Here is a 72,089-nt window from a genome sequence, read left to right as displayed (position 1 = left end):
AGCAGCCTGTCCCAAACACAGAATTATGTGGGGAAACAACAATCAAGAAATGCAGAAATCCCTCTTGATGGTGGAGAAGGCTCGATGACAAAGCAAACAGATGAGCACTGCGGTGTGGGGAAGGTCTCTCGCTCCTAGGGAATTTCCTCAAATGCTTTACTTGCTACTAAACAGAAAGGGGTGAATTTTAAAAGCCCTATAAGCGCCAAAGCCAGGAGCTTTGTGCGTATATTGGCCTAGCGTGGGATTTTAAGAGGCACCCAGGGCGGGGAGCGGGCCTGGTCTGGGCAGAGCATGGGCCTTCCAGGAAATCTGAATGAAACCAGCGTGTAAGTATTTATGCACACCAGCATGTGCATAAATGGCCCGAGTGCAGGAGGTCACTCCCGGACCCCCGCTGGACCACCAGGGGCTTTTGGCAGGTCTTGGGGGAACCTCCTGACCCCCACAAGACTTGCCAAAAGTCCAGCGGGGGTCCGGGAGCGACCTCCTGCACTCGGACCGTCGGCTGCCAGTATTCAAAATGGCGCCGATAGCCTTTGCCCTTACTGTGTCACAGGGGCTACCGGTGCCATTGGTCAGCCCCTGTCACATGGTAGGAGCACAAGATGGCGCCAGCCATCCAGTGCTCCTACCATGTGACAGGGTCCGGCCAATGGCACGGATACCCTGTCACATGGTAAGGGCAAAGGGCCATCGGTGCCATTTTGATTAGTGGCAGCCGACGGCCCGGGAGCGGGAGATCGCTCCAGGGACCCCCACTGGACCACCAGGTACCTGTAAAATGTTTTTTTGGGGGGTCGGGAGGGTGGGGGAAGCTAAGGGATTAGTTTTAAAGGGTTGGGGTGGGTTTAGGGGTTATTTTTGTGTGCCATTTTTCCCGCCCTCCCCCCAAAACGATAAGAGAACCCCCACAATATCATGGGGGTTTTCCTATCATTTTGGGGGAGCCCCCAATTTCTGATGATTTTGAAAATATCGTCTGCTATTTTCAATCGTCCGAAGCCCGGTTCACATCCCTAATGGACCATCAGCTTCTCTTTCCCAGCCCTATCTCATGTGGCTGTACCTGCCAGCAAGGGTTTATGCTTGACTTTGGCTGAAAGGCTGAAGCAGTTAAGATGAGATACTGGATTTGGGGACAAAAGGCAAGGAAATAAACCCGCTCCCTCCTCTGCTAAGATACTCTGTGTACAAAGTTTAGATTACTTAACTCAGTCTTTTAGGAGGTGATCCAGCAATGTGCTTCTGGGCCAGGGTATCTCTGGAAAGAAAGTCTCTCAGTCTCTCAGCTGCTGGCTCCTCTGTCCCTTGTGGAGATTTTACATGTAGTTCAGCTATGAAGCAAGAGCAGCTGTCTGTTTCCTCACAGCGCAGACTTCTGTCGCTCTCTGTCCACTCTGGAGGTCTCTCTCTGTGCTATCCACCATCGGCTAATATTCCTTTATTGTCAAAGGTGATAGAGGAAGCAGTAGTTTATCAGCTAACATCTTATTTGGAAGACGTGATGGGACTGGATGAATGTCAGTCAGGATTTAGGGGAGGATTTAGTACAGACACAGTATTAGTAGCCATAAATGAGAAAGCGATACACTAGAAGGATTGAGGGGAATCGGTGTTTTTTGATTCTATCAGATTTATCACGTACCTCTGACCCGGAGACTCCTCATATATTTATTTATTTATTTAAAGATTTTTTTATATACCGCGGTACGTGTGGTTTACAAGCAACATTAATTCAGCAAAGCGCTTTACATATATGTACATTTATATATAACATAGAAACATAGAAATGAAGGCAGAAGAAGACCAAACGACCCATCCAGTCTGCCCAGCAAGCTTTCGCACTTTTTTTTCTCTCACATACTTATCTGTTTCTCTTGGCTCTTAGTAACTTTTTTTTATTCTATTTCCCTTCCACCCCCCGCCATTAATGTAGAGAGCAGTGCTGGAACTGCATCTAAGTGAAATAGCTTAATTAGTTAGGGGTATTAACCACTGCAATAAGCAAGCTACACCCATGCTTATCTGTTTATCCAGACTATGTAATTCAGTCCTTGTTGGTTGTTGCCTGAATATAGATCCACCTTTCTTCATTCCCCCCTGCCGTTGAAGCAGAGAGTTATGCTGGATATGCGTGAATTATCAAAATATCGTCAAATATATGTTGTCAAAAATATGACAAATAAATATTGTCAAAAATATGTTGAAATGTAAGCATGCTGGAGTATCAGGAAAGCTGATGGAATGGATTGCTTCTTTTTAGAGGGAGAGACGTTCCACAGTGGTGAGAGAAATACTGATGGCGCTTTTTCAGGTGGATCAATATTCCTCTCTGTCACCATTATTTTTTAATCTGTTTATCTGCCTTTTAGTGGCTTTGATATGATCATTAGGGTTTGTGGGTTTTATGCATGCAGAAGTTGCCATACTGGATCAGACCAAGGGTCCATCAAGCCCAGCATCCTGTTTCCAGCAGTGGCCAATCCAGGCCACAAGAACCTGGCAATTACCCAAACACTAAGAAGATCCCATGCTACTGATGCAATTAATAGCAGTGGCTATTCCCTAAGTAAATTTGATTAATAGCAGGTAATGGACTTCTCCTCCAAGAACTTATCCAATCCTTTTTTAAACACAGCTACACTAACTGCACTAACCACATCCTCTGGCAACAAATTCCAGAGCTTTATTGTGCGTTGAGTGAAAAGGAACTTTCTCCGATTAGTCTTAAATGTGCTACTTGCTAACTTCATGGAGTGCCCCCTTATTCTTGTAATATCTGAAAGAGTAAATAACCAATTTTCTGGATCTGCAGGACATGATCCAGCTTTGACTTTGAAAGAGTTGAATGAGGGTCTAAGGCAGATCTCCGGTTGGTTAGTGGAAAATCAGCTGCTTTTCAATGTGGGCAAAGCTGAAACGTTGTTGATAGATGGGGAGGGAAGGCCCTTTCCCTCCATAGATCTGAAAGTTAATAATAAGGAGATTAGTAGCGGAGTGAACGCGAGAGATTTGGGTGTCCTTTGGATTTAAAGTTTGATCTAGATTGAACATATTTCAGTGGTAATACAGAGAGTGGTTTTGAAACTGCAGCTGTCAGTGGTGCAAGTTTTTTTGACTGCGTTGTTGGACTCCTGTAGAGCTTGCCAGGTAAGAGTACAAGTGGTTCAGAATATGGCAGCGAGGCTGTCTGGAGGTTCTCGGAGGGTGAGTGCGACTCTTTTGCTAATTCAGAAGCATTGGCTCCCGGTTAGACAACGTAAACAATTTAAAGAGATATTCTTAATATTTAAAGCTCTTAGGGGTAGAGGAGCTAATTGTTAGCAGAGCATTTTCTGTCATAGGTCTTGAATTGTGGAACTCAGCTCCTAGAGAAATTCATAGTAACATAGTATTATCGGCAGAAAAAGACCAAATAGTCCATTCAGTCAGCCCAGCAAGCTTTCCATGGCAGTAACTGCCGCTCCGTACAGGTTACCCCCATGACTTCTGTTAAGGGTAGTAACTGCTGCTCCGTGCAGGTTACCCCCATGACTTCTGTTAAGGGCAGTAACTGCCGCTCCGTGCAGGTTACCCCCATGTTTCTGTTAAGGGTAGTAACTGCTGCTCCGTGCAGGTTACCCCCATGTTTCTGTTAAGGGTAGTAACTGCTGCTCTGTGCATGTTACCCCCATGTTTCTTTTAAGGGCAGTAACTGCTGCTCCATGCAGGTTACCCCCATGTTTCTGTTAAGGGCAGTAACTGCCGCTCCGTGCATGTTACCCCCATGTTTCTTTTAAGGGCAGTAACTGCCGCTCCGTGCATGTTACCCCCATGTTTCTTTTAAGGGCAGTAACTGCCGCTCCGTGCATGTTACCCCCATGTTTCTTTTAAGGGCAGTAACTGCCGCTCCGTGCAGGTTACCCCCATGTTTCTGTTAAGGGCAGTAACTGCCACTCCGTGCAGGTTACCCCCATGTTTCTGTTAAGGGCAGTAACTGCCGCTCCGTGCAGGTTACCCCCATGTTTCTGTTAAGGGCAGTAACTGCCGCTCCGTGCAGGTTACCCCCATGTTTCTGTTAAGGGCAGTAACTGCCGCTCCGTGCAGGTTACCCCCATGTTTCTGTTAAGGGCAGTAACTGCCGCTCCGTGCAGGTTACCCCCATGTTTCTGTTAAGGGCAGTAACTGCCGCTCCGTGCAGGTTACCCCCATGTTTCTGGTAAGGGTGGTAACTGCCACTCCAAGCAGGTTACCCCATGTTTCTGGTAAGGGCGGTAACTGCCACTCCAAGCAGGTTACCCCATGTTTCTGTTAAGGGCAGTAACTGCCGCTCCGTGCAGGTTACCCCCATGTTTCTGTTAAGGGCAGTAACTGCCGCTCCGTGCAGGTTACCCCCATGTTTCTGTTAAGGGCAGTAACTGCTGCTCCGTGCAGGTTACCCCCATGTTTCTGTTAAGGGCAGTAACTGCCGCTCCGGGCAGGTTACCCCCATGTTTCTGGTAAGGGTGGTAACTGCCACTCCAAGCAGGTTACCCCATGTTTCTGGTAAGGGTGGTAACTGCCACTCCAAGCAGGTTACCCCATGTTTCTGTTAAGGGCAGTAAACTGCCGCTCTGTGCAGGTTACCCCCATGTTTCTGGTAAGGGTGGTAACTGCCACTCCAAGCAGGTTACCCCCATGTTTCTGTTAAGGGCAGTAACTGCTGCTCCGTGCAGGTTACCCCATGTTTCTGTTAAGGGCAGTAACTGCCGCTCTGTGCAGGTTACCCCCATGTTTCTGGTAAGGGTGGTAACTGCCGCTCCGTGCAGGTTACCCCATGTTTCTGTTAAGGGCAGTAACTGCCGCTCTGTGCAGGTTATCCCCATGTTTCTGGTAAGGGTGGTAACTGCCACTCCAAGCAGGTTACCCCATGTTTCTGGTAAGGGTGGTAACTGCCACTCCAAGCAGGTTACCCCATGTTTCTGTTAAGGGCAGTAACTGCCGCTCTGTGCAGGTTACCCCCATGTTTCTGGTAAGGGTGGTAACTGCCACTCCAAGCAGGTTACCCCATGTTTCTGTTAAGGGCAGTAACTGCCGCTCTGTGCAGGTTACCCCCATGTTTCTGGTAAGGGTGGTAACTGCCGCTCCGTGCAGGTTACCCCATGTTTCTGGTAAGGGTGGTAACTGCCACTCCAAGCAGGTTATGCCCAAGCCTTAAATTAGAGTAGTAATACTTTCAAGCAAGACCAAGCAACTGTCAAACCCATAACAATGTCTGCAACATTTTTACGTAGTGAGCAGCCTTCCTGATAATTCAGACCATGCTGCTTGATCGTTCTTTGCTTTTGGACTTGGCTTAGAAACTTTACCCCCAATGTCAGTGTATCAGTACCCAGACCGTAAAAGTTGGGGCCCAGCATTTGCTGCTTTCAGAAATCAATATGCTTTTTTTCACTGCTCCACCATCAAAATGGAAAGCGATGTTGCTCTTGTGTCTAAATCATCAAGACTAATTGGTTAAGCGTAATAATCCCTCATGTCTTCTTTCAGAAGTTCATTCTAGGCATCCACCACCTTCTCCATGAAAAATATTTGTTTTTGTTGGTTCTGAGTCGTCCTCCACAGATTTTCATTTCATGACTCCTAGTTCTACTGTTTCCTTTCCAACGAAAAAGGTTCAAAGTTTGCACATCGTTAAACCCTCTCAGGTATCAGAAGGTCTGTATCCTATCTCCCCTGCACATCCTCTCCTCCAGGGGGTACATATTCAGGTCCTTCAGCCTCTTCTCATAAGTCATTTGATGGAGACCTCCCACCATTTTGCTCGCCCTTCTCTGGACCTCCTCCATCCTGTCTCTGTTCCTCTTGAGATACAAACTCCAGAACTGAACACAGTACTCCAGGTGAGGCCTCACCAAGGACCTGTACAAGGGGACTATCACCTCCTTTTTCTTACTCTATATTCCTCTCTCTATGCAGCCCAGCATTCTTCTGGCTTTAGCTATCGCCGCGTCACATTGCTTCGCTGACTTCAGATCTCCAGCTACTATCACCCAGAGGTCCTTCTTCTAATCTGTGCACATCAGTCTTTCACCCCATCACATACAGCTCTTTTGGATAACTGCACCCCAGATGCAGGAATCTGTACATCTTGGCATTGAATCCCAGCTGCCATATCTTCGTCCACGATTCAAGCTTCCTTAAATCACGTCTCATTCTCTCTACTCATTCAGGTTTCCACTTTTTTGCAGATCTTAGTATCATCCGCAAATAGACAAAATTTAATTTCTCTCCCTTCCGCAATGTCGCTCACAAAGATATTGAACATAGAAACATAGAAATGACGGCAGAAGAAGACCAAACGGCCCATCCAGTCTGCCCAGCAAGCTTTTGCACTTTTTTTTTCTCATACTTATCTGTTACTCTTGGCTCTTAGTAACCTTTTGGTTCTATTTCCCTTTCACCCCCACCATTAATGTAGAGAGCAGTGTTGGAACAGCAGCTAAGTGAAATATCTAGCTTAATTAGTTAGGGGTAGTAACCGCCACAATAAGCAAGCTACACCCATGCTTATTTGTTTACCCAGACTATGTAATTCAGTCCTTCTTGGTTGTTGTCTGTATATAGACCCACTTTTCTTCATTCCCCCTGCCGTTGAAGCAGAGAGTTATGCTGGATATGCATTGAAAGTGAAGTATCAGACTTTCTCCTCTGCCGTTGAAGCAGAGAGCTATGCTGGATATGTATTCCAAGTGAAGTATCAGGCTTATTTGGTTTGGGGAAGTAACCACCGTAACAAGCAAGCTACTCCCTGCTTTTTTGTGAATGCAAATCCTTTTTTCACATTTCCTCTTGCCGTTGAAGCATAGAGCAATGTTGGAGTCACATTAACCATGTGTATGTTTATTGAATAAGGATATTATCTCCAGTAGTAGCCGTCATTCCCGCGAGCCACCCACTCTTCATTCACGTCCTCTAGACTTTATGGATCCACAGTGTTTATTCCACTCCCCTTCATGGCTGGAATGCTGCCGACGTCCTCCTGCACCTGGTGTCCTCCTAGGCATGCACCCTCTTCTAAATTCAGAGGGCCCACAGCGGGAAAAGCCCAGTGGCCCTTGCTGATGATGTCATCCACCCAGGACTATATAAGGCTGGATCCTGCCTTCAGCCTTTGCCTTGGCAATAGGTCTTCTCTCTTCAGAGTATGGATTACCGTCCTGAGTTCCTTCCTACCTTCCGTGTTCCTTGTCTTCTTCCTTTGTTTCTTGGACTGATCTTGCCTTTGACTCCAGACTGGACTGTGACCATGAGCTACGCCACCTGCCTCGACCCTTGCCTGGACGTTGACCATGAGCTACGCTGCCTGACTCGAACCTTGCCTGGACCTTGACCACAAGCTATGCTGGCCTGCTTGACTATTGCCTGGAGCTTGACCTCAAGCTTCACTGGCTGTTCCGGACCTCGGCCTGAGCACTGGCTTTATTTCTACACCTGGACTTCCTTCGCTGCACAGGCCCCACCTAAGTCCAGCCAGCCCTGGCAACTGAGGGCTCAACCTAAGGGAAATGTGGGCTGATAGTGGTGAAGCTCCGGCTGGGCTTCTGCTGTCCACCAGCCTCGCCTACCAATGGTGGGGACCCGTGGGGCTCCTTCCCACAGGTAGCATGAACTCCCCCTCAGTCCAAGGGTCCACCACATAACAATTTTCCAAAACGTCCCTGAACTAAATTAGTTTAATACTATTCTTAATACTGTTCACCTAGCTTGAAATAAAACCCAAATCAGGAAAAATCTGCAAATCACTTTTCTTTCTCTTGCTACACAATAACAAAAAGCAATCTGTCTCAGTACTGCTGGATAAGTACTTTTCTTCAGATTATGACTACAGGAAAACTTCCAGCCACTTGAAACTGACCTCTTTTTAGTTACCAGCAGCCAGGAAATTAGAAGCTGGAATTAAAGTTTCACCTCATGGCTACATCCTTCTATCTCTTCCTTTTTCTCTTTTAAACAAAGGCATGATTACCTTTTATACTTAATTAAAAAGGCTCATTAGAGTCATTCCCTTGTCCCTCATTAGCTCCAGGCAGGTACCACCCACTCAAGCTTTGATGCAAAAGCCTACACTTGAGTTCAAATATAAATTTGCGTTTCATAGTCTGAACAAGAAAAATTAATTTTAAGTTATAGTATCCTCCCTTTCCAGTAATGTCCAAACCTACTGTCACATTGGCCATCCCTATCCAAACAGTAGTGAGATGTGAATGTGTGGAGAGAACTCCACGTCGCAGCTTTGCGGGTATCTTCCATGGGGACGGTCATCATAGATGAGATGGACGCTCTCATGCCTCGGATAGAGTGAGCCTTCACATGGCCCACCAGATTCAGCCCCACTTGGGGATAACAGAAGGAGATTGGGGGAAGGAAATTGGGGCAGCATTTTCACCCGGATACAAGGAGGCCTCTCCCACCAGCAACGAGGGCTCCGGAACAAGAGACTCACCCAGGGCACTGACTTCCGATCCCTCCGAGTCCCTCCAACGAAGTTGGGGCCGGGCCTCTGATGGGTTCTCGGGTGGTGATCTTACAACCGGAGGTAGAGTTGTCATCAGCTCAGGGGAGGTTGCAGGCTCTTCTTCTCTCTGCTCCACTCCCAGCGAGCCCTCCAAGGTTTCTCTGACCCGATACACATGGGCATCCATCGGTCCCGCCAGCACTTGAGGTGAGGATGTCTCCAGGGCTAGACGCTCCCTCGCCCGGCATTTGCGGGCCAAATGCAGCATATTCCATTAGGAAAAAAAATCAGGTATGAGAGCGAGACGCCCAAGCAACCCACTATGCCGCCATCGTATGAAGATTTTCAAGGCAATGTTTAACCATAGGTGCCTCTTCTCTTTCTGTTCTCAAATGGCTTCTGTGTTCCCACCTCCTTATTTTAAAAGGTCATAAAGTTCTGCCTGCATACAGTAAGGGACATCTACACATGACTAAATAGATCACATGAGATGAATTACAATCAGTGAAAAAAGTTCTTCTGTATGAAACTTTAGTCCTGTGAGTGTGTTCATGCTGATATCACAATTCTTGCAAATGTGGTGCCCAATAGGTTACTGTTCTGAAGATGAAGTAACAGAAGGTAATTCAGCTCTCACCAACAGATTCTCAATATTCTTACCCCTGCTATATGCTATAAGGGGTTGTTCTTTAAAGATAGAATCTAAGGATAAGATATGCCAATGTTTTCTAATGCTTGAGGCCACCAATGCAGACTTGTGAGAATAAGGTAGCACATGTTATTTCAGTGTGCATTTCCTTATTACGATATTGAAGCAGTGATGTGCGAACCGAATAAAGGCATGTCGATAAACTGTTGTCACCACTGACAAAGGATATCCACATTGGAAAATTTTTTTTTTTGCCAAAATGAATGCTTGTCATTTAAATTCATGAGATGAAGAATAGATATCTATTTATTTATTTATTTATTTATTTATTTAGTGATTTTTTTATATACCGCGGCACGTAAGAAACATCACCTCGGTTTACAGTAAAACAATAAATCAGCAACAGGCTTTACAGACAATATGAAATTAAGGTAGGAAAAAAATATAAATCATTTAAGAACAATTTAAGATATGTTTAAACCTGAAAAACTGACTAACTGGAAGCCCTCTCTTAAAGGCTTGAGAATGGAAATGAGTTGTTCCGATCAGTGTTTTTTCGAAATGCTGATGTATGTAACCCTTTAATGTCCTTAAAAATCAATAGATCCAAAAAATTAATCTGACTTGAGTTTTAAGTTATTGTAAACTTCAAGAAAGGATCAACTGCATTCATCCATGTGTGGAAAGATAATAATTTCTCAGATGTTGATGTCCAGATGAAAAATAAATCATCAATATATCTAATCCAAATCCCTTTTTTTTTTGATAGAATGAAGATGTATACATGATGGGGCTACATTAGAACCCATAGCTATACCATGCATTTGAAAAAAGAAATCATTTTGGAATTAAAAAAATGTTTTCAAGTGACCAACTCAGATAATTGTAATAGAAATTTAGTTGGAATCCACGAGTGGTTTTCAATCTCCATAAGAGCTTCTGTGACAGCCTTGATAACAACATCATGAGATACATTCATACAGAGCGAAACGACATCCATAGTATCAAAAATGATGTTATAAGGTAAAGTGTCTAAATCACTTAGTTTATTCAACACATCAGTTGTTTCTTGAACATAAGATAACTTATCTAAAAATATTGATAATGGTTCGAACAAGGAGCCATTGCTTGAAACTATTGGTTTTGCTAGAGGATAGTGCATAATTGTGAGAATTTTTGGAACTCCATATAATGCTGGAACCTGAGGGTTTGGCACCCAAAGAAATTATCATTCTTTAAATGTCAAAAAGGATGTACATTCTGGAGATAACAGTTGTTGAATTTGCATCTGTAATTCTCTAGTGGGATTGTAATCTATGTGTTTATAATATTGGGTATCCGCTAATTGACCAAAACGTTCTGTACGAACATGATCTTGTATCATGATGCCTCCACCTTTGTCCACTGGTTTTATTATAATCTCAGTCTTTAAGTGCTTCATGGTGTTGTTTTTTTAAGATTTTAATATGGTTTTGACCTGACAGTGTCAATCTCTGTCAGGTACTTTAAAATCAGATCTAAAAAAAATGGCAATCTTCGGATCTAAAGGTGTTGAAGACATCCATATAGATTTTAGAACAAATGATAGGTATGGCTTGTTGATTGTCAGCCCATGTTGAAAAAAACAAATTTTAATTGTAATGAGTGAATTAATCTAAAAAAGCAATTCAACACTTAAATGGATCATAAGTTTTTGTTGGAACAAATGATACTTCATTATTTAAGGCTTCTATTTGTGGCAAAGTTAAAGGAGTGGATGATAAGTTATATACTAAGGACTTTGATTCTGGCGTACTCGGGAGCATGTTTGAGGGACCTCCCACATTGAATATGCTTCATTGACTGGATCTGAGAAATCTCTCCATATCGTTGGCTGTCTGGGCCAATGTGGGCGATGATTGCAACCTAAAAAATTGGAGACGGGCACAATGGACCACAGATTTCCCTCTTAGATGAGCGGAAAAGGAGCTAAAATATTTGGGCCTGCACATCCCATTAAAAATTTCAAATCTATATGCGGAGAACATACAGCCATTGATGGAGAACACATTGACCACTTTTCGGAGGTGGACGGGCCTACCACTATCGTTGGTAGGGAGAATACAACTTTTTAAAATGGTCCTAATACCAAAATGGCTTTATGTCCTCCAATTAGCTCCGCTGTGGATCTCCAAAAAAGATCAACGTCAATTAATGCGGGCGTTGCGCGCTTTTCTCTGGCGGGGGGGGGGGGGGGGGCGAGCGAGGCTTGTATTACCGACCCTGATGACCCCAGCAGAAAGGGGGGGACTGGGCTGCCCAAACCTGATGTACTATAACCTGGCTTGCTCCATACGACATATTAAGGATTGGCTGTGTGCCACATCCATGGTTACCCCATATGCGTGCTTATTGGAGTGGTACGGAGTCCAATCCCTTAATCCCCTAATATTAATTCCAACTCAAATGATCCCCCATCATATTAAACCGCAGACCCTGCTGTGGACGTGTAGGAAGGCCTGGCGGATGCTCTGCGGAATGGGTCGGCAGCCAAACCCAATTGCCCAGTTTCTCACCATTAGGGGGCACGACTTATTTCAGCCAGGGAAGTCCGGCAGTAGTTTTCAGCGTTGGCATCAGCAAGGACTTATATATTTCTCGGACCTAATAGATAGACAAACTGGAGCCCTATATTCTTTCTCAACCCTCCAGCAAAGATATGCTCTACCAGAATCAGATCATTTTGCATATATCCAAGCATCCCATTTCATAACACATAGGATGCATCCCAAGGAAAACCCACCACCAAGCAAAAACCTAAGGGGCGGATTTTCAGAGCCCTGCTCGCCTAAATCCACCCGGATTTAGGCAAGCAGGGCCCTACGCGCCGGTGCGCCTATGTTCAATAGGCCTACCGGCATGCGCAGACCCCGGGACTCGCGTAAGTCCCGGGGTTTTCTGAGGGGGGCGTGTCGGGGGGCGGGCCCGATCCACGTGATGTTTTCGGGGCGGGACTTAGCGTTTCGGGGGCGGGCCCGGGGGCGTGGTTACAGCCCGGGGTGGTCCGGGGGCGTGGCCGCGCCCTCCGGACCCACCCCCAGGTTGCGTCCCGGCGCGCTAGCGGCCCGCTGGCACGCGGGGATTTACGTCTCCCTCCGAGAGGCGTAAATCCCCCGACAAAGGTAAGGGGGGGCTTAGACAGGGCCGGGTGGGTGGGTTAGGGAGGGGAAGGTGAGGGGAGGGCAAAAGAAAGTTCCCTCCGAGGCCGCTTCGATTTTGGAGCGGCCTTGGAGGGAACGGAGGTAGGCTGCGCGGCTCGGCGCGCACCGGCTATACGGAATCGATAGCCTTGCGTGCGCCGATCCCGGATTTTAGCGGATACGCGCGGCTACGCGCGTATCTACTAAAATCCAGCGTACTTTTGTTGGCGCCTGATGCGCCAACAAAAGTACGCCAAATCGCGCTATTTGAAAATCTACCCCTAAGGGAATTAGTTCACTATGGGGGAATAACTAAACCTTCAGTTTCCCATTTTTACAAAGAGATAGTGGAGTATGTAGATCCACGCCCACTAAAAACTTTATACCCCCGATGGCAGGCATGGGCTTTATTCTCATTAACGTATGCTGACTTTGAAAAATGTTTTACTGATTTGAAGATGATCCCTGAGAATATTTGTTTACAAGAAACGCAGTACAGATTTCTTTGGATGTGTTATATTACCCCGACTCGAGCCCACAAAATGAAGTTTGCACACTCACCACAGTACCCAAAATGTGCAAGCAGTGATAGCACCTATTTCCACTGTTTCTGGGAGTGTAGGGGGGTCACCGTTTTCTGGAAGCATATAAGCCGTACTTGTTCAACCATCCTGAAGAAGGCGTTACCACTGAACCCCAATTTATGGCTATTTGGGATGGCGGAATCGACTCATCCAAAACTCTCTATTTCCGATATATTATTTGTCATGCGAGCAGGTCTAGTGGGTAAACAAGTCATCCTAAAAAATTGGATAAAAACAGATATCCCTAGCCATGAAGATTGGTTTAGAAGGTTGGTACTCTTGTGCTCCATGGAGCATGGCCTACTCACTAAACATACTCCAAAGAAGTCTGTACAAATAAACTCCATCTGGGCAGGTTTTACAGAGTATCTAGCCCCCAAGGTGGGATTCTTAATGGATCCCTGACTCAACTGATGTCACTTTCCGAGGCAGAGAAGGCATTGCACAGCGGACCTCCACAGCCATATGGACTGTTACAGCCACCAGCACATGGAGAGAACAGATATCCCAGCGACGGATACACCCAGCTCCATTCCGGACTCTTTTTTCCTTTTTCCTTTTGACCCCTCGACCTTCATGGACTATATGTGGGTGGGGGGGGGGGGGGTTCTATGAAAAATCAGTTTGTGGAGGTTAATATTTGTTGTAAGTTTGGAAAAATCAATAAAGATATTTACAAAAAAAAAAAATTGGAGAGACCTCGTTGGTTAACATATGTGGATCTAGAAAGTCCAAATTCATCTGAGGTGTCTGACCTATCAGACAAGCCATAATCAGAATCATCAAAAGTCACTTTCTGTTCCACCGTTGTCTTATCTGTTTTCTGTTGCCAGCAATATACTTTATTGGATGCATAATCCATCTCATCTCTTTTAAGTTTTTTAATTTTCAATTGTTTTATCAATTGTTTTCAATTGTTTTTATTGTTTTAAAGCATTCAAGTGTTTTCTCGGTGTTGTACTTGATCAAAAACTTCCAATGAAATTGTGGTTTTAATCTTATGAGTAAGATCTATTAGTGTAGCTGTTTCTTTTATACATTTCTTAGTATAGTCAACAATTAATAACATTAAATCCATAGAACACTTGTTTAGAATCGCTATCCATCTCTGCATGAATGTTTCATCCTCTTTAAACAAGGGAGGTTTTTAAATCCTCAATCCTCAAGGAATAGCTTGTTGACATAAATATCGTGCAAAATTAGTTCCTTTGATAGCTCGACTGTAGAGGAAGTGTGGAAGCATGTACATCTGATCTAATCAATCATAGTGTTTATTTAAATCAAGATATTCTCCGCAGTCATCTATTTATTTATTTATTTATTTCAAGGCTTTTTTTATACAGGTATTCGAGGGTACATCATATCGGTTTACATAGAACGTGAACATTGTACAAAGAACAGGGAGCGAAAACTTGGAGGGGTAACATAGTTTACAGAGAACTTGATTTAGGTGATGAACAGGGGTAGGAGATAAACATTATTGTGGAATACAGAGGGAGGGCAAGGGAGGTATAAATAAAGTAAATAATTTGGGTGATCATGTTGAGGGATGGAAGGGGGAAAAAGATGGAACATTATAATTGGAAATACATTATTCAAGAAAATGCAGGGGATTATTTGAGCAGCAGGAGTAGGGAGCATGAGGGGGAGAAGGTGTAGGGGGTTATTTGGGCATTTACATAACATAATTATGTTATTAAGAAACATTATCTTGTGTTTCCAAGGGGGGGAGGGGGTATCTTGCAGAATATTTGCTAAATGCTCTAATGTACAGCTGAAAGTATTCTTCAAATGAACCTGGCTCATAGTGGTCAAAAAACGAAACAGTCACTAATCTCAAGACCCCAAAAATCCCAAGGTGTATATCAATGATAACCCCCCCCCCCAGGAAAATAACCAAGGTGTCCCACCTAAATGATTCTTATCTAAGAGACCTTCATGTGACAGAGACTTTAGTGCTCGCTAAAAAGCTGTTCCAATATTTTCGTGGAATGCTTGGCATTTATTTAAATGTCTCTTCTATTTGTGTAATCATCAGTAACCAGAAATACAAGTTTGACTGCCTGCAGTATATTGCACCTCATCCATGTTGGTTTTTGTGGTCTTTCCTCTCTGGTTCCCCACTTCGCTGCATAGATGAGCAATCCAACGTCCAAGTTCGTGCTCCTTCCCGTTTCTTTTGCCTGACCTCCCATCCTATTCCATATCCATCTCAAGTAGGCTCCATTCCTGTCATGATTTGGCTTCCACGTTATTCCAAGCTCCCGGCACCTTCTCAATGAAGAAGAACATAAGAACATAAGAAAATGCCATACTGGGTCAGACCAAGGGTCCATCAAGCCCAGCATCCTGTTTCCAACAGTGGCCAATCCAGGCCATAAGAACCTGGCAAGTACCCAAAAACTAAGTCTATTCCATGTAACCATTGCTAATGGCAGTGGCTATTCTCTAAGTGAACTTAATAGCAGGTAATGGACTTCTCCTCCAAGAACTTATCCAATCCTTTTTTAAACACAGCTATACTAACTGCACAAACCACATTCTCTGGCAACAAATTCCAGAGTTTAATTGTGTGTTGAGTAAAAAAGAACTTTCTCCGATTAGTTTTAAATGTGCCCCATGCTAACTTCATGGAGTGTCCCCTAGTCTTTCTACTATCCGAAAGAGTAAATAACCGATTTACATCTACCCGTTCTAGACCTCTCATGATTTTAAACACCTCTATCATATCCCCCCTCAGTCGTCTCTTCTCCAAGCTGAAAAGTCCTAACCTCTTTAGTCTTTCCTCATAGGGGAGTTGTTCCATTCCCCTTATCATTTTGGTAGCCCTTCTCTGTACCTTCTCCATCGCAATTATATCTTTTTTGAGATGCGGCGACCAGAATTGTACACAGTATTCAAGGTGCGGTCTCACCATGGAGCGATACAGAGGCATTATGACATTTTCCGTTTTATTTATCATTCCTTTTCTAATAATTCCCAACATTCTGTTTGCTTTTTTGACTGCCGCAGCACACTGAACCGACGATTTCAATGTGTTATCCACTATGACACCTAGATCTCTTTCTTGGGTTGTAGCACCTAATATGGAACCCAACATCGTGTAATTATAGCATGGGTTATTTTTCTCTATATGCATCACCTTGCACTTATCCACATTAAATTTCATCTGCCATTTCAATGCCCAATTTTCCAGTCTCACAAGGTCTTCCTGCAATTTATCACAATCTGCTTGTGATTTAACTACTCTGACCAATTTTGTGTCATCTGCATGATTTCCTTCCTCCAATTCTTTCTCCCTGCAAGCTCCTATCATGATCCCTTCTCCTTGAATTTCTATGTTTCTAGCATCTCCTCCCTTTCCCATCCCTCCTTTCTGTATGGGGATTGAGTTGTAGGCATTGAATTATCTGAGCCACTTCCATCCTCTCAGTACAAAGATTTAAATCCGTAGAAGTCAACATAGGACTCAAGAGGAGATCTCACTGGTGAACTTCCTCCTTTTTCTTGCTAATGGTACTGAGACTTATGCACCCAAATATCTCGTTAGCTGCTTATTTCCCAAGTTTGACACTGACTGCCTCCCTGCAGGTCATCTGAGCTGAGGACTAGTCTCTCCCATCGTATAAGGGTAAATATTCAAAAGATTTAAATTGTTGAAATAGACTTTTAACCAGACATGTCTAAACAATTAAAAACATGTTTTTCCCCCCAAATCTGGCTAAAATCTGCCCGAACAAATCACTCTGCACGCAGATTTAGATGGGGGGAAAAAAGGCCACAAGAATGCACTTTTGACAGCAGAGCTCGCTCTCTCTTGTCCACATGGCCTCATAGAGACTGATGGAACAGGAATTCTGAGGGAGTGGGGGGGTTGAAGGTTCAGGATACGAAGGTGAGGAATTATATCAATGAAATTTGATGTGAGAGAACCGATTAGGCCTGACATGAATTTTCTCCCCTATGTTGCTGTGATGGACTCTCATCTGCTCTCTTCCTCCCCTCTCCAGGCTGTTAAGCAGAATGACCACAGACGATCGGCACCTGTCCTCCAGCTGTGGATCCTTCATCAAGACAGAGCCCTCCAGCCCTTCCTCAGTCATCGATACAGCCAGCCACCACAGTCCCAGTGGCTCCTCAGATGCCAGCGGCAGCTACGGACTTGCCTTAGGAGGCTTGGACTCGCCTCCCATGTTCACGGGCATGGGGCTTGGTATGACCTCCTGTCGTAAACGTTACGAGGACTGTGCTAGTGCTATCATGGAGGATTCTCCCACTAAATGCGAATACATGCTCAACGCCATCCCCAAGCGACTCTGTTTGGTGTGCGGGGACATCGCGTCTGGATACCATTACGGTGTGGCCTCCTGTGAGGCTTGCAAGGCCTTCTTCAAGAGAACCATCCAAGGTAGAGTCCAGCGTGAGTGTTACCATTTCTCCAGTTCCTGGGGACAGCAAACACTCTGAAAGCTGTACAGAGTGAGACGTGCTTTTTCTCTGGGGTGAGGGCTTTCCAATCCCTGGGCAGTGGGATACTTACTGCCCTTAACAGAATGCATGGGGGTAACCTGCATGGAGCGGCAGTTACTAGGGATGTGTATTCGTTCATCCATTCGTTTAATTCGTTTTGACGGTGTGCACGTTTCTCGCAAATGGAAGGTAGGCACACAAAACTGATGGTATGCATGCATGTAGGCAGCCACAAACATGCACACATTCCATCGGGTTTGCACGCCTAACTTCCGTTTGTGAGATGTCGCACAGCACCCAAAATGAATTAAATAAATGGCCCAACGAATGCACATCCCTAGCAGTTACTGCCCTTAAGAGAACACATGGGGGTGACCAGCATGGAGCGGCAGTTACTACCATAAGCAAATTACGGGGTAGACTGGATGGACCAATTGGTTTTTATCTGCCATCATTACTGTGCATATTTATAATAAATTCTTTCTGTCTTCTGCCTCTCAGTCATATCTGAAGAAGAGATGTATTTGGTTTTAAAAGCTCATGTAATACAGCATTTTTGGTCCAATTAAAGATATGGGAACTCAAACAATTCAGAGTTTCTGCATAATTCATAGAGATACTAGAACTGGGTGGGGGGGGGGGGGGGGCTGTTTAAGGAAAGGAGCAAGTTAGCAATGTAATGAAAAGTGTGTGACAGAAACCCACTCTCTCACCAAAGGTGTGTGACAACCAAGGGAATGGTGAATAAAACGGAAAATGTCATTACACCTCTGTATTGCTCCATGGTGAGACCTCACCTGGAATACTGTATACAATTCTGGTCGCCGCATCTCAAAAAAGATATAATTGCGATGGAGAAGGTACAGAGAAGGGCTACCAAAATGATAAGGGGTATGGAACAGCTCCCTTATGAGGAAAGACTAAAGAGGTTAGGACTTTTCAGCTTGGAGAAGAGACGGCTGAGGGGGGATATGATAGAAGTCTACAAAATCATGAAAAGACGAACAAGTTAATGTAAATTGGTTATTTACTCTCAGATAATAGAAAGACCAGGGGGCACTCCATGAAGTTAGCAAGTAGCTCATTTAAAATTAATTGAAGGAAATTCTTTTTCACTCAGCGCATAGTTAAACTCTGGAATTCATTGCCAGGGGATGTGGTTACAGCAGTTAGTGTAACTGGGTTTAAAATCGTTTTGGATAAGTTCCTGGAGGATAAATCCATAAACTGCTATTATGGTAATTAATAAGCAATAGTAGTTTGGGATACATTTAATGTTTAAGTACTTGCCAGGTTCTTATGGCCTGGTTTGGCCTCTGTTGGAAACAGGATGCTGGGCTTGATGGACCCTTGGTCTGACCCAGTATGGCATGTTCTTATGGGAGCACAGACCGAAGGGAAAAAAAGTCAAAATAAAGGCAGAACAAATAAAAAAGTATCCGGGAAATAAGAAGAGTGAAAGAGAAGAAGGAATGAGAGAGACCTGTGATAGAAAGCCCAAGAAAAAAAGGAATAAACAAACAGCTTAAAAGGCTGGAAAATTATTTCATTTTATTCTTAGATTAAATTTTTAAAATTATTTTCTGAGCTAAAATGAATTGACCGAATTGGTCCGATTAAAACTAATCGGAGAAAGTTCTTTTTTACTCAACGCACAATTAAACTCTGGAATTTGTTGCCAGAGGATGTGGTTAGTGCAGTTAGTGTAGCTGGGTTTAAAAAAGGATTGGATAAGTTCTTGGAGGAGAAGTCCATTACCTGCTATTAAGTTCACTTAGGGGCAGATTTTAAAAGGAGCGCGAATAGGCCTACTTTTGTTTGCGCTCAGGCGCAAACAAAAGTACGCTAGATTTTAGTAGATTCGCGCGGAGCCGCGCGAATCTACTAAAAAACCTGGATCGGCGCGCGCAAGGCTATGGATTTTGTATAGCCGGCGTGCGCCGAGCCGCACAGCCTACCCCCGTTCCCTCCGAGGCTGCTCCGAAATCGGAGCAGCCTCGGAGGGAATCCTCTAACACCCTCCCCTCACCTTCCCCTCCCTTCCTCTACCTAACCCCACCCGCCCGGCCCTGTCTATACCCCCCCCTTACCTTTGTTGGGGGATTTACGCCTCCCAGAGGGAGGCGTAAATCCCCGCACGCCAGCGGGCCTCCTGCGCGCCGGGCCGCGACCTGGGGGTGCGTACGGAGGGCACGGCCACGCCCCCGGACCGCCCCGGGCCGTAGCCACGCCCCCGTACCCGCCCCCAAAACGCTGCCGACACGCCCCGAAAACGCCCCGACGACCGGGACCGCCCCCGACACGCCCCCTCCGAAAACCCCGGGACTTACGTGAGTCCCGGGGCTCTGCGTGCGCCGGTAGGCCTATGTAAAATAGGCCTACCGGCGCGCAGGGCCCTGCTCGCGTAAATCCGCCCAGTTTTGGGCGGATTTACGCGAGCAGGGCTCTTAAAATCCGCCCCTTAGAGAATAGCCACTGCCATTAGCAATGGTTACATGGAATAGACTTAGTTTTTGGGTACTTGCCAGGTTCTTGTGGCCAGGTTCTTGTGGCCTGGATTGGCCACTGTTGGAAACAGGATGCTGGGCTTGATGGACCCTTGGTCTGACCCAGTATGGCATTTTCTTATGTTCTTATGACTGTACTTGTCTGGCTTTTGGTTCTGATCAGAGTGATTTGCTTTGGATCAGGCCTGACTCTCTTATCTACATTTTGGGCTTGTTCACCTGAATTCTGCATTTGGCCGGAGGCTCTAATTATTCTATTGCACACTTTACCTTTGATTATCACACACTTTTGGTTGGAGAGTGTGTTTTTGTCACACATTTTACCTTAGGAACATCAGAACATAAGAACTTGCCATGCTGGGTCAGACCAAGGGTCCATCAAGCCCAGCATCCTGTTTCCAACAGAGGCCAAACCAGGCCACAAGAACCTGGCAATTACCCAAACACTAAGAAGATCCCATGCTACTGATGCAATTAATAGCAGTGGCTATTCCCTAAGTAAACTTGATTAATAGCAGGTAATGAACTTCTCCTCCAAGAACTTATCCAAACCTTTTTTGAACCCAGCTACACTAACCACATCCTCTGGCAACAAATTCCAGAGCTTTATTGTGCGTTGAGTGAAAAAGAAGTTTCTCCGATTAGTCTTAAATGTGCCCCATGCTAACTTCATGGAGTGCCCCCCTAGTCTTTCTACTATCCGAAAGAGTAAATAACCGATTCACATCTACCCGTTCTAGACCTCTCATGATTTTAAACACCTCTATCATATCCCCCCTCAGCCGTCTCTTCTCCAAGCTGAAAAGTCCTAACCTCTTTAGTCTTTCCTCATAGGGGAGCTGTTCCATTCCCCTTATCATTTTGGTAGCCCTTCTCTGTACCTTCTCCATCGCAATTATATCTTTTTTGAGATGCGGCGACCAGAATTGTACACAGTATTCAAAGTGCGGTCTCACCATGGAGCGATACAGAGGCATTATGACATTTTCCATTTTATTCACCCTTCCCTTTCTAATAATTCCTAACATTCTGTTTGCTTTTTTGACTGCTGCAGCACACTGAACCGACGATTTCAATGTGTTATCCACTATGATGCCTAGATCTCTTTCCTGGGTGCTAACTTCTAATATGGAACCCGACATTGTCAGGCCTATTACCTAACATTTTTGACGCACTATTTTTACCCCTTATACAGTAAGGGGTAATAGTGCGTCGAAAACGCGCGGCCAACCCCCCCCCCCCCCCCAAAACTAATAGCGCCCGCACCATGTAAATGCAAGTTATTCCCGCGTGATTCAGAAAGTAAAATGTGGAGCCAAGCCGCACATTTTACTCTCAGAAATTAACTTGTTACAGTTTTGGCTGCAGTGCAACCGCCTCACCACCAGGGGTCCCTCTAGTGCTGGCTTTCCGGACAGGCCCAGTCCATCTTATCTGTCCACTCTGTGCTCTGGGTGTGTCCTTATAACCCTGCCTGCCAGTTGCCTCGGTGCTTCGGCATCGAGCTCACCTGGGCTCCCTGCTCTAGCCTTGCGCGGCCTTCGGGCCTCCTTCCTCGTTGTTCTCACCTGGCCTACGGGCCTTCTGACCTGCCCTGCTTATGGTGTTTGGCCTACGGGCCTTCTGTGTGTGTGTGGCCTACGGGCCTTCTGACCTGCCCTGCTCTGCTTATGGTGTTTGGCCTACGGGCCTTCTGTGTGTGTGTGGCCTACGGGCCTTCTGACCTGCCCTGCTCTGCTTATGGTGTGTGGCCTACGGGCCTTCTGTCTCTGTGTGTGGAGCCTACGGGCCTTCTGACCTGCCTTGCCCCGCTTATGGTGTGTGGCCTACAGGCCTTCTGTGTGTGTGTGGCCTACGGGCCTTCTGACCTGCCTTGCCCCGCTTATGGTGTGTGGCCTATGGGCCTTCTGTGTGTGTGTGGCCTACGGGCCTTCTGACCTGCCTTGCCCCGCTTATGGTGTGTGGCCTACGGGCCTTCTGTGTGTGTGTGGCCTACGGGCCTTCTGACCTGCCTTGCCCTGCTTACTGTGCCCTGACCCAGCCTGAACTTAGACTCTGCTCATTGCCGCCTGCCCTGACCCAGCCTGAACTTAGACTCTGCTCATTGCCACCTGCCCTGACCCAGCCTGAACTTAGACTCTGCTCCTTGCCGCCTGCCTCTGACCCAGCCTGAACTTAGACTCTGCTCATTGCCGCCTGCCCTGACCCAGCCTGAACTTAGACTCTGCTCCTTGCCGCCTGCCTTGACCCAGCCTGGAACCAGACACTGTTTCTAGCTTCCTGTCTCTCTCCACCTGGAGCCACCCTGCTGGGTGGTGTTCACGCCTCCTGACCGGAGCCCAAGTGTAACAGTATGCCGAAGCCATCAAATTTTCCAGGGGAAGAGATGGTCTGTGTCCTGCCGGTGAGTCAACTTTTTCACTAATTCAAGATGCCTCCTTCTTTAAAGTTTTATACCTGCAATTCCTGTCAGACTTTGAATTATCCAAGCTATCAGAACTGTGTAGCCTGTGAACTTGTTGGTCAGGAACACTGGTCATGCAATAATTGCAACAAGAAAAATGTCTCTGTCTATCAGGAATGTTTGAACTGTCTGGCTCCTAAACCAGGGTGGTGGAAATGCTCCTGTCTTCCGTGTTTACCACCAGGCAAACCCTGCCCCCGGTGTTCGGCTCTAGGACCAGCTGTGCCATTAGAAAAAGCTATCAGCTCTCCTAACCAGTATTCTGTTTCTGGCTCAACTAAAACAGACATTTTTGCTGGCAGTTTGTGGATAGAAAAACCCAGGACTTACCTGGCCAAGAAGGCTTCTGTGACACCAGTGCTAGAGCCTCAGGAACAGGTTTCTCTCAAACGGAGAGAGTTGATTAACTCTAGCAGGGCTCTGCTGCCCACAGCTGCTGTTGAGACACTAACGAGCACATTCCCTAGACGTCCTAGAACTGCCTGTGCCTTCTCTAAACTGCTCCTCCAGAAACAAAATAAGGAGCCTCAGAGTGTGGCTCGAGGTATCAAGCCCACAGCAGTGCTACTTGAGTCTTCTATGTGCACTGCTTCAAACCTTGCTGCTCTGCCATCTGAGCCTGTTTCATCACCCCAGGAGGGGGCCAAGCCTGCTGCCTCGCCCCAAGAGGGGGCCAAGCCTGCTGCATCGCCCCAGGAGGGGGCCAAGCCTGCTGCATCGCCCCAGGAGGGGGCCAAGCCTGCTGCATCGCCCCAAGAGGGGGCCAAGCCTGCTGCATCGCCCCAGGAGGGGGCCAAGCCTGCTGCACCGCCCCAGGAGGGGGCCAAGCCTGCTGCATCGCCCCAGGAGGGGGCCAAGCCTGCTGCATCGCCCCAAGAGGGGGCCAAGCCTGCTGCATCGCCCCAGGAGGGGGCCAAGCCTGCTGCATCGCCCCAGGAGGGGGCCAAGCCTGCTGCATCGCCCCAGGAGGGGGCCAAGCCTGCTGCATCGCCCCAAGAGGGGGCCAAGCCTGCTGCATCGCCCCAAGAGGGGGCCAAGCCTGCTGCATCACCCCAGGAGGGGGCCAAGCCTGCTGCATCACCCCAGGAGGGGGCCAAGCCTGCTGCATCGCCCCAAGAGGGGGCCAAGCCTGCTGCATCGCCCCAGGAGGGGGCCAAGCCTGCTGCATCGCCCCAGGAGGGGGCCAAGCCTGCTGCATCGCCCCAGGAGGGGGCCAAGCCTGCTGCATCGCCCCAAGAGGGGGCCAAGCCTGCTGCCTCGCCCCAGGAGGGGGCCAAGCCTGCTGCCTCGCCCCAGGAGGGGGCCAAGCCTGCTGCATCGCCCCAAGAGGGGGCCAAGCCTGCTGCATCGCCCCAGGAGGGGGCCAAGCCTGCTGCATCGCCCCAGGAGGGGGCCAAGCCTGCTGCATCGCCCCAAGAGGGGGCCAAGCCTGCTGCATCGCCCCAAGAGGGGGCCAAGCCTGCTGCATCGCCCCAAGAGGGGGCCAAGCCTGCTGCATCGCCCCAGGAGGGGGCCAAGCCTGCTGCATCGCCCCAAGAGGGGGCCAAGCCTGCTGCCTCGCCCCAGGAGGGGGCCAAGCCTGCTTCATCACCCCGAGAGGGGTCCGAGCCTGCTGCATCGCCCCAGGAGGGGGCCAAGCCTGCTGCCTCGCCCCAGGAGGGGGCCAAGCCTGCTGCCTCGCCCCAGGAGGGGGCCAAGCCTGCTGCCTCGCCCCAGGAGGGGGCCAAGCCTGCTGCCTCGCCCCAGGAGGGGGCCAAGCCTGCTTCATCACCCCGAGAGGGGTCCGAGCCTGCTTCATCGCCCCGAGAGGTGTTCCAGCCTGCTGTTTCATCCCGAGAGGGGCCCAAACCTGCTGCACTACCCCGAGAAGAGCCTGCTAAACCGGTCCTGCTGCCACCCCCGGAGGGGCTCAAACCGGTACCATTAACAGACTTTCTAACTCAGCCATCTGAGCCTGTTGAATGGCTCCAGCTGTTGTTGCCCTCGGAGGGGCCAGATCTCATCTTTGAGTACCCCCTGCTAAGATGGGACCCAGGAGGAGGGGGAGGCCTTGAGGAGGGGGTACTGTTACAGTTTGGCTGCAGTGCAACCGCCTCACCACCAGGGGTCCCTCTAGTGCTGGCTTTCCGGACAGGCCCAGTCCATCTTATCTGTCCACTCTGTGCTCTGGGTGTGTCCTTATAACCCTGCCTGCCAGTTGCCTCGGTGCTTCGGCATCGAGCTCACCTGGGCTCCCTGCTCTAGCCTTGCGCGGCCTTCGGGCCTCCTTCCTCGTTGTTCTCACCTGGCCTACGGGCCTTCTGACCTGCCCTGCTCTGCTTATGGTGTTTGGCCTACGGGCCTTCTGTGTGTGTGTGTGGCCTACGGGCCTTCTGACCTGCCCTGCTCTGCTTATGGTGTGTGGCCTACGGGCCTTCTGTCTCTGTGTGTGGAGCCTACGGGCCTTCTGACCTGCCTTGCCCCGCTTATGGTGTGTGGCCTACAGGCCTTCTGTGTGTGTGTGGCCTACGGGCCTTCTGACCTGCCTTGCCCCGCTTATGATGTGTGGCCTACGGGCCTTCTGTGTGTGTGTGGCCTACGGGCCTTCTGACCTGCCTTGCCCTGCTTACTGTGCCCTGACCCAGCCTGAACTTAGACTCTGCTCATTGCCGCCTGCCCTGACCCAGCCTGAACTTAGACTCTGCTCATTGCCGCCTGCCCTGACCCAGCCTGAACTTAGACTCTGCTCATTGCTGCCTGCCCTGACCCAGCCTGAACTTAGACTCTGCTCCTTGCCGCCTGCCTCTGACCCAGCCTGAACTTAGACTCTGCTTATTGCTGCCTGCCTTGACCCAGCCTGGAACCAGACACTGTTTTTAGCTTCCTGTCTCTCTCCACCTGGAGCCACCCTGCTGGGTGGTGTTCACGCCTCCTGACCGGAGCCCAAGCGTAACATAACTCCTGCCATTAATTTTGGCCGGCAGAGGGGAAGTGCACAGAAAAGCAGAAAAAACTACTTTTCCCTACACCCTCCGATTTAATATCATAGAGATATTAAATCGGAGGCCCCAAAAATAAAAAATTTAAAAATCTGCCCGCGGCCTGCGGGTTGGAAGACGGGCGCTCAATTATGCCGTTGTCCCTTTTCCGAACCCGTGGCTGTCAGCGGGCTCGAGAACCAACGCCGGTAAAATTGAGCATCGCCTGTCAAACCCACTGACAGCCGCCGCTTCTGTGAAAAAGGAGGAGGGACGCGCTAGTGTCCCTAGTGCCTCCTTTTACCGCGGGCCCTAATTTACAAACCTGGGCTTTCTGAATCACGCGCCCAGAAGAGTGACCGGTGCGCGCGTCGGGAGAGCAGGCACTCGCTGGCTCTCCCGCGCGTTTTTCTGTATCGGCCTGACAATGTTAGGTTCTATCTTAGGAGCTACCACCCAGGAAAGAGATCTAGGTGTCATAGTGGATAATACTTTAAAATCATCGGCTCAGTGTGCTGCAGCAGTCAAAAAAGCAAACAGAATTTTTACCCCTTACCGTATAAGGGGTTTAAAATAGCACATCAAAAAAGTGCGGCCAAACGCGGGCTAACAGTGCGCTCCGCCAGAGTGCACTTCACTGTATCGGCCCGTGTGTAACTACAGCAAGGATTATTTTTCCTTATATGCATCGCCTTGCACTTATCCACATTAAATTTCATCTGCCATATAGAAGCCCAGTCTTCCAATCTTGCAAGTTCCTCCTGCAATTTATCATAATCCGCTTGAGATTTAACTACTCTGTATAATTTTGTGTCATCTGCAAATTTGATCACCTTTTCCAGATCATTTATATATATACTAGGGATGTGAATCGTGTCCTCGATCGTCTTAACGATCGATTTCGGCTGGGAGGGGGAGGGAATCGTATTGTTGCCGTTTGGGGGGGTAAAATATCGTGAAAAATCGTGAAAAATCTAAAAATCTAAAAATCGCAAAACCGGCACATTAAAACCCCCTAAAACCCACCCCCGACCCTTTAAATTAAATCCCCCACCCTCCCGAACCCCCCCCAAATGAGTTAAATAACCTGCGGGTCCAGCGGCGGTCCGGAACGGCAGCGGTCCGGAACGGGCTCCTGCTCCTGAATCTTGTTGTCTTCAGCCGGCGCCATTTTCCAAAATGGCGCCGAAAAATGGCGGCGGCCATAGACGAACACGATTGGACGGCAGGAGGTCCTTCCGGACCCCCGCTGGACTTTTGGCAAGTCTCGTGGGGGTCAGGAGGCCCCCCACAAGCTGGCCAAAAGTTCCTGGAGGTCCAGCGGGGGTCAGGGAGCGATTTCCCGCCGCGAATCGTTTTCGTACGGAAAATGGCGCCGGCGGGAAATCGACTGCAGGAGGTCGTTCAGCGAGGGTTCCGGCGCCTCGCTGAACGACCTCCTGCAGTCGATCTCCTGCCGGCGCCATTTTCTGTACGAAAACGATTCGCGGCGGGAAATCGCTCCCTGACCCCCGCTGGACCTCCAGGAACTTTTGGCCAGCTTGTGGGGGGCCTCCTGACCCCCACGAGACTTGCCAAAAGTCCAGCGGGGGTCCGGAAGGACCTCCTGCCGTCCAATCGTGTTCGTCTATGGCCGCCGCCATTTTTCGGCGCCATTTTGGAAAATGGCGCCGGCTGAAGACAACAAGATTCAGGAGCAGGAGCCCGTTCCGGACCGCTGCCGTTCCGGACCGCCGCTGGACCCGCAGGTTATTTAACTCATTTGGGGGGGGTTCGGGAGGGTGGGGGATTTAATTTAAAGGGTCGGGGGTGGGTTTTAGGGGGTTTTAGTGTGCCGGCTCACGATTCTAACGATTTATAACGATAAATCGTTAGAATCTCTATTGTATTGTGTTCCATAACGGTTTAAGACGATATTAAAATTATCGGACGATAATTTTAATCGTCCTAAAACGATTCACATCCCTAATATATACTGAAAAGCCCTGAGGCACTCCACTGTCCACTCCCTTCCACTGAGAAAATTGCCCATTTAATCCTACTCTCTGTTTCCTGTCTTTTAGCCAGTTTGCAATCCACGAGAGGACATCGCCACCTATCCCATGACTTTTTACTTTTCCTAGAAGCCTCTCATGAAGGACTTTGTCAAACACCTTCTGAAAATCCACCGGTTCACCTTTATCACATGTTTATTAACTCCTTCAAAAAAGTGAAGCAGATTTGTGAGGCAAGACTTGCCCTGGGTAAAGCCACGCTGACTTTGTTCCATTAAACCATGTCTTTCTATATGTTCTGTGATTTTGATGTTTAGAACACTTTCCACTATTTTTCCTGGCACTGAAGTCAGGCTAACTGGTCTGTAGTTTCCCGGATCACCCCTGGAGCCCTTTTTAAAAATCAGGGTTAGATTGTCCATCTTCAAATCTTCAGGTACATCGGATGATTTTAATGCTAGGTTACAAATTGTTGCGACCGTCGGTCTGCGATGGCTTCACTCCGCCTACCTCACTCTTCTTGTGGCTCCTCCCGCTCACCTCAGACTTCTGGCTGCCGCGGCGTCTGCCTGCCGACCTCTCCGGCGTCCCCGGATCGGCTTTGGTGCTGCTTCCCGCCATAATCCTCCAAGGTACATAGGGTGCGCGCACGCCGCCCTCATCTTTATTTCCTCGTTGGCACGAACCTCAGGGGCGTCGCCCTGAGATGACGTCACGCTGCCCGGATATTTAAGCCTACCTCTTTTGCTAGCTAATCGAGTTAGCAACAACTTGGATTACTACGGATGGGATTCGCAATCCGTACCGAAGCTGCTCTGCCACTCCAGCGTTATCTGGAACTCTTATTGCTAACGGGGTCCCCGCTCCTCAGGGGCCTGCCCTCTGTTCCAGTGCCAGACCTCTCGTCTAGTGCAATCGCTGTGTGAGTACAATACCACTGAGTCTCTCTACTCTAAGGGATCAGGTACTCGCTCCTCGAGGGCCTGCTCTCCCTGTCTCGGAGCTTCTCCTATTCTCCCTGGGACTATGAATGTTTCTCACTCTGTACTCATAACTCTCAGTCTCTTTCCACTACAGCACAGCCAAGCAGAGGATTCGCTGTTCCAGCGTCCTGTGGGATACTCGCCCAGCCGGGCTCAACATCTACTACTCATTATTGCCACCTCTGGTGGTATTCAAAATTGTTTAAATAAAGATTCAATCTGTGTTTGTGTGTCCAGAGTCTAGCCTGACACCGTGGTCCCTCACAGGACTGTCCCCCTATGGGCATGGTCAGCTGCCACAGTGTCCAAGGATCCACCCAAACATCAATAACCATAACACAAATTAACTAAAATAGGTCTGAAATTTCATTTTTGAGTTCCTTCAGAACTCTGGGGTGTATACCATCTGGTCCAGGTGATTTACTACTCTTCAGTTTGTCAATCAGGCCTACCACATCTTCCAGGTTCACCGTGATTTGGTTCGGTTCATCTGAATGATCACTCTTGAAAACTGTCTCTGGAATGAGTATCCTCCCAACATCCTCTTCAGTAAACACCGAGGCAAAGAAATCATCTTTCCATGATGGCCTTATCTTCTCTAAGTGCCCCTTTAACCCCTTGATCATCTAACGGTCCAATTGACTCCCTCGCAGGCTTTCTGCTTTGGACATATTTTAAGAAAGTTTTATTGTGAGTTTTTGCCTCTATGGCCAATTTATTTTCAAATTCTCTCTTAGCCTGTCTTATCAATGTCTTACATTTAACTTGCCAATGTTTATGCTTTATCCTATTTTCTTCTGTTGGATCCTTCTTCAAATTTTTGAATGAAGATCTTTTGGCTAAAATAGCTTCTTTCACCTCCCCTTTTAACCATGCCGGTAATCGTTTTGCCTTCTTTCCACCTTTCTTAATGTGTGGAATACATCTGGACTGTGCTTCTAGGATGGTATTTTTTAACAATGACCACGCCTCTTGGACATTTTTTACTTTTGTAGCTGCTCCTTTCAGGTTTTTTCTAACAATTTTTCTCATTTTATCAAAGTTTCCCTTTTGAAAGTTTAGCACGAGAGCCGTGGATTTGCTTACTGTCCCCCTTCCAGTCATTAATTCAAATTTGATCATATTATGATCACTATTGCCAAGCGGCCCCACCACCGTTACCTCTCTCACCAAATCCTGTTCTCCACTGAAAGTTAGACCTAAAATTTCTCCCTCTCTCATTGGCTCCTGAACCAATTGCTCCATAAAACTATCATTTATTCCATCCAGGAACTTTATATCTCTAGCGTGTACCGATGATTTTTATTTATTTATTTATTTTTAATTTTTATATACCGACATTCTTGTATAATATACAAATCATACCAGTTTACATTAAAACGGGAGACTGTTAATAGCGGCAAACTCTGACTAATTAACCTGGTTGTTCAAACAAACATTCACTTAACCTCATCCTAGTCTCTGTCCTCACCCCCCACGTACCTTAACCCTATCTATGTAACCCTTACCACCTACCCTCCTATAACCATCTCCGGTAACCCATAACTATTACCTATTGTCAATACAATTTGCCGCAGAAACTACTGCTTTGACTGTCATACAGTTATGTAAATATAATATATAATATAGCTGCTATCTCTATAAAGTTGTTTAATTTTGCTGTATCCTCCTGCTATTATACTCACTTGGTCCCTTAGACCGTTCCTCATTCTCTCCCCGTTCCTTACGAATCCCTGTTAATTGTAACTTTATCCTTCCTTTCTCCCAACTAGTTTTTGGCTCCCCAGTTATATGTGAACCGATGTGATATTCATTTGAATGTCGGTATATAAAAGTTATAAATAAATAAAATAAATAAATAAATAAACTCAATGAATACCAGCAGGAAAAAAAGTTACCTTTGTCAAATACATTTAACATTAATAACAATTATTAATGATACATTTACCCAGTCAATATTGGGGTAATTGAAGTCTCCCATTATTACCGCACTACCAATTTGGTTAGCTTCCCTAATTTCTCTTAGCATTTCACTGTCCATCTCACCATCTTGACCAGGTGGACGGTAGTATACCCCTATCACTATAGTCTTCCCCGACACACAAGGGATTTCTACTCATAAAGATTCAATTTTGTATTTAGTCTCATGCAGGATGTTTATCCTGTTGGACTCTATGCCATCCCGGACATAAAGCGCCACACCTCCTCCCGAGTGCTCCTCTCTGTCATTGCGATATAATTTGTACCCCGGTATAGCACTGTCCCATTGGTTATCCTCTTTCCACCATGTCTCTGAGATGCCAATTAAGTCTATGTCATCATTCACTGCTATACATTCTAATTCTCCCATCTTACTTCTTAGACTTCTGGCATTAGCATACACACATTTCAAAGTTTGTTTTTGTTTGTATTTTCATTCTGCTTTTTAATTGATAGGGATAAGTTAGAATTTTTTAGCTCAGGTGAGTTTTTAGTTACAGGCACTTGGACTACTTTTCTAATTATTGGAACCTCACTGTCGGGATGCCCTAATTGTAATGCATCATTAGTATCCTTTAAAGATACCTCTCTCCGAACCATGCGCTGCTGAGCGACTGTCGGCTTTCCCCTTTGTTCTAGTTTAAAAGCTGCTCTATCTCCTTATTAAAGGTTAGCGCCAGCAGTCTGGTTCCACCCTGGTTAAGGTGGAGCTCATCCCTTCGGAAGAGACTCCCCCTTCCCCAAAAGGTTCCCCAGTTCCTAACAAAACTGAATCCCTCTTCCTTGCACCATCGTCTCATCCAGGCATTGAGACTCCGGAGCTCTGCCTGCCTCTGGTGACCTGCGCGTGGAACAGGGAGCATTTCAGAGAATGCTACCCTGGAGGTTCTGGATTTAATCTTTCTACCTAAGAGCCTAAATTTGGCTTCCAGAACCTCCCTCCCACATTTTCCTATGTCGTTGGTGCCCACATGTACCACGACAGCCGGCTCCTCCCCAGCACTGTCTAAAATCCTATCTAGGTGACGTGTGAGGTCCGCCACCTTCGCACCAGGTAGGCAAGTTACCAGGCGATCCTCACGCCCACCAGCCACCCAGCTGTCTACATTCCTAATAATCGAATCACCGACTATGACGGCCGACCTAACCCTTCCCTCCTGGGCAGTAGGCCTTGGGGAGATAACCTCGGTGCCACCTCAGCTGCCAGTACAGAGGCGGGTGCTCGTCAGAATTGAATCCATCATGTTTAAACCTCTGAAGAGGATGGGCCCTGCTTCTTTAACTCACCTCTTGGTCCCTTGTGGTCCCACCTCCAGCGGTGGTGAAGCTTTACCGCCACTCATAGGTCAGCATTTAGCATTGTCAGGCCCGTGTCGTGGAAATGGGGAACCAGTGGACCTTCCTTCTCAAACCAGCTGTCTGATTTTCAGAAAACATTCAGAGGCACAGCTTTCTGCCCAGCTCTTCTCATGATTTCCTGGTAACTGGTCCTTTCTGGATTTCTGGCTGTTCTGGTAACTGAGGTGTTGGGGGCTGGGAGTGAAACCTGAGTTAATTTTTATTGATTCTATACTTTGATGCTCTATGTAACTTTTATTTAGCTTAAGTACCTTGTGCATGTTGCTTGTAAATTTGCTATATTATGTTTTTATTTATTTTGTCTGCAAAGTCGCTTTGAGGTTCTTGGAGAAGAAATACAAGAGAAGAAATACAACAAATCAATCATCTGCTTGCTAGCCTTAACCTTATTCTTAACAACAACAACAAAACCGAGATCCTAATCATCAATCAGGACAACAACAACAAGTTGCTAAATCCAGCTAACCCACTCACTGCAACTATTTCTTTATTAAATCACTCTCCGCAGGTACGAGACTTAGGCGTCATTCTAGACGATCAGCTTAACCTTTAAAAAATTTATAAGCACCACTACTAAAGACTGTTTTTACAAGCTTCAAGTCCAGAGAAAGCTGAAACCTCTTCTTCATTTCAATGATTTTCGGTTGGTTCTACAAGCCATTATACTATCAAAAATCGACTATTGCAATTCGCTTCTTTTCGGCCTCCCAATCTCATCCCTCAAACCCCTCCAAATGCTACAAAACTCTGCAGCTAGAATCCTTACAAATACGAATAAAAAAGATCACATCATTCCCATTCTCAAATTCCTCCATTGGCTTCCAATTAAGCATAGGATTCTTTATAAAGTGCTCACAGTAATTCATAAATCAATTCACAATATATCCCCTCTTCACTTAAGCACCCAACTACGTCTTTATTCTTCAGCTAGACCCATCAGAGGAGCATATAAAGGCACTCTCTACGTTCCTTCAACAAAATCCTCGCTTCATAAACGTACAATATCTACTGCTGGCCCCATTCAATGGAACGCGCTCCCGCCAGATATCCGTCTAGAGACCTGCCACTCTACATTCAAAAAGAAACTTAAAACCTGGCTTTTTAAACAAGCTTTTACAGGACCATAAGCACTTTTTTCCCGATAGCCAGCAAGAGTTCCTCTTCCTCATCATCATCATTGCATCATCATCATCATCGTATTCCCCAAGTTCTATACTTCTACTCATCTACTCTGTATGACTCATGACTCTGTATCCAATCTCTTACTGCAGGTCTCATGTGACATCTACTGTTTTCCTTTTATGTTTCTTTTTGTTTATTTTGCTAAATGAGACTCGTTAGCCAATACGTTTACATTACTATGTTAATGTTGATCTAGTTTACCCTGTTCCAAGTTCCTTAACCTTGTTTTATGTAATGCCTCTAGGCAAAAATTTATGTTCTGTTTCAATGTAAACCGATGTGATCTGTATTTCATACAGGAACACCGGTATAAAAAAATCTAAAAATTAATTAATTAATTAATTAATAAACGAATAAAGGACGCATTTAGAGCTGGAGATTGCTGTGAGTGGGAACTGGCGCAGGAGCGGATCTGCGGGAGTGGGTGGGTGGGTGGAAATTGTACAGGCAGCTCTTGGACACCGGGTCGATACAAGGCCGTGCGCAGCGGCTAGCACACGTGATTGGACACGCGTCCGTAACCTCCCATGCACTACGGGGATTAGCACGTCCAAAAGGCGCATCCACGTCACCGCCTAGCGAATAGCGGTCTTCCCATGTAAATTCATGTAGATGAGGCTGTTAGTTAATCCCCGCGATCCAATACATTTTCTGTGTGGCCAATGCGGGCTTGCAACGTGACAAATCTTATGCCAGCCTGGGGCTCACATAAAGCTACGCCATGCTCAAGGGTGCATTGAAAAAACCAGAACATCCTGCTTCCTGTGATTCCTCTTAATAGTATCGTCCTGATACTAAGAAGGAGGAACCAAAGAGAGCAGATTCACTTTAAAAAATATATTTTTTGAAAAAAACAATTCTGGAGGCCCAATATACCCACACAGAAGATGCACTGACCAGGCCGAGTATCTTGCGCGTCTATGCCGGTAGCGGGAGAAAACGGGCGCTTTTATTGAGCGTCCATGTTCCCAACCCACGCTGACGGCCATCTCTCCTGTGCACCTGATGTCGAGGAGGCGCCAGGGACGCACATTTGTCTATAGCACCTCCTTTTTAGTGCGACCCCTCATTTAAATATTGGATCGCCCGCCCAGAAGAGGTGGCTGGGCGCACGTTAGGAAAACGGGTGCTCAACACTGACCGCCCGTTTTCCGAACAGAAATATTGCATTGGCCCCTTGGGAGGCTGATAATCAAATGCTACTTAGCCGGACATACAGAACTTATCCGGCTAAGTGGTGACTGCTAATCGTAGCAGGATGTTCAGTGGTCGCAGGGAATGGGAGGCCTGGGACGGTGCTACTTATCGGGTTAACTTAACTGAGCACAGAAGGGTTTAGAACTGCTCATAGTGTACCAAGTTTTGGGCATAAGTTGCAATTTTTCACAAATTCATTTTCTAACAGGATTCGTATGCAAAGAAATCCGATAGAAAATTAAGTTTCCCACAGAGAACTTTGCAAACAAAGATAACACCACCTCATTAAACTGCAGTCGTATGTTTTGCAAAAATCAGCCTGCAAAGGCCTTTTCATGCATATTTTAATGGTGAAAACATAGTTAATGAACTGCTTTGCATGATTTTGCATTGCAGCAGCTCATTAACTTTGAATTTGCATAAAATTTCCCAAGTGTAAACTCACATTTGTAAGGTTACCACATGGAAAACCAAAAACATTTGCACATTAAAAGGGAGACCTGTGCCCGAAAGCCCAATTTCGGGACACAAACATGAAGCAGACCACAAAATTGAAAGCACTGTAGCACATCAGCCTCACAGGGAGTTATAAATACAGAGTCTTGCCTCAGTATTGCAGCTCCTAGGGACGCACTCCTCTTGGTCCTGTTGGCTGGTTCGGGATTGTGTTGCTCCTAATTAACACTTTGGAGAGGTCGGGAGGTTGTTTATAGACTACAATAGGAGGTTCAATGACTGTTTCTCAGAGAGCATGGGTTGAAGCATCAACGTTTCTTGATATCTATGAATAGACTCACCAGGCAAAAAAAAAGACACAGCAGAGCTAGAAAAGATACAGAGAAAGGTGACCAAAATGATAAAGGGGATGGAATGGCTCCCCTATGAGGAAAGGCTAAAGAGGCTGGGTCACTTCAGTTTGGAGACGGGATATAATAGAGGTCTACAGAATCACGAGTGGAATAGAGCAGGTAAATGTAAAATGGTTATTTACTCTCTCAAAAAATACAAAAACTAGGGGACTCTCATTGAAAACAAATCGGAGAAAAACGTTTTTCACTCAATGCACATTGAAGCTCTGGAATTCATTGCCAGAGGACGTGGTGAAAGCACACAAATATGAGTTTCCATCAGCAGAACTTTATACTGCATGTGGTCTATCCTATTATAATGATATCTATGAAAAACAACAAGTACCAACCTATTATCATATAATTAACCTCCTTATCTCCTCACACATACCACTGTGCTCAATATATTTGTGAACCATCACCATTACTGTACAAACAATACCAGCTTGACGACATCACAGCCATGTTAGTACTACGGACACTGTACATGTCCATCAATCCGAGAGATCACGCTAACTTTGAAATTGATTTGATAATGTGCCGAATTCCAACCTCTAATGCAAATCATTCATTCACATGTCTGCAACAGATATAAAATGATGGCGGTTAACCTCTGCATACATAATATATAATACCACTATCTGCACAACTCTACTCTAAATAATTCTACTACCACATTGGTAAGCACTATATCTCAACTGTGTGTTATATTCCCACATATTCACTCGATATTGGCTCGAATATATTGCTCTTATGTACCATATACTCGCCAAATATTATTGCTAAGGCGTTCACCAACCAAACACTTAAACTCTCGATACATACCCAGACAAATTGAACCAAAATACCGCATACTCACTTAATATATTCTTAAAGCGTCCTCTCACCAGACAGTTCCTTCCACAATGGCTTGTCTATTATGCATTTCCAATCCTATACTATTTAAATCAGTTACAACCAATCGAACTTCATGATTCTAGGCACCTACGTCACATCCAATAAATCCGGGAACCCGCATCACTTTTGAACAAACTTTATAATTTTGAAGGTGTATTCCCAACAAGATACATCCGGGGACTAAACCAATTTGACAAGTAAAGAACTGTATTACTACTTCAAATGAGGCACGCCACAAAAACCATACACCTAACATGTATCGTTAATTGTAACCAGGAACTTACAAAATTTATATAACTGCCCTATACCTCAGTCATCTCTACTGATCTACTGCATTATCCATATCATGGAGAGACATAACCAGAAGTGCCTCAACTTATAACCAACCAAATTTTATGGAATGGATGTGTACCCACATCTTATCTATCCCGTGCATTCTTGAGCTATCACATGTGTACAATATCATATAGCCTACCACTTAATAATACTCACAGCAACATATATTTTCCCCTTATTGACACAAAGTCTTTATTTCATAAGTATGCCTTCATATCCACACTGTCCCAACTAAACTAACACATATTAATAGGGGCTATATTCTGCAATGGGAACTCCCCACTCTTCATGATGACTCAATACTACTACTGATAACCACATCCTATTAACGTACTTCAAAAAGCAAAAACCGACATGTCTTATTATTACCCATAAAACGCCTCCCACTCCACTGCTTCATTAAGACCCTTGGGGGATACCGTATTCCATTGATATATATACCTCTGCTCAATTTTTCTCAGAACTCTATTTATCTCTCCTTGTTGACGTATGTGACACTGCTGGATAAGGAAAACAGAAGCTGTTCGACACCGTGATGCGCTTCGTGCCAATGGGCTACTAAAGGTGCTCCAATTTTTTTCTGTTCTCAACCTGCTTTTATGTTCTATTATACACTGTCTGATTTGTCTCTTAGTGTGGGTACTTGCCAGGTTCTTATGGCCTGGATTGGCCACTGTTGGAAACAGGATGCTGGGCTTGATGGACCCTTGGTCTGACCCAGTATGGCATTTTCTTAGGTTCTTATATATAATAGGTCACAAGGGCATATAATAGCGTATATAAGCATAATAGAGCTACAAGTGAACTTGCCTCTAATAATAAACGGGTACTTTCTATCCGGTACATTGAATGTTTTTATCACCAAGACGTTATTACAAACGGAACAAGCCCCACATTTACATTGGCCCTTTGTTGCCTCCTCCTCTTGTACATCCCTATGGGTTAACATTGATCTAAGATTAATGCCTCTTTTCATTGCAAAGATGGGGAGTTCATCAAACCCTGGTAAACCTTTTAAGATGTCCCAATGCTTAAGTATACTACGCATTATAATACCAGACTTGGATGAAAAGAGAAGGGTACCCACTGGTCTAGTAATCTGATTGCGGGGACTCAGCTGTAATAAATTGTACCTGTTAGTGTATAACGCTCTCTTATACGCTTGCTTTATACACTTCTTAGAGTATTCTCTCTCTATAAACTTCATCATCAGTGTATTTGCACATTTTTTATCTTCATCAACCGATGAGCAAATACGTCTGTAGCGCAGAAATTGACTTACAGGTATACTCCTTTCAATTTTTTAGGATGAAAGCTTTGAAAATGAAGTGTCGTGTTTTTGTCCGTTGGCTTTACATATACAGACGTGGAAATTTTTCCATTACTCAGTATCACGTTGATATCCAAATATGGTGATTGGGTAAAACTAGATTGTATAGTGAACTTGAAATTAGAATTGCACGAATTCAAATATTTTATTTATTCATTTATTTAAAAACTTTTCTATACCGTTGCTAAGTTAAATACCATCGCAACGGTTTACATGTAGGCACATATTTAATGAGGGTAAAAGTGTACAATAGTACATTCTAACAGGTGCCGTTAAAGGTTCGGTTACAATATATCATTAGACATAGACATTTAGTGAATATTGTTCAAAATTCTTCAACTCCTCACTATTTCCATCCCATATCCAGAAAAGATCGTCTATATATCTCTTGTAAAAGCTTACTTGGAAAAATGTAGACGTATATAGGTGTCTCTCTTCAAACATACCGACATATAGGCAAGCAACTGATGGTGACGAGGCGACCCCCATGGGGATACCCTTAATCTGATTAAACAATTTATTATGAAATTGAAAATAAAATTTGGAAATCACTATCTCGGCTAGCTGATTGATGACAATTTTTCTCGATCCTCTGATATCTAGTTTAGTTAGGGACATGTCTATAAATAATGCTTCCTGCTGGGGGATATTCATATAAAGCGACGTGATGTCAGCAGTAACAAGTCTGCTACTGTGTCCTATATTATCTAGATGTTCAATCATAGTAATAAATGTGGTAGAGTCTCTGACATAAGATTTAATATCCTTAACTAAGGGTTGCAATACATTATCTATAAATTTGGCAGCATTCTCAAAAACCAACCCCCTCCCAATACAATAGGCCTACCTGGGGGTTTTATTAAGGATTTGTGTATTTTGGGTACAAAGTAGAAGTATGGGGTATTGAATGAATCTACCTGTAAATATCTTTTCTCTCTATGAGTGATAATCCCCTGTTGTTTGGCCTTATCTACGATGTCATTCAAATATATCATAATATCATAACCTGGATCCTTCTCTATATATTCATAAAACATGGGATTATTCAATTGAGACCATGTCTCTGTGGTGTCCATGATTACTAAGGTGCCCTCTTTATCAGGTTAAAGCGATAAAGGGGTTCTTAGGGAAGATAAGGCCATTGCAGAAAGACTAAATTAATTCTTTGCTTCCGTGTTTACTAATGAGGATGTTGGGGAGATACCAGTTCCGGAGATGGTTTTCAACGGTCATGAGTCAGACGAACTGAACGAAATCACTGTGAACCTGGAAGATGTAGTAGGCCAGATTAACAAACTAAAGAGTAGCAAATCACCTGGACCAGATGGTATGCATGCTAGGGTACTGAAGGAACTCAGAAATGAAATTTCTGATCTAGTAGTTAAAATTTGTAACCTATTATTAAAATCATCTATTGTACCTGAAGACTGGAGGGCGGCCAATGTAACCCCAATATTTTAAAAAGGCTCCAGGGGCGATCCGGGTAACTATAGACCAGTGAGCCTGACTTCAGTGCTGGGAAAAATAGTGGAAACTATTCTCAAGATCAAAATCATACAGCATATGGACTGAATCAAATCATGGTGAACCTAGAAGATGTGGTAGGCCTGATTGACAAACTGAAGAGTAGTAAATCACCTGGACTGGATGGTATACACCCCAGAGTTCTGAAGGAACTAAAAAATGAAATTTCAGACCTATTAGTAAAAATTTGCAACCTATCATTAAAATCATCCATTGTACCTGAAGACTGGAGGATAGCAAATGTAACCCTAATATTTAAAAAGTGCTCCAGGGGCGATCTGTGAAACCACAGACCGGTTAGCCTGATTTCAGTGCCAGGAAAAATAGTGGAAAGTGTTCTAAACATCAAAATCACAGAACATATAGAAAGACATGGTTTAATGGAACAAAGTCAGCGTGGCTTTACCCAGGGCAAGTCTTGCCACACAAATCTGCTTCACTTTTTTTGAAGGAGTTAATAAACATGTGGATAAAGGTGAACCGGTAGATATAGTATACTTGGATTTTCAGAAGGTGTTTGACAAAGTTCCTCATGAGAGGCTTCTAGGAAAAGTAAAAAGTCATGGCATAGGTGGCGATGTCTTTTCATGGATTTCAAACTGGCTAAAAGACAGGAAACAGAGAGTAGGATTAAATGGGCAATTTTCTCAGTGGAAGGGAGTGGACAGTGGAGTGCCTCAGGGATGTGTATTGGGACCCTTACTGTTCAATATATTTATAAATGATCTGGAAAGAAATACGACGAGTGAGATAATCAAATTTGCAGATGATACAAAATTGTTCAGAGTAGTTAAATCACAAGCAGATTGTGATAAATTGCAGGAAGACCTTGTGAGGCTGGAAAATTGGGCATCCAAATGGCAGATGAAATTTAATGTGGATAAGTGCAAGGTGATGCATATAGGGAAAAATAACCCATGCTATAATTACACAATGTTGGGTTCCATATTAGGTGCTACAACCCAAGAAAGAGATCTAGGCGTCATAGTGGATAACACATTGAAATCGTCGGCTCAGTGTGCTGCGGCAGTCAAAAAAGCAAACAGAATATTGGGAATTATTAGAAAGGGAATGGTGAATAAAACGGAAAAAAGATATAATTGCGATGGAGAAGGTACAGAGAAGGGCTACCAAAATGATAAAGGGGATGGAACAGCTCCCCTATGAGGAAAGACTAAAGAGGTTAGGACTTTTCAGCTTGGAGAAGAGACGGCTGAGGGGGGATATGATAGAGGTGTATAAAATCATGAGAGGTCTAGAACGGCTAGATGTGAATCGGTTATTTACTCTTTCGGATAATAGAAGGACTAGGGGGCACTCCATGAAGTTAGCATGGGGCACATTTAAAACTAATCGGAGAAAGTTCTTTTTTACTCAACGCACAATTAAACTCTGGAATTTGTTGCCAGAGGCTGTGGTTAGTGCAGTTAGTGTAGCTGTGTTTAAAAAAGGATTGGATAAGTTCTTGGAGGAGAAGTCCATTACCTGCTATTAAGTTCACTTAGAGAATAGCCACTGCCATTAGCAATGGTTACATGGAATAGACTTAGTGTTTGGGTACTTGCCAGGTTCTTATGGCCTGGATTGGCCTCTGTTGTAAACAGGATGCTGGGCTTGATGGACCCTTGGTCTGACCCAGCATGGCATGTTCTTATGTTCTTATGTTCAGAAAGGCTCGTAATGCTGTTATGTCATAAATCTTAAATGAGAGTGGCCCCAGGACGGCCGTGCAGGGCTGTAGGAGAGCTGGCACCTTGGTACTGATTCTGCCTGTCACCCTTACCTGACTGTGTCCTGTCTGCTTTTGTTCCGCTGCAGGGAACATTGAATACAGCTGTCCTGCCACCAACGAATGTGAGATCACGAAACGCAGGCGCAAGTCCTGCCAAGCCTGTCGCTTCATGAAATGTCTGAAGGTTGGGATGCTGAAGGAAGGTGAGAGCCACAGCACCCCCGAGACCCCAAAATAGTCCCCGTGCTGAGCCCCAACCACACACACCACAGCTTCTGACACACTGATCAGTACTAGAGCCAGCCAGGGACGCCACAACCCCTGGTGCCATGAGGCAGCGCTGGCTACCGGAAACGATCCATCTTGGGATTCTGCTGGCCACAATACATGCACGGATGGACTCTCAAGGGCGCACTCACCAGGTGACTGTAAACGTCGTGGAGGCCTAAGGAATGAACTAAGCCACGGCCCTTGCTGGTTGCTGCACGAATCCAGTTCCCCTTTCCCCCTGCCGTTGAAGCAGAGAGCGATGATGGAGCTGCATCAGCAGTTTGTAGGTTATTGGTTAAGGGCAGTAACCGCCACACCGGCAAGTTACCCCCATGCTCGCTTTCTTTGCTTCCTCTAGCACTTGGCTGTAGAAGCAGCTCTATGCTTTCTCCCTTATGTCTGCGTATCACTGTCCCAGACCAAGGAAGTCGCGAATGCATGCAAGTCCTCTTTTCTTCCTGCCGTCTAAGCAGGGAGCAATGTTGCAGTTGCATTAAAAGCCTCAAAGCATAGTGGTTAAAGGTAATAATCTCCACGCCTTCTGCTAGGGGTAGTAACCACCGCACCAGCAAGTTACCCCCACCCCCGCACGCTTATCTCATCTTCGTCCTCTAGCTTGTAGAGATCCACAGTGTTTATCCCATGCTCTTTTGAAGTCTTTCACTGATTTCTTATTCACCACTTCCTCTGGAAGGACATTCCAGGCATCCACCACCCTCTCCATGAAGAAATACTTCCTGATGTTCTCAGTCCTCCCTGGAGTTTCATTTCATGACCCCTAGTGCTACTTATTTCTTTCCAATGGAAAATAATTGATGATTGTGCATCATTAAACCCTCTCAGGTATCTGAAGGTCTGTATCCTATCTCCCCTGCTCCTCCTCTCCTCCAGGGTGTCCATATTCAGATCCTTCAGCCTCTCCTCATAAGTCATTTGATGGAGATCTCCCACCATTTTGGTCGCACTTCTCTGGACCCCTCCATCCTGTCTCTGTCCCTTTGGAGATACGGTCTCCAGAACTGAACCCAGTACTCCAGGTGAGGCCTCACCAAGGACTTGTACAAGAGGATAATCACTTCCCTTTTCTTACTCGATATTCCTCTCTCTATGCAGCCCAGCATCCCTCTGGCTTTAGCTATTCCCTTGTCACATTGCTTCATCTCCTTCAGATCACTAGACACTGTCACATCAAGGTTTCTCTCTTTCACCCCCGATCACATAAAGCTCTTTTGGATTACCACACCCCAGATGCAGGACTCTGCACTTTTTGGCATTGAATCTCAGCTGTCAGATCTTCGACCACTCTTTTGGCTTTCTTAAATCTCTTTTTATTCTCTCTACTCCTTCAGGTGTATCCACTCTATTGCAGATGTTAGTATCATCCACAAATAAACAAACTTTACCTTCTATCCCTTCCACAATGTTGCTCACAAAGATATTGAACAGAATCGGTCCCAGAACTGATCCCTGCGGCCCTCCACTTAACACCGCTCTCTTCAGAGTTGGTTTCATTTACTATTACTCGCTGTCTTCTGTCAGTTAAGCAGTTTGTAATCCAGGCCACCTCCTTGGCACTCACTCCCAAGCTTCTCATTTTATTCACAAGCCTCCTATCCAGGACCATATCATTAACATCCAATAATTAAAAACTCATGTAAAGATTTCCAAATGCCAATAAAATATTTCAAAACAGCAGACACATCAAATATCATCTAATAATTACAAATTATATGAATTTTAAAAATCTCTTGCTCTCCATAGCTGGGAACTTGTGATTTCAGATGTCCTGAAATTGTTGTGGATTAGCAGGAGAAGGGGATTGTTGCACACAAACTAACTTTCTCCTCTCTCTCATATAGACACATGCTCTATCGTCACAAAAAGGTATAGGGCCTCTCACTCACACACATACTCTCTCTCTTTCTCTTACACAATCATACACACAGCTTCTCTCTCTCTCAGACAAAGCCTCTCTCTCACACACACACACAGACTCACACACACACACACACACACACACTCACTCACACAGATTCACTCACACACACAGATACACACAGCCTCTCTCACTCATTCACTCTCCACCCCCGCCCCTCCCTCCTCGGAAGCACAAATAATATTGACAGCAGCTTCCTCTTTCTGTTCCAACCGCCAACAGGACTCTTACTCCTTCACTTAACTTCCTGGGCAACGATGCTGCTCCTTTTGACAATCAGCTCCAGCTCCTGCAGCCTACTCCTGCTCAGGCCACGCAGCCTGCTGCTCCGCTTCCAGCTGACAGTCCGAGTGACCATAATCCAGCAGTGCTGCTTCAGCCTACCACCACCATAATCCCAACACTCCTGGTGGATGGGGCAGTCTTCTCACCCCCACAGGCCCAGAGGATTGTACTTCCTCTTCCGGGCTTCAGGGAGCAGGAAAGAAGAGATGCCAGCACTGTGGTACTCTAGGCAGCCACCTCGTTTGCCTGGTGCTTCTGCCGGCCCCATTGTAACCCATTCCACAACCTTGGCACCCTCTTGGGTTTCTCATTTTATTCACGATCCTTCTATGCGAGATCATATCAAAAGCTTTGCTAAAATCCAAGCAAATCGCATCTCGCACTCCTCCTTGATCCAGTTCTCTAGTCACCCAATCAAAAAAATCTGATTCATCTGACAGGACCTTCTCTTGGTGAATCCACGCTGCTTCGGGTCCAGCAATCCTCCTGACTGTAGATAGATCACTTTCCTTTCCTTCAGCAGAGTCTCCATTACTTTTCCCACCACTGAAGTGAGGCTAATCGGCCTGTAGTTTCCAGCCTCCTCTCTGCTCCCACTCTTGTGAAGCAGGACCACCACCGCTCTTCTCCAATCACTCGGCACTACTCCCGTTTCTAGGGATCTATTGAACAGGTCACACAGCGGACCCACCAGCACATCTCTGAGCTCCCTCAGTATTCTGGGATGAACCTCATCAGGCCCCATGGCTTTGTCCACTTTCAGTTTCCCCAGCTCTTCCCATACCTTCTCTTCTGTAAATGGAGTTTCATGTACCCCACCCCCATCCATGGTCTTGTCAACGAGCGATGTCCTTCTTTAGTGAACACCAAAGTGAAGTAAATTAATACTTCTGCTATTTCATCTTTCTCCACACATTTTTCCTTGTCTCTCTTCCATCTCATGATGCCAGTTCTGGTCTTCCTCCTTTCTTGGATAAATCTCGCCTCGGTTTACTTCTTGGCGACCCTTTCTTCCACTTGAGCTTCCGCTATCCTGATTTCTTTCCCCGTCTCCTGCAGCTTCACCAGATATTCTTCCTGGTCTTCCTCTTTTTTGAATGCTGATCTTTTTGCCTTTATTTTTTTCCTCCTTGGAAATCCATATCTGTTTCCTTTTCCTTTTATTTCCTTGTTTTACATAAAGATTTGTTGCATTTATTATAGCTCCTTTTAGTTTGTCCCTCTATTGTTTCACTTCATTCATCTTCTTGCAGTTTTCTAGCAACTCCTCAAACTGTATTTCTGAAATCCAAGACTTTGATCTTTGTGTGACTTCTCTCCATCCTGCCTTTATATCCGACACTACCATCTGATCACCACTGGTGCTCAGGGGGGCACCTCTGCAGACATTAGATATGTTATCCCCATTTGTAAGCACCAGGTAGAGTATCAGACCCTCTCTCGTGGCTTCCATTACCTTTTGTCTCAGCAGAACCCCTTGAAGAGCATCTACAAGGACAGGTAAATAAAGCACCGTTTTTTGCAGGGGTGTAGCTACAGGGGAGCCTCAGGGGCGTGTGCCCCCTCCCCTAGCAGCAGTATCATGTCACATCTGAGTCCACCCTTAAAGGTGACGAAAGGCTAACTTGAATGGGAAACACCATTGCCCTCGGGCTAGACATGCAGAAAGGCTAACTTGAATGGGAAACACCAATGCCCTCGGGCTAGACATGCAGAAAGGCTAACTTGAATGGGAAACACCACTGCCCTCGGGCTAGACATGCAGAAAGGCTAACTTGAATGGGAAACACCACTGCTCTCGGGCTAGACATGCAGAAAGGCTAACTTGAATGGGAAACACCACTGCCCTCGGGCTAGACATGCAGAAAGGCTAACTTGAATGGGAAACACTACTGCCCTCGGGCTAGACATGCAGAAAGGCTAACTTGAATGGGAAACACCACTGCCCTCGGGCTAGACATGCAGAAAGGCTAACTTGAATGGGAAACACCACTGCCCTTGGGCTAGACATGTAAAAGTCTGAGGCCATCAAAGTCTTTGTTTACTTTTGGCAGGTAATGTTTTTTGTAGTCCTCTTTTTGGCAATTCAGAGTGGATTACATTCAGGTACTGGAGGTATTCCCCTACCCCCAGAGGGCTGAGACAAAGGAGGATTAAAGTGACAAGCCCAAGGTCACAAGGAGTGGTAGTAGAATTTGAACCCTGACTTTCCCTGGTTTGCTGCCTGCCTGCTCTAACCACTAGGTTACTCCTCCTTTATTCCCCTCCTCCCAGTCCCTTAAAAGTCCAGACATGCCCTACCCTTTCATTTTCATTATTGTACATATTATTTTGGCAATACTAATGTCTGAGTTTGAATGCCTGCTTGGAAGCCCGTTTATGTATAATTGCTCTCTCATCGCCTAAGAGACTGACGCTGCTGCTGTATTCACAGAGGGACAAGCAGAGGGTGAGAAGACAGACCATGCAGAGGGCTGCCAGAAATGAAAGGGTTTATAGCTGCTGCCATGGAGTAAAGAAGGGGGGTGGCGGATGAGCAGTCGCTGTGGACTCCACACTCTTTCCAATAATAACATAACAGGGGGACACTGCACAGAAGTGGCAGTCATGTACGGCTTCCACCAGCTATTCCAACTGGAGTTTAGGGACTATCAGGGCCCCGTACAAGGGACACTCCCTCCAAGTTAGAGTTCCTTGTAAACAGTACCTGTTCATTTTTTATTTATATTCCTCCTTTCAGATACTTCACAGTAGATTGCATTCAGGTATTGGAGGTATTTCCCTATCCCCAGAGGGCTCACAATCTAAGTTTGTACCTGGGGCAAGAGAGGGCAAAGTGACTGGCCCAAGGTCACAAGGAGCGGCAGTGGATTTGAGCCCTTGCTTGCCTGATTTGTAGCCACTGGGCTACGTCTGAATGATGCCGAGGCTCTGGTTGGATCCTTCTCGTTGCTCTGTTGGGATTTCCTCCTTTACTCTGCGGTGGATTGCGGGCGGCTACGTGCTGCGAGTGAACCGCCACCTTCTCCAAGGGCACTCACTCTCTCGGGCTGACCGAATCAGATATGGGCAAGTTCCCAAGCTGTGAGAGAAAGGGTGGAAAGGCCTCCCCTGTCAACTGAAGATCCAAAATAAAGACTCTTCTTTAACCTCAAGAGGTAAAATCAATTAGAAAGTCTCCTAGAGCTTCACAAGTCCATGGCCAACTGAACTAATGAATTGGGCCTAGGATTTCTCCAGGAAAAGGAGAACTGGAAAAACACTGCCCTCCCTTAGATTTCCAACACAAATCCACAACGCTTAATAGCTGAGTCCCAACGTTGGGAAGATATATCGCCAATATTAGAAGAACTCCATTGGCTGCCAATTCAACCTAGAATCAGGCTTAAAATCCTTCCCCTGGTCTCCAAGTCCATGAAGTCTATTGCGCCAGATCAGCTGCAAGCCTACATCCCTAAAAGGACATTGAGAGCTGCGGATAAACATTTTCTTCTTCTTTCTACTGTAAAAATGGTGCTGCTGAGTAAAACTCATCGGAGATTATTTTCTGTCTCAGGGCCCATCTCATGGAACTCGTTACCATCTTCCTTGCGCTCACTCGATGACCTTAGGCAGTTCAGGAAATTGTTGAAGTCAGTTCTCTTTAGCCAGCCTTATGATATGTTATGATAAGATTTAAATAAATGCTTTGTTTTATGTTGTTTATTTGATTCAGTTATGTTGTTATTTTAATGCTGTTTAATTGTATTATGATGTTATAAATGTAATTTTATCTTGTTATCTGCCTAGCACATATTTTTGCTATAAGCGGAATCTAAACACTTTTTAAATAAATAAATGCCTCTAGGGATCTGTATTCTTAGAAAAACCCCTTTGCAGCAGCCTCAGTTGGAGGTGCTCCTCTCTCCTTCTCTACATGCAGAGCCTTTCTACAAGGCCATACCCTCGTAGGGATCCCAACAGGGTCCTACTCACTAAAATGCAGGAGCAAACGTGTTCCGTGCCAGCATGGGCTGGGCAGCCCCTCCAGATCCTGGCAACCATTCCCCATAGCCCTCCAGATACTGGCAACCACTCCATAGCCCTCCAGATCCTGGCAACCACTCCCCATAGCACAGCTTGACCTGTAAATATTCCCTGGGCCAATCTGCTAATAATGAGAAGGTACAGACCCCTTTCTGCTTCTTTACTTGTTCAGTGCCTCCAGGTCTGCAGCCAGTGTTTTGGGAAGATCTGGCAGGTGGCTGAGAGGAGGCAGAGACCGCGGTGAAGCCCTGGCTCTTGGTTTGCAGGGGTGGTTGGCGTGGGGCCGGGAGTTATTGATGAAATGTCTCTCCTCTCTCTCTCTCTCTCTCTCTCTTCAGGGGTGAACGTCGGGGGCTGGGACGGTGCTGGGGATTCTCAGTGCCTCTCTTTCTCTTACTCTGCAGGCGTGCGTCTGGATCGGGTTCGTGGTGGACGTCAGAAGTACAAGAGGAGGCTGGATTCTGAGAGCAGCACGTTCCTGAGCCTACAGCTCCCACCTCCCACCAAAAAGCCTTGTGAGTCCCAACTGTATCTCCATGACCCTTTACACTTAATGCCCTCAGTCCTCATTTCTCCTGCGTCTGTCTGTCCCCCACTGGGGTTCACAGGAACACGGAAAATAAGGTCCGGAAAGCCCATCTAGTTCCCACCAATTCCAGAGAGCTCAGTTGATCTCTGGTTCTCCAAGTCCTCTCACTGATACTATCCAAGGTGTTTACAAATTCTGTTACCTCTTTTTGCCTCACCCACCTCCCATGGGGGCCATTCCGTGCTTCCACTCCCCTCTCTGTAAAAAAGATAATTTTCTATCAGAACGCCTAAGTCTATCCCCCTGGGCTCTTCTAGACATCCCTGTTCATACTCTTCAGATATTTAAATGCCTCCCCCTTCCCTCCTCTCCTTCATTTTATTTATTATTTTATATACCAACATTCGATCTCAATCGAGATATCACACCGGTTTACATTCAGGTACTGGAGGTATTTCTCTATCCCCAGAGGGATTACAATCTAAGTTTGTACCTGAGGCAATGGAGGGTAAAGTGACTTGCCCAAGGTCACAAGGAGTGATAGCGGGACTTGAACCTTGGTCTCCTGGTCCATAGTCCAGTGCTCTAACCACTAGGCTATTCCTCCTCCCTTAAGGCTCTTTCTAGAGTTGTTGACACAGACTCTGCACCATTTTGGTGGCCCTTCCCTGGACTCCCCCTATTCTGTCTTTGGATCCTCCAGAAGTGGACACAATATTGTAGAAAAGGACTCACCCATGACCTGTTCGGAGGCGGTATTCCCTCCTTTTCTCCACTAGCTCTGCTCTCCCTTTCTACCCTAGCTTCCCTCTGGTTCTGGCCACCACGTTGTCATCAAAGTGAGATCATCCTGCGGTCTCTCTCCTGCCTTGACCTATCAGGCCCTCACCACCACTCTTGTGCTGCTGGCTTGCATTTCTCAGCTCCATTCGCATGAATCTGCATTTTTGCAGTGAATCTTAAGCTGCCAAATTCTCCACCACTCCTCGAGCCTTCTTAGATTGCTACTCGTTTCTTCAGCTCAGCCTGGGGTGTCCACCCTACTTCAGATCTTAGTGTCAGCTACAACAAGACAAACCTTTTCAGAACCTCTGCAGCAGGACAGATCTCTGGGTCTCTCCACTGATCCTCAGAGCAAGCACCGTTGACCACCATTCATTCCCTAGTGTCCATCAACTCACTAGTTGGTCACTATCTGAAGGGGTCTTCCCTCCTCATATAAGTGGCTTTCTCAGCCACATTCAGATAAACGAGGCAGAGGACTATTAATTCTTGCCAAAGAGGGATCTGCAGTTGTCCCAAATTTTGATTGACTGTGTTCCGAATCTCTGCCGGAAGATGGGATCCCTCCGGGTTTTCTAAAAGTGCATTGTGCTCTGTAACTGACCTTTTGTTTACCTTGAAATGGGACAAAAAAGGATGTTATTCTAGGTGATTTTAATCTGCATGTGGACAGTGCTCCATTATCACTCCGGTGTGAGGACTTTCTAAATGCTCTGCAGGCCTGAGGTTGGACACAACCTGTCCATTCACCAGCCCATAAATTAGGACATGTGTTAGATTTCGTGTTCCTCAAGGAAAAAGATCTAACGGGCTCTCTTGATGTAAAAGCTAAGATGTGCTGGGAAAGTAGTCAGGAATGCAAAAATTCAGATGGAAGAAAAAACAGCAAACACAGTGAGGGGGGGGGGGCGCAAGATTTTTTAAAATCTGTTACTGACAAAAGGAAGTGCAAAAGTGGCCTTGTGAGACTCAGAGGTGAAGGGGAGGAATATGCAGAGGCTGAGGAGGAAAAAGCAAAAGTGTTTAACTAATATTTCTGTTCAGTGTTCACTGTGGAAGGGTCTGGAGCAGGACCACATAAATTAAACACAAATAAGATTGGAAGTGAGGTAAACCTCAGTCGATTATCAGAGCATCGTGTTTGTGAGGAGCTAACTAAACTTAAAGTAGATAAGGTGATGGGGCAGATGGGACACATCCGAGGGTACTAAGGGACTTAGAGATGTCCTGGCAGCTCCGCTGGTGACCTTTTCAATGCTTCCTTAGAGTCTGGAGTAGTCCCGGAGGACTGGAGAAGGGAGGATGTGGTTCCTATTCATAAAAGCAGAAGTAAGGAGGAGGCTGGGAACTGCAGGCCAGTTAGTCTGAGCTCTGTGGGGAGCAAACTAATGGAATCGCTGCTGAATCAGAGGGGAGCGCAGCTTCTGAGATCCAATGGATTGCAAGATCCCAGGCAGCCTGGTTTTACCAGAGGGAAATCTTGTCAGACGAATCTGATACATTTCTTCCATTGGGTGACCAGAGATGGATCAGGGAGAGCGCTAGATGTAGAGGTAGATTTTAAAAGGAGGCGCACGCATGTTATAAAATCGGGGGTTGGCGCACGCAAGGGGAGTGCACAACTGTACACCTTGCACGTGCCGAGCTCACACCGAGCTGCACTGCCTTCCTCTGTTCACTCCCAGGCCGCTCTGAAACTGGATGGTGAAAGCCAGAAAGCTGCTTGGCTTCATAGGGAGAGGACTGGTCAGCAGAAAAAGGGAGGAGATATTGCCCCTGTATAGGTCCCTGGTGAGACCTCACTGGGAATACTGAGTACAATTCTGGAGACCCCACCTTCAAAGGGATATAAACAGGATGGAGTCGCTCCAGTGGGAGGCTACTAAAATGGGCAGTGGTCCTTGTTCTAAAGGATATAAACAGGATGGAGTCAGGCCAGAGGGAGGCTACTAAAATGGTCAGAGGTCCTCATTCTAAAGGACATAAACAGGATGGAGTCGCTCCAGAGAGAGTCTACTAAAATGGGCAGTGGTCCTTGTTCTAAAGGATATAAACAGGATGGAGTCGCTCCAGAGGGAGGCTACTAAAATGGTCAGTGGTCCTCATTCTAAAGGATATAAACAGGATGGAGTCGCTCCAGAGGGAGGCTACTAAAATGGTCAGTGGTCCTCGTTCTAAAGGATATAAACAGGATGGAGTCGCTCCAGAGAGAGGCTACTAAAATGGGCAGTGGTCCTTGTTCTAAAGGATATAAACAGGATGGAGTCAGGCCAGAGGGAGGCTACTAAAATGGTCAGAGGTCCTCATTCTAAAGGATATAAACAGGATGGAGCCGCTCCAGAGGGAGGCTACTAAAATGGTCAGTGGTCCTCGTTCTAAAGGATATAAACAGGATGGAGTCGCTCCAGAGGGAGGCTACTAAAATGGTCAGTGGTCCTTGTTATAAAGGATATAAACAGGATGGAGTCACTCCAGAGGGAGGCTACTAAAATGATCAGTGGTCCTTGTTATAAAGGATATAAACAGGATGGAGTCACTCCAGAGGGAGGCTACTAAAATGGTCAGTGGTCCTTGTTCTAAAGGATATAAACAGGATGGAGTCAGGCCAGAGGGAGGCTACTAAAATGGTCAGTGGTCCTCATTCTAAAGGATATAAACAGGATGGAGTCGCTCCAGAGGGAGGCTACTAAAATGGTCAGTGGTCCTCGTTCTAAAGGATATAAACAGGATGGAGTCGCTCCAGAGGGAGGCTACTAAAATGGTCAGTGGTCCTCATTCTAAAGGATATAAACAGGATGGAGTCGCTCCAGAGGGAGGCTACTAAAATGGTCAGAGGTCCTCATTCTAAAGGATATAAACAGGATGGAGTCGCTCCAGAGGGAGGCTACTAAAATGGGCAGTGGTCCTCGTTCTAAAGGATATAAACAGGATGGAGTCGCTCCAGAGGGAGGCTACTAAAATGGTCAGAGGTCCTTGTTCTAAAGGATATAAACAGGATGGAGTCGCTCCAGAGGGAGGCTACTAAAATGGGCAGTGGTCCTCGTTATAAAGGATATAAACAGGATGGAGTCGCTCCAGAGAGAGGCTACTAAAATGGTCAGTGGTCCTTGTTATAAAGGATATAAACAGGATGGAGTCGCTCCAGAGGGAGGCTACTAAAATGGGCAGTGGTCCTTGTTCTAAAGGATATAAACAGGATGGAGTCGCTCCAGAGGGAGGCTACTAAAATGGGCAGAGGTCCTCGTTCTAAAGGATATAAACAGGATGGAGTCGCTCCAGAGGGGGCTACTAAAATGGTCAGTGGTCCTCATTCTAAAGGATATAAACAGGATGGAGCCGGTCCAGAGGGAGGCTACTAAAATGGTCAGAGGTCCTCATTCTAAAGGATATAAACAGGATGGAGTCGCTCCAGAGGGAGGCTACTAAAATGGTCAGTGGTCCTTGTTCTAAAGGATATAAACAGGATGGAGTTGCTCCAGAGAGAGGCTACTAAAATGGTCAGTGGTCCTTGTTCTAAAGGATATAAACAGGATGGAGTTGCTCCAGAGAGAGGCTACTAAAATGGTCAGTGGTCCTTGTTCTAAAGGATATAAACAGGATGGAGTTGCTCCAGAGAGAGGCTACTAAAATGGGCAGTGGTCCTCGTTCTTAAGCATAGGGGTCAGACTTAAAGATCTAAACATATCTACACCCTATAGCAGAGGTTCCCAAAATGGGGTTTGCAGACCATCTCAGGGAGTCCGCTACAAGGGATGCAAAAAGGTTAAGCTTGGCTGCTGCTATGTGAGATTAGTTGAGCAGGTGCCACAGGCCAGGAGAGTAAGAGTGTGGCACACAGCTGCCACGTAAACCTCACTGCACATTGCTACAGGCCAGGAGAGTACGAGTGTGGGGCACTGCTGCCACGTAAACCTCACTGCACATTGCTACAGGTCAGGAGAGTACGAGTGTGGGGCACTGCTGCCACGTAAACCTCACTGCTCATTGCTACAGGCCAGGAGAGTACGAGTGTGGCGCACTGCTGCCACGTAAACCTCACTGCACATTGCTACAGGCCAGGAGAGTAAGAGTGTGGCGCACTGCTGCCAATTAAACCTCACTGCACATTGCTACAGGCCAGGAGAGTAAGAGTGTGGCGCACTGCTGCCACGTAAACCTCACTGCAGATTGCTACAGGCCAGGAGAGTAAGAGTGTGGGGCACTGCTGCCACGTAAACCTCACTGCACATTGCTACAGGCCAGGAGAGTAAGAGTGTGGCGCACTGCTGCCACGTAAACCTCACTGCAGATTGCTACAGGCCAGGAGAGTAAGAGTGTGGCGCACTGCTGCCACGTAAACCTCACTGCACATTGCTACAGGCCAGGAGAGTAAGAGTGTGGCGCACTGCTGCCACGTAAACCTCACTGCACATTGCTACAGGCCAGGAGAGTAAGAGTGTGGCGCACTGCTGCCAATTAAACCTCACTGCACATTGCTACAGGCCAGGAGAGTAAGAGTGTGGCGCACTGCTGCCAATTAAACCTCACTGCACATTGGTACAGGCCAGGAGAGTAAGAGTGTGGGGCACTGCTGCCAATTAAACCTCACTGCACATTGGTACAGGCCAGGAGAGTAAGAGTGTGGGGCACTGCTGCCACGTAAACCTCACTGCACATTGCTACAGGCCAGGAGAGTAGGAGTGTGGGGCACTGCTGCCACGTAAACCTCACTGCACATTGCTACAGGCCAGGAGAGTAAGAGTGTGGCGCACTGCTGCCACGTAAACATCACTGCACATTGCTACAGGTCAGCAGGAGGAACCGCAGAGAGGGGCCATTTCTACCCAGAGCATGTACTGAAAGCTATTACTGTAGCTGCATTTACAGAGGTTTGGACAAGTTTTCTGTATTAACTTAGAAAGGAGGCTAATTTCCAAATAAAGAAGGAAAAGTACTGGCCTGAGATTTCCAAAGCAATCTGCGCGGGCAGTTTCCCTTTGGAAATGAGCTTGCAGTCTGCAGGTACCGGTGCTGGCCGGGTCACGCTGACTTACAACCTGTAACCTTTCTGAACTCGCTTCCTTTTCCCCATGGCAGCAGGAGTGGGGGGAGGTGGAAGCCACTGTTGCTTTCGATCTTCAGTTATGAGGGCAATTTTTCAATAGCTTTGAAACTGTCCCTCCCGACGTATTCGGTTTAGGCCAGTAAGCACCATTACCTTTTATACCCTATGAATGATGCTGGAGGGCCGATTTATTTCTTTTCTTACGTCATGTAAAAATTAAGCAGAAGTGCGTGGGCATCCGCAAAATAATTTGAGCCAGAAAAGAAGTCCTCTACTCTTCTACCGAGACTATAGAACCATCCTTCAATCTTTAATCTTCTCCGGTCTAGACTATTGTAATGCTCTTTTCTTAGGAATGTCAGACTCTTCATTATACCCACTTCAACTGATCCAAAATGCTGCAGCCCGGATCCTAACCAGAACTTCTCTACGCCACCACATCACCCCTATTCTACAGTCGCTACATTGGTAACCCATAAAGTTCAGAATAAAATACAAAATCCTCTCCATTATTCATAGCTTAATTCATAATCATAATCATACATCCACCTGGCTCTGCTCACTATTACGCATATACAAACCAACACGACATCTAAGATCACTTAACCAAAATTTACTAGATATCCCTTCTCCTAAACAAGCCAGATTAGACCTCACCAGAAAGAGAGCCTTTTCAATAGCCGGTCCAATACTCTGGAATTCTTTACCAAACCATCTCCGCTCAACATCCAATCCTTCTCATTTCAAAAAATCTCTCAAAACCTATCTTTTTCAACTTGCATTTAATACCTCATCTAACTAAATTCGTTCACCAATATCTAACCTACACTCATAAACTCAATTACACCCACCACAACCTCCATCTATGCTATTTATAAGTACAACATACCTATTCACCTCAAGAAAAAACCTCCAACTCATACGTCTCCAATTAACATATCCCCCTTTTTCCCTTTATTACCACACAATTTCTACATTGTACTTTTTCCCTACCCCCCCCCCCCCCCGTTCCCTTTTCCCCAAAAACAATAAGCCCATGGCACCAAACTTTTATTTTTTAAAGTCTTAAATGCTAGCGCCCTGTCTAGCCATTGTCTATTTTATGTAAAGTTTAAAAAATTCTATTTTATTTTGATTATTTTACTTTTGTTTTAATTCTGTGAACCGTTTTTGACAAAATCTATTTTTTAAAAAACGGTATACAAATGCTTTTTAAATAAAATAAATAAATAAATAAATAAATAAATAAAGTCCACGTTCCCTGAAAGGTTGGGAACCTCTGCCCTAGAGGAAAGGCGAGATAGGGGAGATATGATAGAGACATTCAAACATCTCCAAGGTTTCCATGCACAGGGGGTGAGCCTCTCTCAATGGAAAGGAGGCTCTAGAATGAGAGGTCATGAGATGAGGGTGAAAGGGGGCAGACTCAGGAGTAATCTTAGGAAATATTTCATTACAGAGAGGGTGTGGTGGATGCATGGAGATGGTGGTGATAAGGACAGCGTCTGAATACAAGAAAGCCTAGGATAAACCCAGGGGATGTCTGAGGGAGTGATGGGGATTGTAAGGGCTGCACACATTGGGGTAGATTTTACAAATCTACACGCGCACGAACAAAGGTTTGCTGGATTTTATAAGATACGCGTGTAGCCGCTCGTATCTTATTTATTTATTTATTTTTATTTTTTCTATACCGACATTCTTGTAGAGATACAAATCATGCCGGTTTACATTTTACTTCAATTTCGCCTTAAGGCGGTACAGATAACTACGTTAGAACAATCATAGGGATTTAACAGGAAGTGTAAAAGTCTGGTCTAAACGTGGACCAGTAAGATCAAGGGTGATTATATAAACATGTTAGATAATAAGTTTATCCAAAACAAGAGAACTTGAAATAATCATATAGTTAAGGACAGTAAAGTAGAGTTGTTTGGAAGGTGAATTAAATATCCTGAAAGGCTTGGTTAAATAGCCATGTTTTTAGTCTCTTTTTGAAGACGGATGGGCAGGATTCTCATCTAAGTTCGTGGGGTAGTGCGTTCCAGTGGTGTGATCCAGCTGTTGAGATGGCGCGTTTTCTTATTGTGGTTTTAGCTTGGGGAGCAAATAGGGTGTCTTGGTAGGCACTCCTAATAGGTCTGGTGGAGGTGTGTAGTTTTAGTGGTGTGGAGGTATTGAGGACAGTGAGATTGTGGATGGCTTTATGGATTATCGAGAGTACTTTGAATAAGATCCTGGATTTGACTGGAAGCCAGTGTAGGCTCTGAAGAGTGGGGGAGAAGTGTTCCCTCTTTTTAGAATTGGTGAGGAGCGTAGCTGCAGAGTTCTGCACCATCTGAAGCGGTTTTAAGACGATGGCTGGAAGACCAAGAAGCAGAGAGTTGCAGTAGTCAAGTTTTGTCAAGATAATTGCTTGAAGTACTAGTCTGAAATCTTCATATTCAATACCATACTATTCAAAGACATCCAGTCGCTTACAACCCACATGCAAGGATTGAAATGGAATAAAAAACTGAATATCATTGGCATGTAAGCGGTGCTTCAGCCCTAAATCTGCCAAAGGTTGACAAAGCAGAAATATAAAGAATAGTAAAAAGAGTGCCTGATATTGCTGAGCCCTAGAGAGCCCAGGTAGATAACGACATGTGGTAGACCTGATTGACAAACTGAAGAGTAGTAAATCACCTGGACCGGATGGTATACACCCCAGAGTTCTGAAGGAACTAAAAAATGAAATTTCAGTCCTATTAGTAAAAATTTGTAACTTATCATTAAAATCATCCATTGTACTTGAAGACTGGAGGATAGCAAATGTAACCCCAATATTTAAAAAGGGCTCCAGGGGCGATCCGGGAAACTACAGACCGGTTAGACTGACTTCAGCGCCAGGAAAAATAGTGGAAAGTGTTCTAAACATCAAAATCACAGAACATATAGAAAGACATGGTTTAATGGAACAAAGTCAGCATGGCTTTACCCAGGGCAAGTCTTGCCTCACAAATCTGCTTCACTTTTTTGAAGGAGTTAATAAACATGTGGATAAAGGTGAACCGGTAGTTGTAGTATACTTGGATTTTCAGAAGGCGTTTGACAAAGTTCCTCATGAGAGGCTTCTAGGAAAAGTAAAAAGTCATGGGATAGGTGGCGATGTCCTTTCGTGGATTACAAACTGGCTAAAAGACAGGAAACAGAGAGTAGGATTGAATGGAAGGGAGTGAACAGTGGAGTGCCTCAGGGATCTGTATTGGGACCCTTGCTTTTCAATATATTTATAAATGATCTGGAAAGAAATACGACATGTGAGGTAATCAAATTTGCGGATGATACAAAACTGTTCAGAGTAGTTAAATCAAGAGCAGATTGTGATAAATTGCAGGAAGACCTTGTGAGACTGGAAAATTGGGCATCCAAATGGCAGATGAAATTTAATGTGGATAAGTGCAAGGTGATGCATATAGGGAAAAATAACCCATGCTATAATTACACGATGTTGGGTTCCATATTAGGTGCTACAACCCAAGAAAGAGATCTAGGTGTCATAGTGGATAACACATTGAAATCGTCGGTTCAGTGTGCTGCGGCAGTCAAAAAAGCAAACAGAATGTTGGGAATTATTAGAAAAGGAATGGTGAATAAAACGGAAAATGTCATAATGCCTCTGTATCGCTCCATGGTGAGACCGCACCTTGAATACTGTGTACAATTCTGGTCGCCGCATCTCAAAAAAGATATAATTGCGATGGAGAAGGTACAGAGAAAGGCTACCAAAATGATAAGGGGAATGGAACAACTCCCCTATGAGGAAAGGCTAAAGAGGTTAGGACTTTTCAGCTTGGAGAAGAGACGACTGAGGGGGGATATGATAGAGGTGTTTAAAATCATGAGAGGTCTAGAACGGGTAGATGTGAATCGGTTATTTACTCTTTCGGATAGTAGAAAGACTAGGGGACACTCCATGAAGTTAGCATGTGGCACATTTAAAACTAATCGGAGAAAGCTCTTTTTTACTCAACGCACAATTAAACTCTGGAATTTGTTGCCAGAGGATGTGGTTAGTGCAGTTAGTATAGCTGTGTTTAAAAAAGGATTGGATAAGTTCTTGGAGGAGAAGTCCATTACCTGCTATTAAGTTCACTTAGGGGTAGATTTTCAAACCGCGCGATTTGGCGTACTTTTGCTGGCGCATCAGGCGCCAGCAAAAGTACACCGGATTCTAGTAGATATGCGCGTAGCCGCACGTATCCACTAAAATCCTGGATCGGCGCGTGCAAGGCTATCGATTCTGTATAGCCGGCGTGCGCCGAGCCGCGCAGCTACCCCCATTCCCTCCGAGGCCGCTCCGAAATCGGAGCGGCCTCGGAGGGAACTTTCTTTTGCCCTCCCCTCACCTTCCCCTCCCTTCCCCTACCTAACCCACTCGCCCGGCCCTGTCTAAACCCCCCCCTTACCTTTGTCGGGGGATTTACGCCTCCCGGAGGGAGACGTAAATCCCCGCGTGCCAGCGGGCCGCTAGCGTGCCGGGACACAACCTGGGGGCGGGTCTGGAGGGCGCGGCCACGCCCCCGGACCGCCCTGGGCCGTAGCCACGCCCCCGGGCCCGCCCCCGGAACGCTCCCGACACGCCCCGAAAACGCAGCGCGGTTCGGGCCCGCCCCCGACACGCCCCGACACGCCCCCTCAGAAAACCCCGGGACTTACGCGAGTCCCGGGGCTCTGCGCGCGCCGGTGCGCCTATGTAAAATAGGCTCACCGGCCCTGCTCGCCTAAATCTGCCCGGCCCTGCTCGCCTAAATCTGCCCGGATTTGGGCGGATTTAGGTGAGCAGGGCTCTTAAAATCCGCCCTTTAGAGAATAGCCTCTGCCATTAGCAATGGTAACATGGAATAGACTTAGTTTTTGGGTACTTGCCAGGTTCTTATGGCCTGGATTGGCCACTGTTGGAAACAGGATGCTGGGCTTGATGGACCCTTGGTCTGACCCAGTATGGCATGTTCTTATGTTCTTATGTTCTTAACTGTGTCCCAGGAGAGGGTCGCTAACACCTGTCTCACCGCTGCTTCCTTTTTGCAGTAACTAAGATTGTCTCTCACCTGCTGGTGGCGGAGCCCGAGAAAATCTATGCCATGGCAGACCCAAGCATGCCGGAAAGCGACATCAAAGCACTGACCACCCTGTGTGACCTGGCAGACCGCGAGCTGGTGGTGATCATAGGATGGGCAAAGCACATCCCAGGTAAGGGAGAGGAGCAACCTCAGCTCTCCAGCCCCTCCTCCTCCTCCTCATCTCATCCCTCCTCCTCTCATTCCCCCTCCCCTCTCTCTTTAGAGTTTAAGCCAGAGGTGGGCAAATACAGCCCGGGGGGCTCATTTATCCATCATGTGCCACCTCCCTGTCCGGCTCACTAATGCTGCAGGTGCAAGGTCGTCCATGCCGATGTCCTCAGGAAAGACCCAGGGTCACGAGGGTCTTTATTAATTGCCTTTCAGGGGAGAGGGACATCCTCCTCCCCCCGCCCACACCGAGGGGCAGCAGTGCACACGCGCTGGCGGAGACCCCGTCCCTGTACGGGCAGGACCCCATCGCCCTGCCCGCAGAAGAGAGGAGGAAGGGGGAAGAGCTGGGTGAGAGGAGGGACGGAGGATGCGGAGAGGGGAGGGGAGGAGAGTGGCAGTCACACGCAGCCACCGTGAAGTTATGCACATCGCACCCCACCCCTTCCCCATCTAAGAACCACTGACGTGGGGCAGTATAAAAGTGTTTGCCCACCCCGGGTGGAGCTGCTCCTCTCTGGCTCAGCCTCCCTGGCTCTCTCCTGAGTCCGCTCCACGCTGCAGATTCAGGTACAGGACAGGTTGTACAGGTCAGACGCACACACAGTGGTTAAAAGGGAAAACATCACCAGGCTGTCATCCACCGAGAGGGCCCCGAAGGGAAGGAGGTAAGTGCAGGGCGTCCCAGCTGCTGGCCAGGGCCAAAAGCAGCACCAGATGTGGAGAAGGCGGAGCTGCAGGTTTAAAACCCTTTGCTTTAAATAAAACACAGAACATCACGGAGACTACTGACTACCAGAGAGACATCACAGAGACCAGTGACTGCCAGAGAGACATCACCCAGACTAGTGACTGCCAGAGAGACATCACGGAGACTACTGACTACCAGAGAGACATCACCGAGACTAGTGACTACCAGAGAGACATCACCCAGACTAGTGACTGCCAGAGAGACATCACGGAGACTACTGACTACCAGAGAGACATCACCGAGACCAGTGACTGCCAGAGAGACATCACCGAGACTAGTGACTGCCAGAGAGACATCACCCAGACTACTGACTACCAGAGAGACATCACCGAGACCAGTGACTGCCAGAGAGACATCACCCAGACTAGTGACTACCAGAGACACATCACCCAGGCTAGTGACTGCCAGAGAGACATCACCGAGACCAGTGACTACCAGAGAGACATCACCGAGATGAGTGACTGCCAGAGAGACATCACCAAGACCAGTGACTACCAGAGAGACATCACCCAGACTAGTGACTACCAGAGACACATCACCCAGGCTAGTGACTGCCAGAGAGACATCACCGAGGCCAGTGACTACCAGAGAGACATCACGGAGACCAGTGACTACCAGAGAGACATCACCCAGACTAGTGACTACCAGAGACACATCACCCAGGCTAGTGACTGCCAGAGAGACATCACCGAGACCAGTGACTACCAGAGAGACATCACCGAGGCCAGTGACTACCAGAGAGACATCACCGAGACGAGTGACTGCCAGAGAGACATCACGGAGACCAGTGACTACCAGAGAGACATCACCCAGACTAGTGACTACCAGAGACACATCACCCAGGCTAGTGACTGCCAGAGAGACATCACCGAGACCAGTGACTACCAGAGAGACATCACCCAGACTAGTGACTACCAGAGACACATCACCCAGGCTAGTGACTACCAGAGAGACATCACCGAGGCCAGTGACTACCAGAGAGACATCACCGAGACGAGTGACTGCCAGAGAGACATCAACAAGACCAGTGACTACCAGAGAGACATCACGGAGACTAGTGACTGCCAGAGAGACATCACCGAGACTAGTGACTGCCAGAGAGACATCACGGAGACTAGTGACTACCAGAGAGACATCACCGAGACTAGTGACTGCCAGAGAGACATCACCGAGACTAGTGACTACCAGAGAGTCAAATCAAGCAGGCAAACCTTCACAGAGTCCTGGCTGCAAAGCCCGGCTCATTAAGGGACCACAGGGAGGCCTGGCTGCAGAGAAGAGACCACGCACAGAGCTAGGAGACAGCAAAGGTCGCGCAGGTGAGTGAGCACTGAGACCATGCAGGAGTGTCAGAGCTCAGAGACCGTGCAGAGCTAGGAGACAGCAAAGGTCACACAGGCGAGTGAGCACTGAGACCATGCAGGAGTGTCAGAGCTCAGAGACCGTGCAGACCTAGGAGACAGCAAAGGTCACGCAGGCGAGTGAGCACTGAGACCATGCAGGAGTGTCAGAGCTCAGAGACCGTGCAGACCTAGGAGACAGCAAAGGTCACGCAGGTGAGTGAGCACTGAGACCATGCAGGAGTGTCAGAGCTCAGAGACCGTGCAGAGCTAGGAGACAGCAAAGGTCACACAGGTGAGGGAGCATTGAGACCATGCAGGAGTGTCAGAGCTGAGAGACCGCGCAGAGCTAGGAGACAGCAAAGGTCACGCAGATGAATGAGCACTGAGACCATGCAGGAGTGTCAGAGCTGAGAGACCGTGCAGAGCTAGGAGACAGCAAAGGTCACACAGGTGAGGGAGCACTGAGACCATGCAGGAGTGTCAGAGCTGAGAGACCGCGCAGAGCTCGGAGTCAGCAAAGGTCACGCAGGTGAGTGAGCACTGAGACCATGCAGGAGTGTCAGAGCTGAGAGACCGTGCAGAGCTAGGAGACAGCAAAGGTCACACAGGTGAGGGAGCACTGAGACCATGCAGGAGTGTCAGAGCTCAGAGACCGTGCAGAGCTAGGAGACAGCAAAGGTCACACAGGTGAATGAGCACTGAGACCATGCAGGAGTGTCAGAGCTGAGAGACCGTGCAGAGCTAGGAGACAGCAAAGGTCACACAGGTGAATGAGCACTGAGACCATGCAGGAGTGTCAGAGCTGAGAGACCGTGCAGAGCTAGGAGACAGCAAAGGTCACGCAGGTGAGGGAGCACTGAGACCATGCAGGAGTGTCAGAGCTCAGAGACCGTGCAGAGCTAGGAGACAGCAAAGGTCACGCAGGTGAGTGAGCACTGAGACCATGCAGGAGTGTCAGAGCTGAGAGACCGCGCAGAGCTAGGAGACAGCAAAGGTCACGCAGGTGAGTGAGCACTGAGACCATGCAGGAGTGTCCGAGCTGAGAGACCGCGCAGAGCTAGGAGACAGCAAAGGTCACGCAGGTGAGTGAGCACTGAGACCATGCAGGAGTGTCAGAGCTGAGAGACCACATCGAGCTAGGAGACAGCAAAGGTCACGCAGGTGAGTGAGCACTGAGACCATGCAGGAGTGTCAGAGCTGAGAGACCGCGCAGAGCTAGGAGACAGCAAAGGTCACGCAGGTGAGTGAGCACTGAGACCATGCAGAAGTGTCAGAGCTGAGGGACCCCGCAGAGCTAGGAGACAGCAAAGGTCATGCAGGTGAGTGAGCACTGAGACCATGCAGGAGTGTCAGAGCTGAGAGACCACATCGAGCTAGGAGACAGCAAAGGTCACGCAGGTGAGCAAAGGTCACGCAGATGAGTGAGCATTGAGACCATGCAGGAGTGTCAGAGCTGAGAGAGCACGCAGTGCTAGGAGTCCGCAAAGGTCATGCAGGTGAGTGAGCGCCAAGACCATGCAGGAGTGTCAGAGCTGAGAGACCGCGCAGAGCTAGGAGACAGCAAAGGTCACACAGGTGAGTGAGCACTGACACCATGCAGGAGTGTCAGAGCTGAGAGACCGCGCAGAGCTAGGAGACAGCAAAGGTTACGCAGGTGAGTGAGCACTGAGACCATGTACGAGTGTCAGAGCTGAGAGACCCCGCAGCGCTACGAGTCAGCAAAGGTCACGCAGGTGAGTGAGCACGGAGACCATGCAGGAGTGTCAGAGCTGAGAGACCGTGCAGAGCTACGAGTCAGCAAAGGTCACGCAGGTCAGTTAGTACTGAGACCATGTAGTGGTGTCAGAGCTCAGAGACTGCGCAGAGCTAGGAGACAGCAAAGGTCACACAGGTCAGTTAGTCCTGAGACCATGCAGGAGTGTCAGAGCTTTGAGGCTGCATAGATAATACAGGCACATGGCTCCGTGTTGTGAGACAGGCAGGTCCTGTATCTTTACCTTTTTCGACTGAGTCTTTTGTCCATCTCTGCTCCCTGCTAGACTCAGGAGAGAGTTCCAGAATATATCAGGAGGACTTTCCACACATCCTATATTCAATGTAGTAATGTCTACCTCCACACTCTCTGTCTGTCACACACAGAAACATGTTGTACACACATACAATCTATATCTACACACACAGTCTTAAACACCCTGCCTCATACACACACACAGCCTGACAAACATACACGCACACACACATTCTCTACACACAATCTCCTACAAACACTATATCTCGCAGACAGTCTCATAAACACCCTGCCTCATATACACACACAGCCTGACAAACATACATGCACACACACTATATCTCTCACCCACACACACATTCTCTACACACAATCTCCTACAAACACTATATCTCGCAGACAGTCTCATAAACACCCTGCCTCATATACACACACAGCCTGACAAACATACATGCACACACACTATATCTCTCACCCACACACACATTCTCTACACACAATCTCCTACAAACACTATATCTCGCAGACAGTCTCATAAACACCCTGCCTCGTATACACACACAGCCTCACAAACATACATGCACACACACTCTATCTCACATACATACATATTATATCTCATACACACATACATACATATTATATCTCACACACACACACATACATTATTTCTCACACACGCAGTCTCATAAACACGCTGCCTCACACTGTTTTATACATGATTGCTCATTAGTTATTTTATAGCTCTGATTTATAAAACGCCTGTCTGAATGAGCACTCCACTCCGTTTCCCATGTAAGCTGCAGATTGCCTCACGGAGCTGTCACTGTTTCCTCTGCCTCTCTGAGCAGGATTCTCCAGCCTGTCCCTGGCGGACCAGATGAGCCTGCTGCAGAGTGCCTGGATGGAGATCCTCATCCTGGGCATCGTGTATCGCTCCCTGCCCTATGAAGACGAGCTGGTGTACGCGGAGGATTACATGATGGACGAGGAGCACTCCCGCCTGACGGGTCTGCTGGAACTCTACCTCGCCATCCTGCAGCTCGTGCGCAGGTACAAGAAACTCAAGGTGGACAAGGAAGAGTTTGTCACACTCAAGGCCCTCGTTCTCACCAACTCCGGTAACTCACCTTCTAACTTCAGTCAGAAAGCTCAGGTGGTGAGTGAGCATCACCAAACCAGATACCCAAGTATCTTCTGTGACAGTGCTGAGCCCCCTGTGACAGTGCTGAGTCTCCTGTGACAGTGCCAGCTCCCTGTTAGTATCTCCAGTGATTGTCCTGAATCTCCTGTGACAGTGCCAGCTCCCTGTTAGTATCTCCAGTGATTGTCCTGAATCTCCTGTGACAGTGCCAGCTCCCTGTTAGTATCTCTAGTGATTATCTCCAGTGACAGTGCTGTGTCTCCTGTGATAGTGACAGTGTGAGTCGCCTGTGACAGTGCCAGCTCCCTGTTAGTATCTCTAGTGATTATCTCCAGTGACAGTACCGAGTCTACTGTGATAGGGACAATGCTGAGTCTCCTGTGATAGTGACAGTGTGAGTCGCCTGTGACACTGCCAGCTCCCTGTTAGTATCTCTAGTGATTATCTCCAGTGACAGTACTGAGTCTCCTGTGATAGTGACAGTGTGAGTCGCCTGTGACACTGCCAGCTCCCTGTTAGTATCTCTAGTGATTATCTCCAGTGACAGTACCGAATCTCCTGTGATAGGGAGTCGCCTGTGACACTGCCAGCTCCCTGTTAGTATCTCTAGTGATTATCTCCAGTGACAGTACCGAGTCTCCTGTGATAGGGACAGTGCTGAGTCTCCTGTGATAGTGACAGTGTGAGTCGCCTGTGACACTGCCAGCTCCCTGTTAGTATCTCTAGTGATTATCTCCAGTGACAGTACTGAGTCTCCTGTGATAGTGACAGTGTGAGTCGCCTGTGACACTGCCAGCTCCCTGTTAGTATCTCTAGTGATTATCTCCAGTGACAGTGCTGTGTCTCCTGTGATAGGGACAGTGCTGAATCTCCTGTGACAGTGCCAGCTCCCTGTTAGTATCTCTAGTGATTATCTCCAGTGACAGTACTGAGTCTCCTGTGATAGTGACAGTGTGAGTCGCCTGTGACACTGCCAGCTCCCTGTTAGTATCTCTAGTGATTATCTCCAGTGACAGTGCTGTGTCTCCTGTGATAGTGACAGTGTGAGTCGCCTGTGACAGTGCCAGCTCCCTGTTAGTATCTCTAGTGATTATCTCCAGTGACAGTACCGAGTCTACTGTGATAGGGACAATGCTGAGTCTCCTGTGATAGTGACAGTGTGAGTCGCCTGTGACACTGCCAGCTCCCTGTTAGTATCTCTAGTGATTATCTCCAGTGACAGTACTGAGCCTCCTGTGATAGTGACAGTGTGAGTCGCCTGTGACACTGCCAGCTCCCTGTTAGTATCTCTAGTGATTATCTCCAGTGACAGTACTGAGTCTCCTGTGATAGTTACAGTGTGAGTCGCCTGTGACAGTGCCAGCTCCCTGTTAGTATCTCTAGTGATTATCTCCAGTGACAGTACCGAGTCTCCTGTGATAGTGACAGTGTGAGTCGCCTGTGACACTGCCAGCTCCCTGTTAGTATCTCTAGTGATTGTTTCAAGTGACAGTACTGAATCTCCTGTGACAGTGCCAGGTCCAAGTCCCTCTTAGTAAATCCAGTGACTGTCCTGAGTCTCCTCTGATAGTGACAGTGCTGAGTCTCCTGTGACAGTGCCAGCTTCCTGTTAGTATCTCCAGTGACAGTACTGAGTCTCCTGTGATAGTGACAGTGCTGAGTCTCCTGTGACAGTGCTGTGTCTCCTGTGATAGTGACAGTGCTGAGTCTCCTGTGACAGAGCCAGCTCCCTGTTACTATCCCCAGTGATTGTCTCCAGTGACTGTCCTGAGTCTCCTCTGATAGTGACAGTGCTGAGTCTCCTGTGACAGTGCCAGCTTCCTGTTAGTATCTCCAGTGACAGTACTGAGTCTCCTGTGATAGTGACAGTGCTGAGTCTCCAGTGACAGTGCTGTGTCTCCTGTGATAGTGACAGTGCTGAGTCTCCTGTGACAGTGCCAGCTTCCTGTTAGTATCTCCAGTGACAGTACTGAGTCTCCTGTGATAGTGACAGTGCTGAGTCTCCAGTGACAGTGCTGTGTCTCCTATGATAGTGACAGTGCTGAGTCTCCTGTGACAGTGCCAGCTTCCTGTTAGTATCTCCAGTGACAGTGCTGAGTCTCCAGTGACAGTGCTGTGTCTCCTATGATAGTGACAGTGCTGAGTCTCCAGTGACAGTATTGAGTCTCCTGTGACAGCGCAGTGACAGAGTCTTTGTATGGGAGACACTGATCCTCAGGGGGGTTCCCCCACTTTTATGGAGATTCCAGTGCTGGCACGACAGAAGCCAGAGAGCTTTCACTTCCGTGTAAACGTCCCCTTACTGCTGAGGACGTGTTACCAGTGGCAGGAGCTTTCGGCTGTGCTGCAGCACCTGCACGCTCTGGCCCTCATTCGGGAAGGGACTGTTCTATTGGCACAGGCTGGAGAGATGAAGTTTATTTATATTTATTTTTTTATTTAACCCTTTTCTATACCGACCTTCATAGTTGAAGACCATACCAGATCGGTTTACATCGAATTGGGGAAACAGTAACAAAAACAGTAGAATTAACCGGAAGAACAAAGTTACATACAACAAGGATAGAGAACTTGGAAGCATAGACTGCTGGAGAAATAAAGGTCTAGGAACTCTGTAAACAAAAGAATAACTATTGGTGAATTGGGTGCGGATCTTATTTAGGACTTGAAGTTAGAATGGGGTGGTACGAAGATCCATTGTTCATGAAGGATGTTCGGTCATCTAATGTGTATCCAGGTGATCTGAGAAGGCTTGGCGGAAAAGCCAGGCCTTAAGTTTTTTCCTAAATGTTAGGAGGCTGGGTTCCAGTCTAAGGTCGGAAGGGATGTTATTCCAGATAGCTGGGCCTGCTGTCGAGAAGGATCGATCTTTGGTCGCGGTGAGGCGTGTGGCTTTTGTAGGTGGGGCCTGTAAAGTTCCTTTATAAATTTCTCTAGTCGGTCTGTTAGAAGTATTTATTTTATTTATTTATTTAGAAACTTTTATATACCGGTATTAGTGGGGACATCATACCGGTTCACATATTAACAGAAGGTTTAGAAATACATTTCAACAGGGAAGGGGAACTGGGCAGGGGGTTAACCTAGGGCAGTAAGGAAAATAGCTTAAACAACAAGAAGTATGTAGATTGAGAGGGAATTCCAGGTCCAGATGCAAGTGGTTCTAGATGGATTTGTGAATTAAGGTGAGTGATTTGTGAAGGATTCTGTAGTTCACTGGGAGCCAGTGTAAATTACGGAGGATGGGTGATATGTGTTCTCCACGGTTGGTGTTGGTCAGGATTCTAGCTGCGGTATTCTGTATCAACTGTAGAGGCTTAGTCGTAGAGCTGAGGAGACCTAAGAGGAGAGCACTGCAGTAGTCTATTTTTGCAAATATCAAGGCTTGCAGAACTGTCCTGAAGTCGTGAAAGAATAGTAGAGGTTTGAGTCTTTTTAATACCTGAAGTCTATAGAAACAATCTTTGGTTGTGGTGTTGATCATTTTCTTTAGGTTCAAGCGATTGTCGAGTAGAACCCCTAGATCTCTTACATGGGTCTGCGTGATCTGGGTGTTGAAGATGGTCTGTGGGAGTGGGTTGTCTTGGTTGGGGGAGATGAGGAGGTGTTCTGTCTTAGATGCGTTAAGAACCAAATTAAGACTGTTGAGGAGGCTGGAGATCGATTTTAGGCAATTGTTCCAGTGCGAGAATGATTTTTCGAAGGATTCTGTTATCGGGATCAGAATCTGCACGTCATCTGCATATAAGTAATGTGTTAGGTTAAGGTCTGTCAGAAGTTGGCAGAGGGGGAGGAGGTAGATGTTGAAGAGAGTGGGTGATAAAGAGGATCCTTGTGGAACGCCAATTGAGGACCTTGTCGAAGGTGATTCTTTGTTATTGATTTTAACCTTGAAGCTTCTATTACTGAGGAAAGACGTAAACCAACTGAGGACTGATCCGGATATACCTATGTCTGCTAGTTGGTTCAAGAGGATGGAGTGGTTGACGGTATCGAATGGAGGAAAGGAGGAGCAGAGGAGATATGATACAGACTTTCAGATACTTGAAAGGTTTTAATGATCCAAAGGCAACGACAAACCTTTACCATAAGAAAAAAATCAGCAGAACCAGGGGTCACGATTTGAAGCTCCAGGGAGGAAGATTCAGAACCAATTTCAGGAAGTATTTCTTCACGGAGAGGGTGGTGGATGCCTGGAATGCCCTTCCGGAGGAAGTGGTGAAGACCAGAACTGTGAAGGACTTCAAAGGGGCGTGGGATAAACACTGTGGATCCATAAAGTCAAGAGGCCGCCAATGAAGAGTGGGTGACTCGCCAGAATGATGGCTACTGCCTGGACACAATACCCTTATTCAATAAACATACACATGGTTACTGTGACTCCAACATCACTCTAAGCTTCAACAGCAAGAGGAAATGTGGAAAAAAGGATTTGCACTCACAAAGCCGGGAGTAGCTGGCTTGTTACGGCGGTTACTACCCCAAACCAAATGTGCCTGATACTTCACTTTCGATGCACATCCAGCATAGCTCTCTGCTCCAACAGCAGGGGAGAAGAAAAACTGATACTTCACGCATACCCAGCATAGCTTCAACGGCAGGGGAGAAGAAAAAAGGATTCACACTCACAAAGCGGGGAGTAGCTGGCTTGTTACGGCGGTTACTACCCCAAACCAAATGTGCCTGATACTTCACTTTAGATGCATATCCAGCATAGCTCTCTGCTTCAACGGCAGGGGAGAAGAAAAACAACCAATAAGGGCTGTATAACATAGTCTGGGTTAAAACAAATAAGCATGGGTGTAGCTTGCTTATTGCGGCGGTTACTACCCCTACTACCCCCTAACTAATCAAGCTAGATATTTCACTTGGATGCAGCTCCATCACTGCTCTCTACATTAATGGTGGGGGAGGAAGGGAAAGAGAACCAAGAGCTAAAAGAAACAGATAAGTATGAGAGAAAAAATGTGTGAAGCTTGCTGGGCAGACTGGATGGGCCGTTTGGTCTTCTTCTGCCGTCATTTCTATGTTTCTATGTTTCTATGAATGCCACCGAGATGTCCAGGAGTACTAGAAGAAAGGAGTAGCCCTTGTCTAAACCCATAATAATATGGTCTGTTAATGAAATGAGAAGCGTTTCTGTACTGCGAGATTTGCAAAATCCGTATTGGAATGGGTATAGGATATTGTGTTCTTCTAGATATTCTGCAAGCTGAGTATTAACCAATTTCTCTGTTACTTTGGCTAAGAAAGGGATATTCGAGATGGGGCGGAAGTTAGCAAGTTCTTTGGGGTCTAGAATATCTAGAAGAACACAATATCCTATACCCATCCCAATACGGATTTCACAAATCTCGCAGTACAGAAACGCTTCTCATTTCATTAACAGAGCATATTATTATGGGTTTAGACAAGGGCTACTCCTTTCTTCTAGTACTCCTGGACATCTCGGCGGCATTCGATACCGTCAACCACTCCATCCTCTTGAACCGACTAGCAGACATAGGTATATCCAGATCAATCCTCAGTTGGTTTACGTCTTTCCTTAGTAATAGAAGCTTCAAGGTTAAAATCAATAACAAAGAATCACCTTCGACAAGGTCCTCAATTGGCGTTCCACAAGGATCCTCTTTATCACCCACTCTCTTCAACATCTACCTCCTCCCCCTTTGCCAACTTCTGACAGACCTTAACCTAACACATTACTTATATGCAGATGACGTGCAGACTCTGATCCCGATAACAGAATCCTTTGAAAAATCATTCTCGCACTGGAACAGTTGCCTAAAATCGATCTCCAGCCTCCTCAACAGTCTTAATTTGGTTCTTAACGCATCTAAGACAGAACACCTCCTCATCTCCCCCAACCAAGACAACCCACTCCCACAGACCATCTTCAATACCCAGATCACGCAGACCCATGTAAGAGATCTAGGGGTTCTACTCGACAATCGCTTGAACCTAAAGAAAATGATCAACACCACAACCAAAGATTGTTTCTATAGACTTCAGGTATTAAAAAGACTCAAACCTCTACTATTCTTTCACGACTTCAGGACAGTTCTGCAAGCCTTGATATTTGCAAAAATAGACTACTGCAGTGCTCTCCTCTTAGGTCTCCCCAGCTCTACGACTAAGCCTCTACAGTTGATACAGAATACCGCAGCTAGAATCCTGACCAACACCAACCGTGGAGAACACATATCACCCATCCTCCGTAATTTACACTGGCTCCCAGTGAACTACAGAATCCTTCACAAATCACTCACCTTAATTCACAAATCCATCTACAACCACTTGCATCTGGACCTGGAATTCCCTCTCAATCTACATACTTCTTGTTGTTTAAGCTATTTTCCTTACTGCCCTAGGTTAACCCCCTGCCCAGTTCGCCTTCCCTGTTGAAATGTATTTCTAAACCTTCTGTTAATATGTGAACCGGTATGATGTCCCCACTAATACCGGTATATAAAAGTTTCTAAATAAATAAATAAAATAAATACTTCTAACAGACCGACTAGAGAAATTTATAAAGGAACTTTACAGGCCCCACCTACAAAAGCCACACGCCTCACCGCGACCAAAGATCGATCCTTCTCGACAGCAGGCCCAGCTATCTGGAATAACATCCCTTCCGACCTTAGACTGGAACCCAGCCTCCTAACATTTAGGAAAAAACTTAAGGCCTGGCTTTTCCGCCAAGCCTTCTCAGATCACCTGGATACACATTAGACGACCGAACAATCCTCTACTGAAAATTGTCTCTTCAAGTCATTTGCTTTTGGTCTTGCTTTTCAGAGGGGCAATATGGGGAAGGGGCAGGGTGTGCAGCCCATTGAAACACGTCCGACCTGACTCACCTCCGCCCTTCAACCTTTCCCCACAGATTCCATGAGCATAGAGGACGCGGAGGCTGTACAGAGGCTGCAAGACCTGCTGCACGAGGCTCTGCACGAGTACGAGCTGAGCCAGCACCAGGAAGAGCCTCGCAGGGCCGGCAAGCTGCTGCTCAGCTTGCCCCTGTTGCGTCAGACGGCCACCAAAGCTGTGCAACACTTCTACAGCATCAAACTGCAAGGAAAGGTCCCCATGCACAAACTCTTCCTGGAAATGCTGGAGGCCAAGGTCTGATCCTGAGCAGAGATGGGGAGGACCCCGGAGCCAGCACCAGGACCAGCTGCAGCCTTCCTCCTGCGCTCAGACTGGGGGATCGAGTGGGCCAGGGAAGTTCCTAGGGGGACAATCTGGAGTGGCTGCTCTGTCGCACACAATCAGTATAACGGGATTCATACGTGAGTGGTTCAGAGACATTCCCCCAACCTCTGAGGATAATAAATGGCTTGCAGAGGAAAGACTTCGGAGGCAGGCACATGTATGAAGTCCCCAGCAGACAAGCTCTGCCTTGGTACCTCTTCTGCTAACCCTTCCAGACCCCCAGATCACGGGCACAGAGCTTTCCCCACGAGCCGCATGCATTTCTGTTCCTAGGAACCTCAGCAGTACAAATTCAAGCCAGGACCGGATCGCCCGTTAGGTTGGCCTGGGGGAAGATGGCAACCTTACAGCCTCGGCAGGGCGAAGCCCAGTGGCACAGAACCTCTCTGCTCAGGTCCAGGCAGCAGTTTGGGTGCACACAATGGTTATCCGCTACAGATATAGCCCTAGAAACCAGAGAGCTGCAGGGCTTGCATTAGTGTCTCCCCAGATCGCTTTGCAAAAGCTTTTCAGTGCACTGAATATGCACTGACACACGAGAGCAGCCCTCAGTCCCGCCCTCACCACTGAAAGGAAGAGAATGGATCACCCATACTGCACTCCCTCTCCCAGGGCACCTGTACCATCACTCACACTGCACTCTCTCTCCCAGGGAGCCTGTACCATCACTCACACTGCACTCCCTCTCCCAGGGCGCCTGTACCATCACTCACACTGCACTCTCTCTCCCAGGGAGCCTGTACCATCACTCACACTGCACTCTGTCTCCCAGGGAGCCTGTACCATCACTCACACTGCACTCCCTCTCCCAGGGCACCTGTACCATCACTC

At 46.8% G+C, this 72,089-nt stretch overlaps 1 protein-coding gene across 3 annotated transcripts; it reads left to right on the top strand.

The window, feature by feature from the left end:
* Nucleotides 1–16,905: 16,905 nt before the first annotated feature.
* ESRRB (estrogen related receptor beta) lies at nucleotides 16,906–71,174 on the top strand. 3 transcript variants are annotated; one of them, XM_029597418.1, is made up of 7 exons: nucleotides 16,906–17,299; nucleotides 40,738–40,854; nucleotides 47,573–47,696; nucleotides 47,777–47,792; nucleotides 58,606–58,759; nucleotides 63,751–64,020; nucleotides 70,930–71,174. In XM_029597418.1, the coding sequence occupies exons 1-7, from the start codon at nucleotides 16,915–16,917 to the stop codon at nucleotides 71,172–71,174; spliced, it is 1,311 nt and encodes a 436-aa protein (XP_029453278.1). In that variant the 5' UTR covers nucleotides 16,906–16,914. The 3 variants fall into 3 exon arrangements, with proteins under 3 accessions (XP_029453278.1, XP_029453279.1, XP_029453277.1); XM_029597419.1 differs by lacking the exon at nucleotides 47,777–47,792 and having other exon boundaries at nucleotides 47,573–47,683; nucleotides 58,598–58,759; XM_029597417.1 differs by lacking the exons at nucleotides 40,738–40,854; nucleotides 47,777–47,792 and having other exon boundaries at nucleotides 16,915–17,299; nucleotides 47,573–47,683; nucleotides 58,598–58,759.
* The last annotated feature ends 915 nt before the right edge of the window (nucleotides 71,175–72,089 follow it).

The sequence above is a fragment of the Rhinatrema bivittatum genome, chromosome 4, assembly GCF_901001135.1.
Source record: "Rhinatrema bivittatum chromosome 4, aRhiBiv1.1, whole genome shotgun sequence".
NCBI classification, from domain to species: Eukaryota; Metazoa; Chordata; class Amphibia; order Gymnophiona; family Rhinatrematidae; genus Rhinatrema; species Rhinatrema bivittatum.
Note: the sequence above shows the minus strand (reverse complement) of the source record. Positions and strands in the feature narration are given on the sequence as shown.

Bases quoted from the DNA above. Each gene is read 5' to 3' on its own strand.
- ESRRB (XM_029597418.1), top strand. From the start codon at position 16,915: ATGACCACAGACGATCGGCACCTGTCCTCCAGCTGTGGATCCTTCATC. The intron at 17,300-40,737 runs GTAGAGTCCAGC...GTTCCGCTGCAG, and splicing joins CTTCAAGAGAACCATCCAAG to GGAACATTGAATACAGCTGT. The intron at 58,760-63,750 runs GTAAGGGAGAGG...CTCTCTGAGCAG, and splicing joins ATGGGCAAAGCACATCCCAG to GATTCTCCAGCCTGTCCCTG.